The sequence below is a fragment of the Callospermophilus lateralis genome, chromosome 11, assembly GCF_048772815.1.
Source record: "Callospermophilus lateralis isolate mCalLat2 chromosome 11, mCalLat2.hap1, whole genome shotgun sequence".
NCBI classification, from domain to species: domain Eukaryota; kingdom Metazoa; phylum Chordata; class Mammalia; order Rodentia; family Sciuridae; genus Callospermophilus; species Callospermophilus lateralis.
In genome coordinates this window covers 104,427,434-104,499,522 of record NC_135315.1, presented here as the reverse complement: position 1 = coordinate 104,499,522, position 72,089 = coordinate 104,427,434, and the positions used below count along the sequence as shown (strand labels likewise).

The window sequence follows — 72,089 nt, the reverse complement described above, 5'->3', positions numbered from 1 at the left end:
TTCATAATTTGCAGCAGGAATTTCAGAGATATTTAAACTATCCTCAGTCTTATCAGGTGGTGTGATCCTCCTTTCAAAATGTGACTCAGGGACATTCTTTGTTTTCTCTGGGGAGTCTGAGGCTGATGAAGACTCTTCCCTGAGTCAGCACACTGTCCACTAACAGGAAAAATGGAACTGAATGCAGCCTGTGGGGGAGAAGAGATTGGACTTGAGGTGTTTGTTGTAAAGCTGGGTTTAAGTGGAAAAACTCTGAACTCTTTTGTCAGGTCTTTCAAAAGAATGACAGTGATGCTTACAAGCATTTCTATAATTAACAAGCTGTCAACATTTCTATTATGACTACAGAAGTCTATTACAGACTTCAGAATTGTGATAAATGTTTCTTTAGGTCTGAAATGTTAGCCTTCATCTTTTTTTTAGCCTCGGGGCAATTTTTGAAACCAATTTTGTTTCAATCATTTTGAATCAGTTGTGTGGTAATTTTGGAAGTGCAGATGCTCTAGGCCCACCTATTGAAATAAAGATTTTTAAATGGAAACACGGAGAGGAGGCTGCTTAAGCCCCAGTGGGGACCAGCTGCAAAGCTCTGGCAGGGAATTATATGGGCAGACAGTGGGAATAGATTTAGAAAAACATTAAGGGACAGAGAAATGTGTGCATGTTTCCTTTAACAACATTTTTTTTCCTTCAGGTTCTTTCAAATTATAAAAATTTAAACCTTCCTATTTTTTTCTGGAATTTTTTTTTTGTTATTACCTTCTCTGTTGTGCTAGGTTTTGGAGTGATTAATGTAAGAAAATTCATCATTTCAGATATTAAAATTTGGGGCTGAACTGATTTTTTTGAATTTTATATTTATTTTTTACCCTTCCTTTAGATAAATTTTCTTCTGTTCCACGCATCTCCTTTTTGCTTGTTCATCTTTTCATCCTTATTTGTACTTTTGGGAGTTTCTGATGGTTATCTTATTTCCTAATGATTATATTTCAATATCCTAATAATTTATATTTAGGTTCTTTCTGTTTGTTCTGATTCCACAACTCCTTCCTTCTGCTTTCTAGTCTCCATTGCCCAGTACCTCCTCAGTAGACTTTTATTAGTACATTATAGTTATACAAGTAGTTGGGTTCATTTTGACAAAATTATATATGCATGGGATTTGATTTCTCCATTTCAGTCCCTGGTCCCTTAATCTCTCTTCACTTCTCCCTTCCCCTAGTCTTCTTCCTCTACTGTTTTTTTCTCACGCTTTTTTTATTTGTTTATTTATTTATTTATGATTTTTTTTATAGATATATAAGGTAGGATTTGCTTTGGTATATTTATACATGCACATGGTATGATTTTATCAAATTCACTCCATATTTTTTCTCTTTTCCATCCTTCCTTTTTTCTTCCCAGCCTCTTTCCTCTTCACTGATCTTTCTTATATCTTTTTGACAGCTGACCCCCCCCACCCCCTTATTTTACTCTAGCTTCCACATATTAGAGAAATCTTTTACCCTGGATTTTATGATCTGGGACTTAAGACTTCTCTTAAAATTGTGAGGTAGACAAAGACAAAAAGCTTATTACTAAAAGAATATGAAGGGGAAGGAGTGCAGTTCTCAGAGAAAGAGGGGTATAGTCACTATAATGATATTTTGGGCACTAATGTATGAGACAATAATAGACTGTCTAGTATACACATACACATGTTCCTCTCTTCATTCTTCACTTTGCTTTATTTGTTAAAATTTAGGTTTTTTACATTTTCTTCATCCAGAATATTCATTTTCCCCTTATTGGAAATATCTTCTTTGTTTTTCTTCTTATAAAATCTCTAATGCTCATTGAAATAAAAATCCAAACACTAAGATTATATGGAGTCAAAAGTGAAAGTTTCTTGCAGTGCTGTTATTCCAGAGATAACCAGAACTTATCAGTATGAGGTGCATATCTTTACAGATATATTTCTCTTTGTATAGAAATCTATACTTTTCAGGGGGAGTACTAGGAATTTAACCCAGTGGTGTTTTACCACTAAGTCACATCCCCAGTCCTTTTTATTTTTTAATTTGAGACATGGTTTTACTAACTTGCTTAGGGCCTCACTACATTGCTGAGGCTGACCTTGAACTCTCAATCCTCCTGCCTCAACCTCCCTAGTCGCTGGGGTTACCGGTATGGGTCACCACACTGGGATTAGATATACACACTTTTTTCCCCTTTGACAGAAACAGCCATATTATTTTCACTGTTTTAGAATCATTTTTCATGATAAAGTTTCTCAAACATTGTTTTCTGATAATAAATACATGTTACCACTTTGAATGGTTGTATTCCTTCATAAATGCTGTAATGTAGTTAACTAGTTTCTACTGATGTTTAAATTGTTTCCAGATTTTCACATTATAAACAATAAAGCAATGAACATGTTTATGTATCATTCAGGCTTTTCCTTCAAATTCTTGGAAGTGAAATGGATGGGCCAAATGGTATACATATTTTTAAAAATTGGTACATATTTCCAAATTACCATTCAAAAATATTTTTATCAGTTTTTATGTCTACCATACTGCATATGAATTTATTTTCCCCATATCCTGACCATTATTCTTTTCAGAAATATTTGCCAACTTAATAGGTAAAAAATGTATTTTTTCATTTTTTAAAATAGGTCTTTCTCTTATTATTAATTAGGTTATGCATTTTCATCTAAGTACTGGCCATATATTTTCTTTCTTTTCAGAATTTTCCACTTACATTCCTTGATTGGAATTTTTGTTCTTTTAAAATTATTTGTAAGATCTCTTCTGATATTAAGAATACTGTTCCCATCTTTCCATTGCTGTGATAAATTCCTGAGAAAAACAAAATTAAAAGAGGAAAAATTTATTTTGGCTCATAGTTTCAGAGGTTTCAGTCCATGGTCAGCTATCTCCATTGTTTGTGGGCCTGTGGTCAGATGGAACATCATGGCAGAAGGGTATGGTAGAGAAAAACTGCTCACCTCATGGCAGCCAAAGGCCAAGTATAAGTTATAGACCATAAGGGCACTCCCTCATGGACCCATTCTCTAAAACTAGGCCTCACCTCTGACAGTTTCTACCACCTCCTAGTAGTCTATTCAATTATGGTCCATCAATGGATTAATTCCCTGATGAGGTTAGAGCTCTCATGATACAATCACCCCCCGAAAGTCTTACCTGTGAATACTTACTATGGGGATCAAGCATTCAACATATGAGCTGTTGGGGAACATTCCACAACAGATACATTTTCTTCCTGTATATATTGCAAATATTTCTTTCAAGTTTTTCATTTGCCTTTTAACTTCATGGTGTTGTTTGCCCTATAGGTTTATAGTTTTTACGTAATCAAGTCTGGTTCTGTCTTGGGTATCATATTTAAGTATAGGCCCTCTAGTCAACTATAGAAACAATCTGTATATTCTTACCCTATTCTTCTTAGATTAAAAAAAATTTAGACTTTTTATTCCATCTGGATTTATTTTGATATCTGATATAAATTTGGAATCAAACAGGGTTTTATTTCCCCTCCTAATATCATTTTCTAATGTTACTGCTATTATTTATTGATTGATCTGTTCTTTCCCCAGGAAAATCGTACCTTTATCACATGATAAATTTCTATGTACACATGGAAATTCTTCAGGACCTCCTATTGTCTTTCATCATTATGTCTACTTATTCTTGTAATTTTAGTATGCTAGTTGAGCTACATTTTAATATCAGGTAGATCAAAATTTCTAGAATTTTTTTAAAGAAAATTCTTTGTTTTGTGAATATTTTCTTCCATATGAACTTCAAAATATGTTTGCATTTAGGGTGAACTTTTTGCTACTGTGACCAGAGACCTGACAAGAACAATCTTAGAAGAGGAAGTTTATTTGGTGCTCATGGTTTTACAGGTCTCAGTCCAGAAGTGGCCAACTCCATTGCTCTATGCCTGAGGGAAAGCAGAACATCAAGGCAGAAGAGCAAGACACAGGCAGCCAGCGGAGGATGTGAGGATCTGGAAGCAGAGAGAATTCTCCCTTACCAGGAACAAAGTATATACCTCAAAGACACATCCCAATGACCACGTTCTCTAGCCACACCCTACCTGCCTGTACTTACCACATAGCTCATCCCTATCAGAGGATTGATTCGCTGATTAAGGTAAAACTCTCATAACCTAATTGTTTCATCCCTAAACTTTTTACATTGTCTCACACATGAGCTTTTGAGGAATACCGCATATCTAAACCATAACAATTTGTCAAATTTCTTTTTTACTACCCTGATGAGTCTACTGAGAATTTTCATGGAATTACATTACATAAATGCCACAGTCTGGCTGTAGCAAAATAAACTAGATACAGCAGTCAACCAATAAGAAATAAACTAGATACAGCAGTCAACCAATAAGATACAAACATAAACTAGATACAGCAGTCAACCAATAAGAAATCTCCACACTTAATGGCTCACTGGCACCACCTCACAAACCACTCCCCCTGGCAAAATGCCAGGTGCCATCCTGACTTGTTTACAGACTCTAACACATAAATAGATTGATTTGGGATAAATCTTCACCATGTTGAATGTTCCAATTCAGGTACATGGAATGTTTTTCATTTACTCAAGTGTTCTTTTATTCCCTTCAGTTAAATTTTATAGTTTTCTCATGTAGGAAAAACAGACATAAGAATTGAAAAAGTTTCTCAATTGAGGTTATTAGTGTAAAGGCCTTAAATCTTATAAAACTGCAGAGTTTAATGCCATCATTGTATTACAGCATAGTACAACAACTAACACTTAGTATTGCTTTAAATGAATGAGAAGGTTTTTCCCTTGAGTTCCCTTTAGTTGATAGATGAAGATAATTGGAGGGAAGGATGAGCAGAAAATGAGGTTAGAGCTTAAAGAGCTGTTTGGAACAAGGGCTTTGATAACTGGCCTTTCCTATCCCTTCTTAATCTGTGAATGCATCCAAGATATTCCTGAGAAATTGTAACTAATGGAATTGAGTGATTAATCTGGGAAGGTATAGGTCTCCCTAAATGGAGTGTTCATACTTATTCTGGGCCTAGAAATAATGTTAGCTCATTTGACAATGAATTGTATGCCAACTCATTCAATAACTAATAAGAAGCCAAAGGTTTTGATGCTACAATGAGTATGTGGGATTCTGTACATAGAAAAAAAAAGAAATGCTATTAGAAACTCTAGGGAAAACAAAATTTATATAAGAAGCCATGGATTAATATGAAAAAACCCCTAAAATATGGCAGTACTATAAATAATTGGTGGAGACTAAACAAAGAAAAATGTAATTGATTTTGATGCTTGGAAAACTGATGCAAGTAAATTTTCAAGTGGCATATGCAGTGATACAGATTTTCACTACCTCTATGTTTTTTGCATTCCACAGGACCCTGTAGGTGCAGGTAGTAGAAATCCAAGTTAGACTACCTTGAACAAAAAGGGAATCTACTGTGTTATAGAACTGGAAGTAGCTGATTCTTCTATACCTTACATTTTCTTTCATCTGTGTTGCCTTCATTGTAGAACAGGCTTTTTCCATTTAATGTGATACATAATTATTAGCAGCCACAGGCTTACAAGGTTTTGGAGTTTACTAGTTGAGAGACATCTTTCTTCTATATCATTTAAGAAAATATTGACTCTGGGAATGGAGTGCTATAATGGACCACACCAATTTACATGTCTTTCCAAAAGAGCATACCCCTGTGGGAGCAAGATATGGTTTGATTCCTGTGGGGGAAAAAGTAGTTTTGTTGTCTGAGGATGAATTTTGAATGTCATGAGTCTTTATTTCTCTATAACTGATCCAATCTTTTAAATCTTCCACCCTTCTACATTTCAGGAACATAGGGATAGATGGGGAAAAACTTTAAATTTCTCAATCAGAGATATCTTAGATACTGCCAGCATGTAAGTTTCTTTTAGGTAATTTATTATTTTTTAGTTAAATACTAAATCTTTATAATTTCCTCTGCCTCTCTAAAATGGCATCTTTTTTATGCGGGATATGTGGCAAATGTGACTTCATGATTTGGTCGATAGTGCCTTGGGTATATTTCATGTTTTTTGTTCCTTTCTGGTCTCTGCTGTAGAACAAATGACTTTATGGTGTGTGTTTTGTTGGAGTGTTATGCAGGCATTCAGTACAAGCATCTGGACTTCTAGACATTTACCTTCAGGAGGAAAACACTATTTAATTGCCTTTGCTCATATCTTTATAAGTAGTCTCTTTACTAATGTCTTATCATTTTAATTTTTTGGTGTGAATTTTGTTTTCTGTCCTGAGCTACTGGCTGACTTTGAACTAAAGGTCATTGAGATCATTGATTTTTCTCTCAATATCATCCCAATTACATGTATATATTTCATAAGGTTTTCATCACCATTATCATCTGTCTTTGCTGTTTAATGGTGATGTTTTTGAGAGTGAGGACTTTGTTCTTCTTTGTAATCCCAGTGTTTAGTATACTACATAATTACATGCAGTTTTCTATAAAGTGCCATAGACTTCAGTTAAGGGATATGTGTATTAGTTTGGGTCGGCCAATCCTGAGCTATCTGAATGGCCTCTACTCGGCCTTGGAGCCAAGAAGATTTTGGTCTGGCATTGCAAGTCATTTTGTGGCTTATTATGCAAAGCACATGGTGACCTCAGTCTTCAATGGGCTAGAGAGGCTGCTCTGTAGCTCCAGATTTGGGTGTTACCCATTGGCCTTGGACAGCACCCCCCCACACACACCTAATTTGGCAAAAGAACATTCTGTTGAAATCCTATGAAGCCCCCTTGTATAAATAAAGAAAACACAGGCTCCTCTCTCTCTCTCCTTCCAGTGTAGAAGCAGGACCGTTAAGGTCACGGAGCCATCCCACCCTCATTTTTCAAAATTATTTCTGTGTTGTGTGATTTTTCACCATATTTCTCAGCCAGTACATTTCACGCAAGAGAAACCCATATTTCATATCCCATGTGAGACGCAGGAGAGAAAAGTAAGAATCAAGATATTAATATAGGATTTCTGGGGAGGTTGGGACTTCACCATGAAGAATAAGTAGATCTTAATTGGGTCAAGAAGAAGAAACTTTTCAGTCAAGTGGAACAACCTGAACACAAAGCCACAGAGGCTTCAATAAGCACAATATCTTCATTGATCATTGAGGGATCTGTCTTGATTAAAGTAGAAAGATTTTGTTGAGAAATAAAGTTGGGGTCATAATATAGTCTTAAAATACTGAAGAGGCATTCCAATTTGAAACAGAGGAAAATGTTTTGATTTTTTTTAATCAGGTAAGTAATATGATGGAATATATATAAGAAAAATCAGTATTATTATTGCATGGAATAGAAAACTGCAGAGTAGATCAAATAGAAGGTATCCCCAGTCTGTTACAGTAATCCATACTTAAACAGTGTATCCATTTTGGGGCACCCACTTCTCATTCATTCATTTATTCATAAATTAATTTATGTTGAGTTTCTACTATGAGTTAGGCCCTGTGTTAGGTGCTGAAGATACAATGGAGTAAAAAACAGGAGTAAAGTTAAAGAATTGTGTAAGATAAAGGATAGGATAAGAGGGAATGAGTTGAATTGGATTTTAGAAGTAAGAAAACATATTTGAGGAGAAATATCCTCAAAAATACGAAGAACAGAATCAAAGGTACATAAACAGTAAAATAGTGGATGGGTTAGATTAACATTTGGTTTTGTCTAAAAGATATATTGTAATGAAAAAGTCTGCTTTTCACATTTGTTTCAAAAGGTTTGCATATCCTCTAGCATTAAGATTATTGTCAGAAAGGCAGAATTGTCAAACAATTACCCATATTTTATCAACATGATAATTTAAGGCAGTGATGAAGATATAAGCCTGATTTAGCCTAGAAAGTCAGCTGCACTGACCCAGACTTAGAAGATCCAATGAGGGGTCAAATAAAAAGCTTTGGGTATAAATCCAATCATGCTATTTGAAAATCATTGCACATTTTAAACCTGTTTTCTCTATTGATTTGACTGCCATGTCTATAAATAAATTGGTCTTAGCAAATTCACATTTTTCACTTCCTCTTCTGTAACTCTTTTTCCTATGAAGACTATTTGTAAAGTGAAGTGGCATCCATTCTCTTGGAAGTGCTCATGAGTTGAATTGGGATTGTAGCTATTAAAAAACTACTGCTGTAAGTTATTTGTTGTGGCTACCAAGGGGTAGGGGAGGCAAGACGGGGTTGAGTCTTTTCTCATGGCACTACAATAAGTGGATGATGTAGATATTCATACAATAATTATACAAATAGTGGAGAATTACAACTGTCTTAATGGCAATGAAGGATAAGTGCTTAAACATTACAGAGGCTGTGATTCTTGAGTTGAGAGTTGAAGAATAAGTAGGAGGTTATTAAACAAAGAAAGATAGAGCAGTCTAGGCTGAGGAACTGGCAAATAATATGTCCCTGTAATGGAAAGGATTATGTTGAGAACTGAAAGGTTTTTAATAAGGCTGGATTTCAGAGAAGAAGATGGAGTTAGTATAATATGAAGATACAGAGATAGGTAGGGACAGGACTATAAAGGACCCTATTGTTCATGATAACAATTTTGTTCTTTATCCCTAGAGCAGTAGAAATCGCTGATGTATTTTAAGGTGTGTGTATATGTATGGGGGGAGATAGAGTATTAAGATTTTATTTAAGAATTGCTCTATTAGGCCAATTGTAGTGGCAAATGCCTGTAATCCCAGTGGCTCTGGAGGCAGAAGCCTCAGCAATTTAGTGAGGTGCTAAATAATTCAGTGAGACCCTGTCTCTAAATAAAATACAAAATAGTGCTGGGAATGTGGCTCAGTGGACGAGTATTCCTGAGTTCAATCCCTCCCTCTCCCCCCGCCAAAAAAAAGAATTGCTCTATCAGAATGATCAGGATGGGTAGAGAAAGGACAAGAGGGTCAAAGTAGATATGCAGCAAAATTAGTTTGAAAGCTATTACAAAAATCCAGATACAAGAAAGAATGATGATAACTTAGAAACTAAGATGCTAGCAGTTGAAAATGAGATCAATGGATGGATTTGAATTATGTTTAAGAGGTGAAATTGGTAAGATCTATGGTTGATTAGGTATGGGGGATGATAGGAGAGGAAGATTATTTCTGGTATGTATAAATGGATACTGATCTCGTACATGAAAAAAGAATTAACATTGAAAGAAGCCTAGCATTATTGGGGGGGGGATCAAGTTGAATTTGTGTGTGTGTGTGTGTCCCTCCAACATTTATGTTGAAATTTAATCTCTAATGCAACAGTATGAAGAGGTTAGGCCTTTAGGAGGTGGCTTAATCACCTCCCAAAGGCCTTATAGGTGGCATTGCCCTTATAGATGGGATTAGTGCCCAGGGAACAAGTTTATCCCTTCCATCCCTTCTGTCCCTTTTACCATGTGAGGACACAACATTCATCTCCTCTGGAAAACACAGCAACAAAGTGCTGTCTTGGAAGAAGAGACCAAACCCTTATAAGATACCAAATGTGCTAATATCTTGATCTTGGTCTTCATGGCTTCTAGATATATAAAAAAATAATCTTTTATTATTTAAAAATTGCCTAGTCGATGGTATTTTGTTATAACAGCAGCAATGAACTAAGACAGCTTCTGATGTTGGTGATTAGATACATGGGTCTGGAACTCAGAGGGTAGATAACATAAAAAAGTTGCTGTTTTTTTTTTTTTTGACTATTTGTCTATATGTAACTCTTTTATTTGGAGAATGCCTATTTGAGTAGTATGGAAGGAAGGAGAGACTGAGCATATATTCTAGACGTTTAAAAAAAAAAAAAAATATATATATATATATATATATATATATATATATATATATTTAAGAAACTTATGAATAGTATGTGGAAAAGTGTTAGAGTCAAACATTCAACTCAACAAAAATAAGAAACATTTTTGATTCCTCTGTTAGGCATAGACTGCTTCTCATTTTGCTAATGAATGTTTTGTAGCTGTAATATTACTGAGCTGAACAAATAAATCACCTGAGTAGATAAGGAAAAATAAACACATGCTAAATGGATAAACATTACTACTACATCTTTATTAGACCATCTCTACCTCTAACACTTCAGCACCTTAGAGTTTTAGAGTATTTTTACATTAACTGCAAGAAAAATTAAAGGAGAAATTCCTTTTCTGAGGTCACAACTATAAAGTCATGTGGTTATAAAATTCTGTATTTGTGTGCAAAACATGAGAGTTCCTTAAAGATTCTTCATAATTGTATTGTAGAAGAATTTAGTAAGTCATAAGCACTTAATTTGACATTCAACTGTAGTTGCCATATGTTCTTTGATTTCCTTATGAGCACTATTATGGAAACACTCAAATGAATTTGAGAAAAATTGGAAGAAATTAGATTATTGGGTTCTGTTAAATTGTTAATGTATCTTGCTTAATTTTTTGTTCATTAATTTATATCCATCCAATTATATAAAGCAAATTTGGAGGAAACAGCTGAAGTTGTGCAATGTTTTCAGTGATAATTACTTTTTGTTCTTGTCTTTTCTACTTAAAACATGATGTCTATGTTATCCAGTATTATAGTCAGACCTTGTTTTCTAGATTTTCAGAATTGCTAAATGAACTTTTTAAAAAAAACAACAAATTTCCATGTTGATTTAGTCTTTCTTTGTTATAAGGCTTCTTTCACAGAAGTTTGGTAATATTGAAGGCACCGGTATTGAACAGAATGATTTTTTGGGCACTTTGTATTTTTTGACTTTGTTCTCCACATATCATGTTAAAATCCATCAATTTTTGCTTTTCCTGAGTTGTTAAATAAAGATATATATATTTTTAGTTGTCGATGAAACTGTATTTAATTTATTTATTTATATGTGGTGCTGAGCATTGAACAACATCATTCTACATGGAGAAAAAATAAAGGCATTCCCTCTAAAAACTGCAACAAGACAGCGATGCCCTCTTTCACCACTTCTATATAACATAGTTTTTGAAACACTGGCCAGAGCAATTAGACAAAAGAAAGCAAAGGGATACACAGGAAAAGAAGAACTCAAATTGGCAATATTTGCTGATGATATGATTCTATACCTGGAAGACCCTAAAAGTTCCACAAGAAAACTTCTAGAACTAGTAAATGAATTCAGCAAAGTAGCAGAGTACACAATCAACACCCATAAATCAAAGGCATTGATCCTCAGAAAGGGAAATGAGGAAAACTACCTAAAAAAAAAACTTGGGAATCAACTTCATGAAAGAGGTGAAAGACCTATATAATGAAAATTACAGAACCCTAAAGAAAGAAATCAAAGAAGACCTTAGAAGATGGAAAGATCTACCTTTCTCTTGAATAGACAAAATTAATATTATCAAAGTGACCATACTTCCAAAAGCACTATACAGATTTAATGCAATTCTGATCAAAATCCCAATGACATTCCTCATAGAAATAGAAAAAGCAATCATGAAATTTATCTGGAAAAATAAGAGACCCAGAATAGCTAAAGCAATCCTTAGTAGGAAGAGTGAAGCAGGTGACATCACTATACCAGAACTTAATCTATACTACAGAGCAATAGTAACAAAAACGTCATGGTATTGGCACCAAAACAGACTAGTAGACCAATGGTACAGAATAGAGGACACAGAGACCAACCCACAAAATTACAATTAGTTTTTTTTTTAAAGAGAGAGAGAATTATTTTTTAATATTTATTTTTTAGTTTTCAGCCGACAAAACATCTTTGTTTGTATGTGGTGCTTAGGATTGAATCCGGGCCGCACGCAGGCCAGGCGAGTGCACTAGCTCTTGAGTCCATCTGCAGCCCCTACAATTATCTTATATTAGACAAAGGCGCCCCCCAAAAAAAGCATTGGAGAAAAGATAGCCTCTTCAACAAATGGTGCTGGGAAAACTGGAAATCTATATGCAACAAAATGAAATTAAACCCCTCTCTCTCACCATGAACAAAACTCAACTCAAAATGGATCAAAAATTTAGGAATACAACCAGAGACACTGTGTCTAATAGAAGAAAAAGTAGACTCTAATCTCTATCATGTGGGATTAGGCCCCAACTTCCTTAATAAGAATTAAAATTAAGAATCAATAAATGGGATGGACTCAATCTAAAAAGTTTCTTCTCAGCAAAAGAAACAATCTGTTGGGCTGGGGATGTGGCTCAAGCAGTAGCACGCTTGCCTGGCATGCGTGCAGCCCGGGTTTGATCCTCAGCACCACATACAAACAAAGATGTTGTGTCCGCCAAAAACTAAAATAAATAAATAAATATTAAAATATTCTCTCTCAAAAAAAAAAAGAAACAATCTGTGAACTGAATAGAGAGCTTACACCTTAGGCGCAAATCTTACCCCTCACACATCAAATAGAGCACTAATCACGAGAGTATATAAAGAACTCAGAAAGCTAGATACCAAAAAAAAAAAAAAAAAAAACAAATAACCCAATCAATAAATGGGCCAAGGGCATGAAGAGACACTTCTCAGAAGATGATGAACAATCAATCAACAAACACATGAAAAAATGTTCATCATCACTAGCAATTAGAGAAATGCAAATCAAAACCACTCTAAGATTTCATCTCACTCCAGTCAGAATGGCAGCTATTATACGTACAAACAAAAATAATTGTTGGTGAGGATGTGGGGAAAAAGGTACATTCATACACTGCTGGTGAGACTGACTGCAAATTGGTGCAGCCAATATGGAAAGCAGTATGGAGATTTCTTGGAAAATTGGGAAAGGAACCACCATTTGATCCAGCTATCCTTCTCCTGGTCTATACCCAAAGGACTTAAAAACAGCATACTTCAGGGACACAGACATCAATATTTATAGCAGCACAATTCACAATAGCTAAGTTGTGGAACCAACCTAGATGCCCTTCAATAGATGAATGGATTAAAATGTGGCATATATACACAATGGAATATTACTCAGAAATAAAAGAGAATAAAACCATGGCATTTGCAAGTAAACAGATGGAGTTAGAGGAGATAATGCTAAGTGAAGTTAGCCAATCCCAAAAAACCAAATGCTCAATGTTTTCTTTGATATAAGGAGGCTGATTCAGAGTGGGATAGGGAGAGGGAGCATGGGAGGAATAGGCAAACTCTAGTAGGGCAGAGGGGTTGGAGGGAAAGGGAGGGGGCATTCGATAATTAAAGATGGTTGAATGTGATGATCATTATTATTCAAAGTACATGTATGGGGCTGGGGTTATGGCTCAGTATAGAGCACTCATCTACCATGCATAAGGTACTGGGTTTGATCCTCAGCACCACATAGATGTAAAATATTGTGTCCACCTAAAACTAAAAAAAAAAAATTTTAAAAAAACAAACAAAAACAAAGTACATGTATGAAGACACGAATTGATGTGAATATACTATGTAAACAACAAGAGATATGAAAAATTGTGCTCTATATATGTAATAATAATTGTAATGTATTCCACTGTTATGTATAAATAAAAAGTATATTTAGTTGTTGATGAACTTTTATTTGATTTATTTACTTATATGTGGTGCTGAGCATTGAACCCAGTGCCTCACACATGGCAGGTAAGTTCTTGTTTTTTAAACAAGTGTACCTAGTCAAGGTTTTGAATTGGAAATGCATAACACAAAGAAGTGTGCCCTAGGAAGTATCCTCTTTGCCACTGGTAACAGCTGAAGAAAGATAGTTTGTAGGGTAATTGTGGTATTTAGTGTTCATGGCAGTGTTGTGAGCTACAGACTTTAGGGGCTGGTTGTGATGAAGGTATCTTGACCACCAAATCTGTGATGCATCTTTAGGTAGTACTCCTTCTTTTGTAGCCTCTGAGTTTGGCTCTGTAGCCATTCTAGGCAGTTTTGCAACACACCATATCTTTTAACAAATTCTACCTTTGCTTTAGTTGGCCCGAATAAACTAACTTTGAAGTGAAAGTTGTTTGCAGCTGGGCATGATGGTGCATGCTAGTAATTCCAGCAGCTCAGGAGGCTGAGGCAGGAGGATTGTGAATTCAATGCCAGCCTCAGCAATGGCGAGGCACCAAGAAACTCAGTGAGACCCTGTTTCTAAATAAAATACAACAAAGGGATGGGGATGTGGCTTCGTGGTTAAGTGGCCCTGAGTTCAATTCCCAGTACCAAAAAAAGAAAAAAAAAGAAAGAAAAGGAAAAAAGTTGTTTGCAATAACCAACTTGGATTGGTACTAGAGGCCTGAGTTATAGATACACATTTGTGAGTCATCTATGTAATGGTTGTATTGGAAACTTGTACATGAAATACAAAATGAGAAGAGACCTAGGATTGAACCTGAGGAATTTATAACATTTAATGGCTGAGTAGGAGGAGATGAACCTGAAGGAAGTGATAGAGAAATTTCTGTAGACAGGATAAAAATCAGGCAAACTTGTGTTTTAAGGAATGATACTGTTGAATGCTGTGGAGAGGTAAGGTTAGATAAGGACTAAAACATGTTCATTGGGTTTAATAACATGAGATCATTGTCATTCTTAACAAGAGCAAATTTTATTGTGTAATGAGGTTGGAAGGCAGATTGAAGTAAATTGAGAAATGTGGTAGGAGTTTGGGTACCTGTTTAGAAATCAGGTTGGCTAGAAGCAGAGTAAGACAGTGATGTAATGAGACCTTCTAGCAATCCTCTTCCCACAGAAATATTAATTTGAACACCAACTTATGCTCAGAAATAACCTTCACAAGAGCTAAGGAAACCAGTCCAGATGGTATCATAATAATGAAAGAATTATCAAATAAGGACAGAAGCAGAGTTGTTCCTGTTACCTTTCCCCCAACTCCAAGCAGGGCAGCATAGAGAAAGATGCGTTCTTTTTGGGGAGGAACAATCCAGCCTAAGAATTGTAATCCTGGCTTACCATAGTGAAACCCAGTACCAACCAGAGGTCCATACTCTTACACCCAGGCCAGTGCCTATGAATGGAGCCTCTGAACCCACTCTAGACTGACCACCATGGGTCTGCCTCCACCTTTCCTTGCCACACCTTGGACAGCACAGAGTAGAGAAAGACTCCATCTGCAGGAAAAGAGGAGAGGTAAGTACAGGATTTTGCCTTGGAATTAAGCATCAAGTCACTACAATCCTACATCTGGTAGATTCCAGTGTCCCCTGTTTCCAGGGAAGTGCCCCTATTTAGAGCCTCTGGACTTGTTCCAGTGCCAGGTGGATACCCATGGCTCCAGTGAAACTAACTTGTATTCTGGTTAGCATTACCAGATCAGAGGGATGAGAGAAATATGTTGACAAATAGAGATTTTTAGTGTCTAGGAAAGATTGATTCCTTCCTCCCTTCCACCCTCCCTCCCTCCCTCTCCCCTCTTTTCCTCCCTCCTTTTCTTTCTCTCTCTTCCTGCCCTCTTTTCTTTCTACTGGTAGAGATTTCACCAACTTAAAAACTTATGGTCAAGAGCTACCTGAATGGAAAAAGATGAATACACCTAAGAGGAAAGGAATACTTGATATTTTAACATTCCTGAGGAGGTGAAAGGAGATGATACTCAGGACGCAGAGGAAATGGCTTTATGGAAGAGATGAGATAGCTTCTGTTATGCTTTGAATGTGAGGTGTCACCCAAAAGCTCATGTGTGACAAAGCAAGAAGATTTAGAAGAGAAATGATTGGGTTATGACAGCCTTAACCCAATCAATGAATGGATTCCCCTGATAGAATTAACTGTGGCTGGAGGAGGTGGGTCATTGGGGGCTGCCTTTGGGGTATATATCTGATATCTGGCAAATGGAATCTGTATCTGCTTTCTGATCATCCTATGAGCTGCCTCCCTCCCCCACATTGTTCCACCATGATGTTCAGCCTCACATTGAATTTTGAGGAATGGAGCTTGCAGTCTGTGGGTTGAGACCTCTGACACTGTGAGCCCCCAAATAAACTATTCCTCCTCTACAATGAAAATGTAAGTGGGATCATATGAAATATGACCACATGGAACTTGAAGAATTTTGTTCTGAATGGCTTTTTAATTTTCTATATACCATGTGTTGGCCATTACAGTTGGGCATTACATTAGGGGCTTTATAGAAATAATTTAATTTTCAAACTATCCTATCGTAATAATTCTCATTTTGCTTTTGAGAAAACTGAAGCTTAGGTTAGAAACTTGCTCACAGTTTTGACCTAACAAATGATAGAACCATAGTTACAATCAAATCTGTTTGACTACAAAGACTATGTATAGAGTGGATTGGATGCATACAAAGAATATATCAAAGGAAAAAAATCAATGTCTTGTGAATAATTATTTATAAGAGATGATAATAATCACATAAGATAACAATTTTCATGTGTTGATTCTTAGGAAGTGTCAGAAAGACAGGAAATATTAGACAGGATGATATAATTTTGGATTTGGGTCAAGTTCAACCTGAATTCATAAAAGTACAGTGGAATGATGGTTGCCAGTGGGAGGGGAAGTAGAAAGTGGGAATGGGGAGATTTTAGTCAAAGGGTATAAAGTTTGAGTTAGGTAGATGAAAAGTTATGGTGTAGCATGCTGACTATAGTTAATTACACTGAATTGCATACTTGATATTTGCTAAGAGAGTAGATCTTAAATGTTCATGCCACACACACAAATGATAACTATATGAAGTGGTGAATATGTTATACAAATTAATTTGATTGTGATAATTATTTCATAATTGCTATGGCTTGGATATGATTTGAGGGTGTTCCCCAAGGCTTCATGGGTTGAAATTTACTCCCCATTGTGAGATACTAACAGGGTGGAACAATTCAAGTACAGAGTCCATAGGTGGGGCCTATGGAAAGTGATTAATTATACCTCAATAATGCTGGAAAAATAAAGGTTTTCTTTCTCACACACAAATAAATATGGTAAATTCTTAAATCATCAGAACCTAACTTAGCTTTGATGGTTCACTATCATTAATACTAGTGATCAACATTACAACACATTATAATAAAATATACATATGGTATGTACTTAAGAAAAGCTTGTTTTCCATTTTAATCTATGAAATGATTTAGTATTGTCGGCTTAAGGCAATTATTGATATTATTTCACATGTTCACCAGGAATAAAAGATTCAAGAGGGATCTAGCGCAGTGGTAGAGAGCGTGCTTAGGATACTTGAGGCCGTGGGTTCAGTCCAGAGAACAACAACAACAGATTGAGGCAAATTGTTTACATTATTGTTTCTTCACTCTTCACTTCGACATTAAAAATCTAAAACATAAATTACCTAGTGGTGACAGTTTTAGGCACAAAATATGCTTTATTTGCAACAACAAATGAGGTAGTCATAAAATGTTTACTAAAACGTGTTTGAATTATGCTTTTCAAAGAAGCAAAATGCCGAATTCAAAACTGAATTCTGATTGATGAGTTTCTTATTGTCATGTTAAAGTTAATTTTATTGCTATTCTGCAATTTTTGTCTAAATCTATTATGTTAGAAGAGGGCTGGATAGTCTTTGAAGTTAACACTAGGTTGCAAGGCAGCGGGAGAGTTCACGACAGACCCCCTGTTTTTTTCTGAGTGCTACCTCACCCATCACTCACTCCTGTGGTTCTCTTTTACGCTCCCCGGACTGCGAGATCGCCACCCTGTTCTCGCCGGGAGCGGGATCTCGCTCTTCCACGCCATCTGCTTCTTGCTGCGTGCTCCGCGGGGTCTACCCATGCTGACGCCAGGGGGCGAGGGAAGGACAGGGCTCCAGACCTTCGAGTTAGGTTTGGGGTCACGTTCTGGACGACTTGGGCCCCAAGTGGAGTTTGGGACCCTAAGGAAAGAGGGTTTGGACGTCAGGGTTTCGAGGGGCTGTTTGGTGGGTGGGAAAAGGAACCGTGTGTGGTGGTTTCTGAGGAAAGCAGCGGAAGTGGCTAGCCTGGCTCTCCCCCGGAGAACTACCTGTGACGTGGCGCCTCATCCCATGGCGGGCGCTTGACGCGCGTGGCGTCGTTGTTGGGTTTTGGTGGGCAGAGGCCAGCAGCGCTGCCTGAGTGGAGGGCGGGCCAGCAAATTCCCGCTGATAGCCGCGAGCGGCCCCGAGCCGCCCCTCGGGTCTACGGGGAGCCAGAGCTGCGAACCCCACCTCTGGCGTGTTCTGTACAGCGAGTTGGCTCTCCTGTGAATTTTTTTTTTTTTTTTTAAATTATTGGGAGGCAAATTGGTAAATGTAAACCTGCACCACTTTTCTAGGTTTCACCTTGCTGTTGGTGAAGGACTTTCACTGCGTGGGGCAGTACACACGCCAAGCAGGGACATATTCAGATATTTATTTTACAGGGCACGCCCTTTTGAGAAGTCTAGTTGTCTGGATCCCCAGAGATTCAAAGACTTACTGCAGTACCAGGAATAAACAATCACGAAGGCGCCCACCCTTGCCCCTAGTCTCAGCAATGCAATGATGTTCAGCAGCTGCCTAAGTGTCTCTTAGGGCTCTACCAGGAAGGTGGCTGTGGACTGAAAACGTCTCTTACCCTCTGTCTTGCTCCATCCACATTTTTTTTGTGAGAATGTTATATTTAAAAAGTTGTTACTGAATATACATGTGCATTTTCATTTTATATTCATGTGTATATTCATATACACATGAATATGCACATGTATATATTCATGTGTATATTCACTTATTTTTTATTTTCTTTACATAGTATTCAAGATGAATGACAGCGTCTTTGTCAGTCTGGACAGACTTTTGTTAGAATTTGGTAGGTATAAAATGAAAATAAATAGGTAACTGTATTATTATTCGACATTTTAACAATGAAGTAAAGTCACAAGAGAATTGTTTTAGTTTTCCAGTATGAGCAAGATAAAAGTACTAAAGAAGACATGATTCAAAGAATTAATAGTAAGTAGTTTTGCATGTTAAAGATGTTTTTGTCTTAATTTTTATGACATATAGCATAATATATAATTGCCCTGTTTAGGGCAACTTGTAGTTGGCATTGTAACTCTTCTGGAAATTCTCTACTAATTTATTAGTATAAATTCTCTACTAATTCTGGAAATTCTCTACTAATTCTCTCCACTAATAATGAGCTTTTTAACCTAGGCAAAATAGTTGTGATTCACCTACTGTTTTTCAGTAATTTTGTGTATTCTGCATTTAATTACTTTGTGAAGAATTTTGCTTTAAGCAGCAGTGACCCCTAAGGTGCAGTTTAAAAATGTTATATTTCTCAAATAACAAGGTTACTTCAAATATTTGAGTGAAATGTTTCTCTTTAAAGAAATCATCAAAAATTAGGAACCAGAATTGATGCCACATTTTCAGGAATAATAATTCTGTAAATAAGTGAATTGGCTAGTAAATATAAGTGAAGTAGCTGGGCAAATTAAATAAATATAATGCTTTAAATATTTTAGTTCTAAAAATATAACTAATAACTTCTTAATTGTCACAGAAAGATTGAATTTGGTTATTTTTTTCTACAATCAAAAAATAAAATATTATGAAATTATTTAATATTTTCAAGAACTAAGTTTATCTTAAATCATTGGTAAATAACTTATTTACCAATGATTTAAGATAACTGATGGTGTATTTAATAATTAATTGATAGAAATTATGTACTTGTCAATAACAAAATCCTTATGTTAATATAATTAATGAGTAAACATATGCAGGAATTTATAGCATCATAATATGAATTTACCTTAAGTGTCACCTAATCTAGCCCAGCGTACATTCTTCAATTGCAAATACAAATCCTCCTTAGTTTCTGGGGGGCTGTGGTTTTCTACTTTTTAGTACAGGAGCCTTCCCTTCTCAAGCCTCACTTCCTCTCGTTTCTGGCTGTCCTCCTTTTAGGTAAGTTAACATAAACTGTTTTTCTTACTGTATTTGTTTATTTTGAATTTATAAATAAACATTGAAATAAACATTTCCTCTTTTAGAATGCTTTGAAGACATAAAAGAAAACAAATCAACTATTTGTAAGATACATGAAACTATAAATACAACAGATGAGGAAATTGCCCATTATTGTAAACATAGTAATGAAATCAAAGACAACTGTAGTAAGTGAGTATTTGAAAGAAATGAACCTTCAGTAATTGCCATTTGATTTTTTTATTCAAGGTTTCTAGGTTTATAGTTGAAGACATCATTGCTTGTTTTGTTTTGTTTTGGTTTGGTTTTTTGGTATTGGGGGTTTAACTCAGGGTCTTCCTTGTACATGCTAAGCATGTTCTCTACCATTGCCCTAAGTGCTGAATTATGAGATTTCACTAACTTAGATATAGTTAGTATAAATAAAAAATTTTAGTGTAGTCTATGTAAGTCCTATTAGTCTGAAATAATTTCCATTTTTTGACTTTTCAAGATCTTAGTGTTTTTGTTTATGTGGTGCTGGGAATAAAATCCAGGGCCTTATGCATAATAAGCAAGTGCTACCTTGATACATGATAGACAAGAACCACTGAGCTACACTCTGGCTTAAGATCTGTGTGTATAAGGGAATCCAACCTAAAACTTTTCAAGATAAAACACTTCTTTTGAGAAATATCTCTCTAGGTCTTTTGTCCAATTTCTAATCAAGCTATTTCTTTTCTTGCCATTGAATTGTATGACTTCTACTTCAACCATTTTTATGATAGGAAAATATTGGAAGTAACTCTAAATGTTCAACATTAGGGGACTGGTTAAATGAATTTTGGTATATCCAGATGACTGAACACTAGGCAGCCAATAAAATCATGACATAGGTGTATGTTTGACATGGGAAAATGTTAGTAGTATATTGCAAATTGAACAAAGCAGTTTATGCATCATTATTCATAATATGAACCCAATGCATGATGATATATCTATATCTAAGAAAAACCTCAAAGGATGCACATTGAAAAGCTTATAGTGAATATCTTCTCAGTGAGCATATGTTTCTTATGGAATTTTTAAATACTCAGAATATATGCATGTATAATCTTAGACCTTCAAAGTTCCTTTTGGTGAATATTTTTTAAGTATCAGAAATTAAGGGGTTGGGGATATATCTCAGTTGGTAGAGTGCTCACCTGGAATGCACAAGGCCCTGGGTTTAATCCCCAGCACCACAAAAAAAAAGAAAGAAAGAAAGAAAAGAAATTAAGACAAATATTTAAGTATAATTTCGGTAAGTGATAAAGGAGGATAAATTTTATGTGAATATGATCTAAGTAATGTTAAAATATATAATTGTAGCAAAATCTTGAAACAATTTTAAAATCATAGTAGTTATTTAATATTGAGAATATGTATGATAGTTTCTTATGTATACTCTTCTGTGCTTCCAAATGGGCATATGTACTTTTTTTTTCCTTTTTCATTTTGCATATGTACTTTTTGAATTTGGAAAAAAAATGAAAATAGAGGAAACATTCAAACAATTCTTAGAATGGAAGCTGCCATGGTATATATAGTGATTTTAGTTTTTTTGTATTGGTAATAGTTTTCAAGTTATATAATAAAACAAAAATATATGAGGTGAATATTCATTTTATTCTATCTGATTTGATAATCTATTTTGGCCTAGTTTCAGCCATGCTATATTTGCTTCTTTCCCTGTCATATCTCAAAAACAAATTTTATGTAAAAATTAATGAATATTAATATTTGAGCATATGAGTGTGTGGATATTGATAGTGATGGGGATAGGATATGCAATTTTTTTCTTTTTTTATACTGTTGTATTTATTATTTTAAAAATTGGTTCATATTAATTATACAGAGTAGTAGATTTCATTATGGCATAGGGAATGTTTTCTTGATGTAAACTTGTTTTCTCTAGGAAGACACATTCATTTCTCTTTAAATAATTTTGTTCATTTTTTATTATCTCTGTCATTTTTTTTATTTGTTTATCATTCTGAAGTGCTAATTACAACTATAACTTTTTTCTATAGCTGGAAGCCAACATGTGATGTTTTCCATAAACATGAAGATTATATGCAGGACCAATTTATTATTTATCAAGAAACCATTGAAAAAGACAAGTACAGTATATATATTAACTTAAGTGTATCAGTTTTATAAATTAGTATTATTGGAACATGCTTTGTAAGAATTTAGAAAGTGTGTATTGTGAGGGAATATTTTTTTAAGTAAATGTGATATCTTGGACTGAATCATTGAAGGTCTCCATATTTGTTGTAAAAGCTTGAATATGTTGAGATATTGCCTTAGATATAAACCATTTATCTATCAGCAGCATTTATAGCAAAGTTCTTCAGTTAATGGTATTTATGACTAAACAGTGTAAGCAAACATTTAGGAGGATATTTATTTTTAGAGTAAACATTTTGAAAAATTTGAGGTATTGGTTTTTAAAAGGGATTTTGTGTCAAATTTCAGTTTTTCAGATTGCTAATTTAGTAAAGTGTTTATATACTAATGGAGAAATACCAGTAGTTATGTGAATTTATTTTACTTCATGTAAAATCACATCATGTTAGGGATTAAATGTAATTAATGAATGTAATAAAACAAGGTTAGAGACTTTGAACATGATATATATATATAGATTTAAAATTTTACCTAATTTTAAAAACTGAAGTAATTTGAGAACACTTATCAGTTTTTACATTTTACTTAAGAAACACATATGTTGAAGGCCTACTATCTCAAAAATAATAAATAATAAATAAATAAATAAATAAAGAAAGAAAGAAAGAAAGAAAGAAAGAAAGAAAGAAAGAAAGAAAGCCGGGGATAAAGCTCAGTGGTAAAGCACCCTTGATTTCAGTCCCCAATATCAAACAAAAAACCCTCCTAAAATAACTACCCATGTAAAATCTATAATCCATTATTTTCAAAGATGAGTCTTAGGTTAGAACTAAAGTTTAAAATTGGGACTTAATGGCATTAGAAATCTTGTATGTAGATGAGGTTTCTCAGGAAAATATACAGAGCAAAGTGGAGAAAGGCAAAAGTATGCTATCATCCGAAGAGTAGACAGATGGTGGAAAAGATGAAGGAGACTATTAGGTTGTCATTTATAGATCCTGCTTCAATCCCAAAAGAATTTGAGATATTTGTATAAAAATACCACAGTGTTTAAAAAAAAATCAAGGCTACCTGTGGTCCTGCATATTGTTTGTTAAAAGTTCAGAAATTAGGCTTTGAAATTCTTAGTAGTCAAGGCATTGATCAAGAAATATGATTAGAGTATTGATTTAAAAAAATTCAATTAGAGGCTGGGGGTGTGACTCAATGGTAGAACATTTTCTTAGGATGCTCAAGGCCCTGGTTTTAATCCTTAGCAGTTTACTTGCTTAGGATAAGTTATAAAGTTTTTCCCGAGACTTGAGAGAAATTTCTCTCCTGGGTCTTCAAAAAGGGGAAATTGGGGAGTGTGGTAATATTTTCAGTAAATTCTTTCAAAAAAGTCCCCATTTTTAATTTTTTACTAATGCATTAAGTTATACATAAGAGTGGTATTCATTTTGACATATTCATAAATGCATATAATTTCCTTCATTTCAACAATCAGTACTGAGGAAGTAGGAAGGAAGTAAGGGCACTAGCTACTTATTTCTGATCTCTCATTCTTGTCCTGAGCATTCATGAAGACTAGTACTGCTAGAATAAATTAGATAATAATGACTTTCTGAATCATGACTTAGCTATGCTGTGTTCTGCCAAAGTTTCTATATGGAAGATGTTAGAAGTGGATATGACTATATAGTATAAACAAGATAGAATATGGTATGCTAATCTCATATGAAACAAGTGACCCAGGCCTAATTTTTCAATGGTATTTCTCTTCTCCCTGGACCATTTTCCCAAGTTATTATATATGTGGGGTCTTAATTTATAAATATACATTTAGAAGAATAGGAACTTATTTGGGGCTCAACTGCTTTATCTTGCTAAAGGGGACAGAGTTTAGCAATACTAAAAAAATTAGATCATTCTTAAAATTCAGACTTGTTGACCCAGTACTTATTAATCATTACTTATTAAACCAGAAGTTTTAAGAAAACTTGATCCTATTCTCTGCTAAGGAGAATAATCATTATAGCATCTTTTAAGAAATTTCTTAATCCAAGAAATAAAATCTTGAGGAATATAAGGACTATATATTTTCAAAAAGTTTACTATGAATATTATTTTTGAAACCAGAATTTGGTAAAAAGAGGATTCAGGAATATATTTTCTGTAGGACTGGGGATGTATAGCTCAATGAGTGAGGCTCTCGGTGCAGGCCCTAACACTGAGGCTGAGGGTATATTTTCTGTGAAGAACTGTATTGAGTACTTTCAGTGTTATAGATCATGATTGGCAAACATTTTTTGTAAAATACCAGATAGTAAGTTTTGTAACTCAACTTTACTATGTGGTACAAGATGGCTTTAGGCCATATATAAATAAATGAGATATGATCCAATAAAACCTTATTGGATAGTGTAATTTGAACTTCATATAATTTTATTATGTCATGGAGTATATTTCGAGTTTTTTTCAATAATTTAAAAACCATTCTTAGTTCACAGACAATAGAGGATGGATTAGATTTGGCACATAGGCAGCCTGGGGATGTAGCTCAGTGGTAGAGCACTTGCAAGGCTCTAGATTCAATCCTCAGTATCTCCTCCCCTAACCCATCACAAAGTTTTGGCACATAGGCAGTAGTAATCAACTCCTTTGTCCATATGGGTCAAATAAGAAAGAAGTCTTAATTTTCTTTTGTAAGAATAATGCCTCACTTATGACTTGTGCCTAAATAGTTGGTCACCCATTATTAGTTGAATTGATATAGAAGAGTTCCTCCAAATGACTCAAATTTTTTCATAAGAATACTTGTGAGGTATACATGATTGATTATGAACCCATGTAATAGTTTCAGCTAAAGAAAATTAAAGGAGATTTAAAAGGCATAGTTACAGAGGTCAGAACCCAGGGAGCATAGATATTTAAGAAGGTATAACTGATATTGGCCAAATTATATTGTTATATCCTGTGTTATATCCTGTGCATGAATGAATATGTAACAACAAATCCCATCATTATGTACAACTGTAATGCACCAATAAAAAATGTGGGGAAAAAAAGGTGTGACTAAAAGAACCCAGTTCTGCAATGTCAGTTAGGATGAACATGAAAAAGAGATCATTTGATTGGACAATTTAGATCATTGATGACCATGGAAAGAATAATGTTATTATACTGGTGGGAGCGGAAGTTAAATTGAAGAAGATTAACTAGGTGAGGAAGAAAAAAAGTGTAGCTGAGAAGTGTCTTGTGGTTAAAGAAAATTGAAGGACATACAATAATGAGGGAAATACAGACAAATAGATGTTTGAATTGCTTTTTATACTTAATTTAGGAGACTTTAACAAGTGATATTTATTAGGTTTTTAGATCTATTCTACATCATTTATTTTTAACAGAAAAATGTATCATGATTATGTATGTCAGTATAAAGAAGTTTTGAAGCAATACCAACTAAAATATTCAGAAACACCCTTTTCACGTGAATATTATGAGAAGAAAAGAGAACATGAAGAAATTCAAGAGAGTGTTGGCATGTTCTGAACAACTAAAAATGAATGAAACTATTCTTATGGAATTTCTAGGTATTAACCTTTCTGTAATATGTTGCTTTAATTATTATAACTTTGTACTGAGAAGAATATAATATATCAGTCTCAACTATGACTTTTTTTCAGTGCCTGCACCCTTTCCATCACTTAACAAGTGGACATTACACATGTATCCACAATAGTATTTCTATTTATAATTTTATTATATAAGTATTTTTTCTGTATTTTAATTATTATTTTGTTTTCCTGGTGAGAGCTTCATAGATTTGTTTTTGTGTTTAATTCAGATTTTAAAGGTCACTTTAAGGTCTTTTGGGATTAGTTCTCATGTACATGTGATCAAAAGTAAGTAATTTTAAGGGGAATAAAATTGTATGTGTATTTGGCTTTAAAGTGGCATATCAACAATCAAACTAATGAAAATGTCATCTTGCTTTCTCTTATCAAAGAAGTTCTGATTAAATTGATTAATTATTACTTGTTATGATAGATGATGGTAAGGAAGTGAGTCAACAATTATTCACTAATATTTAAAAATTCATTGGGTACTTACCTTGTGTCAGGCAGTACTGAAGAAATTACAAAGCTCTCTTGCAGGGAGCTCACAGTTTAGTAGAGGAGAAAGAAAAATAAAGAATTCTAATACAGTATCACTGTAATAGATGCTAAAGTAATTCTTAATTGGTCTAAGTCTCACCTGTTTGTCAGAGAGATCTTTCCTGATGCTGAACTTGAAATTTTAATCCTCTTTCAACCTCCACAATCCTTTATATGCTTTTCTATCAGATTATAACTCCTATGTTTGTACTAAGTCTTCTTTATCCCTGTATTCTACCTTGCTTCCTTTCTGTTTCATCCTAAACCATTCTTTTATCTCCTCTGCTGCTTTTTATCCTTCATGTTTTGGTTTGAGCCTATTATATTTTTATGAACATTTGTTGTTTATCTCTGCATTAACTTCTTAGTGGGAAAGGGCAGAGGTTAGTTGGTAGATGAAGTACAGAAAGTATAAGGGAGTTGGATATGAATTGGGGTGAGATGTAAAGTTGCATGTCAAACAAGAAGAGGTAGATGGAGGTAGGAAGAATTAAAGATTAGGATTTAAATATCTATTTCTAAAATTTAAACTGATACTTTTGGTAATAACTTAGCTTTATAAATAATATTCACCTGAAATGTTTGTTCTAGCATATAAGTCACATATTTTTAAGGCAGGATAGGAAGTTCTGATAAAATTTTTCTAAGTTCTTGTTCACTGTTACTCTTCTATTCATTTCTAAATTCTAGATAGATAATAAAGAAACTTAAGTAATTGTGTTAATTAATAACCATGTAGGATGTCTATTAATAGCAGATAAATTTTCTACTTTAAATTGAGTCTAAATCCTCCCTAAACAGAATGTCCAGATGAAAGTTCTCAGTTTTACAGGGTGCATTGATGAACCTTATAAGGCAAGAAAAGGGAAATTGGGTGGATTTTTAATGTTGATTTTGGAATAATACATGATGGAAGCATAAAAAGTTAAATTGGGACCTGAATTTATTATATTTTATTAGTCATCCCAATGACACAGTGAACTTAGTTTAAAAAAAACAAATAACACCTTGTGAAAATATTTAACTGAATGAAAAAATTCTAACAAATATTTTTGATGGATGTTACTTTTAAGTTAATAGAGATCAATATTAACTTATCTTCATTAGTCTGCCAAATATTTATATTTATCTTACCTGTTTCAGAAACAGTGCTTATTGCTTATATATACCACACATATAAATGACATTATATAATATTAACTATTTCTGACATAGTACATTTATTTTTTTAATTTTTTTAAGAGAGAGAGAGAGGAGAGAGAGAGAGAGAGAGAGAGAGAGAGAGAGAGAGAGAGAATTTTTTAATATTTATTTTTTAGTTATCGGCAGACACAACATCTTTGTTTGTACGTGGTGCTGAGAATCGAACCCGGGCCGCACACATGCCAGGCGAGCGCGCTACCACTTGAGCCACATCCCCAGTCCAGTACATTTATTTTAAATGTAAGGTTTACTTGCACAGCATAGTTCATTAACATAAAAAGAGTTAATCTGAGATGTAAAACACAAGATATCCTCAAACATGCCAACAGTTTTACCAAAAGTTCATCTGAATTGAAGAAAGAAGCAGATGAAGCAGAAATGGAAATTAATTCATTAAACAAGGTATATATTTTGTTATTGTTCCTAAAATATGTATTAATGTATAATAGTGTGTTAGTAGACACCTTAGAAGAGCTGTTAAGATAGCCTCAATGTGGACAAAGGCCAATTGATAAGCTTTAGATCACTTTGAAGCCAAAATGTATTTCAGGTGTGGAATTTATTTAACTCTGAATTTGGGGGAATAGGTTGGCTTTTGGGAGGGCATGATGAAGGATCAAGATGTAGGTTAAGAGGAATTTACTTACTGACTTGTGGTGCAGTAGGTTAAACCCAAGGCCTCATGTATACTAGGCTCTGGATTTGATCCACTGGTACCTAATACCTCTGGCCCTGTAACAGGAATTTAAAAGCATTGAAAAAGTAACAGTGTTTTCAAAAAGGTGAACAGAAAATAGTTTAAATAATTTAATCTTGCAAAATTTACAACTGTAGTTTATAATTTTTAGGAAGCCAGTCTAGAAACAGTTAAGCTTTTAAGGTTTTATTGAATATTTTTAGTATCATCCATTGAATTATGGCTTTGATTCACATACATACAAGAACTCATCAAAATCATTTTATAAATTTTGAGAAAAAATTGAAAATTAAATTTTCTAAATTTTTTGAAAATTAGATTTTATAGTGATCATTCATAGTTATAGGGTACAAAATAATATCAATATAATTTTATTTTTTTCTAAATATTTATTTGTTAGTTTTAGGGGGACACATATCTTTATTTTATTTTTTTTGTGGTCCTGAGGATCAAACCCTGTGCCTCATGCATGCTATGCGAGCACTCTACCACTGAGCCATAACCCCAGCGCCCCCAGCAATATAATTTAAATAATGAGAGAAAAATGGATGCTATTTCATTTAAAATATGTGATAAGTATGTCCCTATGTAAATATTCAATGTCTATTTTGCTTATGATTATTCTTTTAAAAAATGCAAATTATTGATATTTATGATTGAAAATTTAGTAGTAAGGAAAAGTTAAAGGGGTATGATTTAATATTGATGTAACTCTTAATGACTTTCAATAGAAGATAGTAAATTCTGCCAAAAATACAAATCTTGTGATTCTACAGAAAAAAACTCATATTCATTAATTAAGATAAAACGTTCTTCTTTGCAGGTAATTATTTTATTTTCCTTTCCCATTTTTCTTTTTAGCTGATTGCAAGGCTTTATGAAACCAAGAATCTTTCAGAAACTCTTGAAGAAAAGAAAAAAAGTACAGAAAAGATAAAGGAATTGAAAGAAAGGTATAGGTAAATTTTAAAATTGAATTTTATGTGACCAGAGATTCTGCATCAAAAAGTTTGATTCTGTATTCTATCCTCTTTTTTTTGTTGTTCTGATTAGTTATACATGACAGCAGAATGCATTTCGTTTCATTGTACACAAATGGAGCACAACTTTTCATTTCTCTGGTTGTACATGATGTAGAGTCACCAATTTGTGCAGTCATATATATACCTAAGGTGATAATGTCCTCATTCCACCATCTTTCCTACCCCCATTCCTGTTCTCCTTCCCTCCCTCCCCTTTGCCCAATCCAAAGTCCCTTCATTCATTCCATGCCCCCTCCCCTCATTATGGATCACCATCCACTTATCAGAGAGAACATTCAGCCTTTGGTTTTGGGGGATTGGCTTACTTTGCTTAACATGATATTCTCCAACTCCATCCATTTACCTGAAAATAACAGAATTTTATTCTCTTTTAATACTGAGTAATATTCTGTTGTGTGTATATATACCACAGTTTCTTTATCTGTTCATCTATTGAAAGGCATTCAGATCAGACAGTTTTGTTATTGTGAATTGAGCTGCTATAAAAATTGATGAGGCTGTATCACTATAGTATGCTGATCTTAAATCCTTTGGGTATAGACAGAGGAGTGGGAAAGCTGGGTCAAATGGTGGTTTTATTCGTAGTTCTCTGAGGAATCTCCATACTGCTTTCCAGAGTGATTGCACCAATTTGCAGCGTACCTTTTCCCCACATCCTCCCAGCATTTTTTGTTGCTTGTATACTTGATAATTGCCATTCGGACTGGAGTGAGATGAAATCTTAGAGTAGTTTTGATTTGCATTTCTCTAATTACTAGAGATGTTGAATATTTTTTGTATATTTGTTGATGGATTGTATATCTTCTTCTGAGAAGTGTCTATTCAGTTTCATAGACCATTTGTTGATTGGGTTATTTGTTTGTTTTTTTTTTTTGTTGTTTTTTTTTTTTTGGTGTTAAGTTTTTTGAGTTCTTTATATATCCTGGAAGTTAGTGCTTCATCTGATGTGTGTCTAGTAAAGATGTTCTCCCACTCTGTGGGCTCTGTCTTCATGTTATTTATCTTTTCCTTTGATGAGAAGAAGCTGTTAGTTTGAATCCATTCCATTTATTGATTCTTGATTTTATTTCTTGTGCTTTAGGAGTCTGATCAAGGAAGTCAGGACCTAATCTGACATGATGAAGATTTGGGCCTACTTTTCCTTCTATTAGGCACTGGGTCTCTGGTCTAATTCCTAGGTCCTTGATCCATTTTGAGTTGAGTTTTGTACATGATAAGAGAGAGAAATTTAATTTCATTTTGCTGCATATGATTTCCAGTTTTCCCAGCATCATGTGTTGAAGAGGCTATCTTTCCTCCAATGTATGTTTTCTACACCTTTGTCATGCAGGCTATCTTCTATTAATTTCTTATGAAAAATATTAATTTAAGGGGTTGAGGTTGTGGCTCAATGGTGGAGTGCTGCCTAGCGCTTGTGGGGCCCTGGGTTCGATCCTCAGCACCACATAATAAATAAATAAATTTAAAAAACCTATTGTATCCAACTATAACTAAAAAATAAAATATTTTTTAAAATATGAATTTAAATGTTTTGAACTATCATTATTTAATATGCTTTAGTGAGGCTGAGGATATTATAATTGTAGAGGGAGAGAGGGTAGCAACAGCACATCTGATGCACAATCCACCTTTTTATCATCTTGTCACCAACTTGTTTAGTTCTTTCTTTATCATGGAGAGTGTAGATGAGCCTATAATTGTGACTTAATCCATGACATCATATGTTTCCTTGTTTTTTTGTCCTGTTTTTTGATCAAATAGACCTTAGTGATGGAAGCATGAAGAAAAAGTCATTAATTTTTCTCTTAAAGAAAAATAGATGTGTTACTCTTGCTGTTTCTGATCTACTTTCTATTTTTTTTTCTTTTTGCCTGTGCCCTTTTTTCATTCTAAATTTCCATTCCTCAGTCTTCATTGCCTTTGTGTTGATTTTTCAACACACTCTTCTTGAGTTTATTTCCCTGAACCCACTTCCTTGGATCTGTTATTTGCTTGACCTCCTCCCTAACATGTTGCACTCCCACATATCGTATCTATGACAGTATGTATTTAGTTTTATGATGAAATTGATTTTAAAAAATAGGCAAACATACAGAATTTTGCTTTGCCAACAATGTTTTAACATAAAATTCTGTATGTTGAGAGGAACTTATATAAATATTTAGTCATTTTTTACTCAGTGTATACAGTAGCACCCCCTTATTCATGGTTTTGCTTTCCATGATTTCAATTACCTGTAGTCAACCATGATCCAGAAATATTAGATAGAAAATTCTGGAAATAAACAATTAAATTGCATGCTTTTCTGAATAGTCTAATGAAATTTCATGTCATTGTACTCTATCCCACCTGGGATGTGAATCATCACTTTGTTCAGTATGTCTAAACTGTATACATTACCTGCCTGTTAGTTACTTAGTGGCCATTTCAATTATCCCATTGAATGTTATATTATCATGGTGCTGGTGTTCAAGTAACCCTTATTTTACTTAAAAATGACCCCAAAGTGAAAGATTAGTGATTCTGGCAATTTGGATATGTTGAATAGAAGCTGTAAAATGCTTTATTTAAGTGAAAAGGTGAAAGTTCTTAACATAAGGGAAAAAACAGTTTTATGCTTAGGATGCCAAGATCTGTGATTAGATTTATCTGTCCATGAAATTGTGAAGAAGGAAAAATAAATTTATGCTAGTTTTGCTATCATACCTCACACTGCAAAAGTTAGGCCACAGCTGAGTGTGGGGGTGCATGCCTTGGGAGACTAAGACAGGAGGATTTCAAGTTGGAGACCAGCCTCAGCAACTTAGGCCCTAAGCAGCTTAGAGATAACTTGTCTCAAAATTTAAAAAATAAATATAAAGGACTGGAGATGTAGCTCAGTGACTAAGTACTCTTGGGTTAAATCCACCACAGGAGGAAAAAAAGCTACAATGTGTAATAAGTGCTTGCTTAGTTAAGATGGAAAAGGTGTTAAATTTGTCTATGTATGTATATGTAAAGTTCGGTACTGGGGAACTTATCATGTATCCTAAATTGATAAGGTAAAATCAGTGTATTTTGATAGCATTTATTCTACTTCATTGATTTAGGAAGAAGTCAATGAAATTATCTTTCAGTAAAAAACTTAAAAGACCCACTTATGATGTATTATTGTTTTAATGATTTCTGTATTCATGGTAGTTGATTTGTTTCCAAATCAGTCTTTTTAAAGTTTAAAGTACTCTGAAATCTAAAATGTTACTTTTATGATTAGACTTTTGGTTTAAGATGTTTTTGATATGTTTGAAAAGTCATTAAAAATGACTTATGTTTGCCGGATGTATTGATGCATGTCTGTAATCCCAGTGACTTGAGAGGCTGAGGCAGAAGGCTTGGAAGTTTGAAGCCTCAGCAACTTAAGGCCCTAAGCAACTAAATGAGACTCTGTCTCAAAATATAAAAAGGCCTGGGGATATGGCTCAGTTGCTAAGTGTCCCTTGGTTCAATTCCTAGTACCAAAACAAAAAGAATGATTATGTCTTAAAAATAAAATTGTGACATACTGAGAAGACTACTGGACTTAATCAGAAAAGGTGTTTTACCTCTGACACTATTATCAAGTAATTTGATAATATTGTACAAAAGTCTGTTAAAAATCTCTGGAACTGGGGCTGGGGGTGTGGCTCAAGCGGTAGCGCGCTTGCCTGGCATGTGTATGGCCTGGATTCTATCCTCAGTACCACATGCAAACAAAAGATGTTGTGTCCACCGAAAAACTAAAAAATAAATATTTTTTAAAAAATTCTCTCTCTCTCTCTCTCTCTCTCTCTAAAAAAAATCTCTGGAACTTAGTTTCATTATTTGCAAAGTGGAGTATTTTAACTACATAGTATCTAAATATCCCTTCTAGCTTCAGAATATGTTAATTTTTACTTAGCTCATATTTAATGTAATCTATTCTTCTCTTTAGAATTTTTGAAAAAGATAAGCATATGCTTGTATTGAATAAAATCCCTCAAAGCACTCAATTATTTCTTCCTTATGAACCTCATAAATTAGTAAGACCAAAAAAGATGCATTCTTCAGAACCAAGAGTTACAGGTACAGAATTGTTTATTATTTAATAACTTTATTTGTTTGGGTAAACCCACAGAAGGAGAAATAAAAATAAATTTTAGTTATCATTTGATGTGAGCAAGAACAAACAGTACTGGAGACTTACAGACTCAGGAAAGTACTGCTTTGAGTTGGAGAGCAAACGAGAAATGTCTTCTCTACATATTTTTTCCCTCTGAGAAGAAAACTTTTTACATAAAATGTGTTCTGGTTGGATTGCTCAGCTGTCAGAGGAATATAAGTAATTATATATTTTTATTTGAGGAATTATATTGTCATATGTATGATTTCTATGGGTAGCATACTTGTGTTAATAGTGTTTGAGACTTGGTCATTGAGACATTTGAATTAGATTTCATTCAAGGGTCCATAGATTAACTAGTTTAACTATATTATCTGTCTCCCCTCCATCATTACTATTATTACTTTGTCTTTTTTGGTTATGGATTCTAAAGATACAGTTTTGTCAGTTGGTCATTTTATCATTTCATATTTAATTGCTATCATAGTGAATATAGAGTGATAAATTAAGAGATGTGATGTTTAAAAATTGTGTACTTAAATTTAAATTTAATATTCATATAGACTTGATTGTCTAAATGATAAGGTTAGATTAAATGGTGGAGATGAGGACCAGGGTTGTAGCTAAGTGGTAGAGTGCAAACTTAGTGTGCATAAGGCCCTGGGTTCAATCCTCAGTATGAGGAAAAAAGTCAGAGATGATGTTTGATTCTATCTTCAGGATTGATTTTAAGTAGTATTACTTAATAATCTAGATAAAAAAGAAGAAATTTTTGTGCAGCAGTCAAATCTTGCCAATATTGACTTCAGACAAAAGGAAAAAGACCCACACGTAGGTATTTCTTTTTGAATAATATAGATTAAATACTTGCTTTTGTTAAATGAGAGTAATGTACTACACTTGAGACAGAGATGTGTGTGTGTGCAGGTGTGTGTTATAAATATATTAAATCAGCCATTAGCATAACCTTTGGGATCTAAAAAAATTAAAATTTGAATATGACATTCTGAATATAGACTATAATATGCTCCATTGCTTTCAACATAATGGAAAAAATATTTTAAAATACCAAGCCCTATATCTATTAAACCAAAAACTTGAAAAATCTCTGGAATAAGAAACACTGATTGGATTGAAGAAGGAAATTATAACCTGGGACATGCATAGGATAATTCTGTTAACAAAATAGAGATCCAGGGACAATCAATAGGATAATTTGTTGGGCTCCTTCAGAGGGAGTTAAGTAACTTAACTCATGTTCATCTTTGTTTCTCTACTTTGCCTTTGGTCAGCCTCAGTAATGGGATGACTGACTCCAGGTGGAAGCAGTGAGTAGGGGAGCCTGGGTAAGAGAAACTGGCTCGTGTCCTGGGTGGTTCTTGATGCCTGTGAAAAATAAGGACTACACCAATCAAATAACTAACTGCTGATATTGCATATCTTTATTTTCCCTTGAAAACAGTCCAGAGGGAATTCCTCAATGAAAAAAAAATTTGTCCTTTCACTGATTTGTAATTAATACAGACACTAAAATGAAACTTAAGTCTAAATATGTATAATAGAAATCTAAAATTACAGATGATTTTAATATGGGATGAAGGTAGATAAATGAGGAAAACAAATGTTTACCGATGTTTTTAATTTTTTGGTGGTGGAGGGGTAGTAGATGTAGGGAGAAAATATAAATGCTGATTAAGTATACATTCTGGAAAAATGTAAATTTATGTCTGTATGTCAAATATTTAAGAAAATCATCAGAAGAGAAATGGAAGGTGTAATTTTTTTAAAAGTAGAAGAAAAAAGATAAAAATTATGTCAACAGAGTGGAAACAACAGTTAGCATTTAGATAGAAAACAAACAAGATGCTGGAAAAAGTTCTGAACAGATAAACAATCATAAAAATCTGACTGGGTTAAACCACTATTAGAAGACAGAGGTACTTGTATGGGATATATTTTAAAAATACAGTTACATACTATTAAAACAGAATAGCTGAAACAATTTTACAAATAAAGGCTAAAAATAAAAAATGGAAAGTATGAATAAGGCAAATACAAACAAAAAAGCAAGTGTAACAATATATAGAAATAACAATGTCATATTAAATGGAGTTCAAGATGAAAAGCATTAGCTTTTCAAATATATATATTTCTTATTTTTTAAAGAGAACAGTTCATTGAGAAATCATAAAAACCATGTTGCACCAAATTATGCAAAGCAAAAATTGGCAGAACATCTATCATAACAAAAACAATGAAATAAACTTTCCATTTAAGCCAGATATTTTTAGGGAAAATTAAAGGCTGTGAATGAACATAATAAAGCAGTGGCTTACATGTTAATATAAAACAAATTTTATTTAAAGTTAAAAATGAAGTATTAGCTCTTTCATATGTAAATAAAAAAGAAAGTTCATGCTTCAGTCTTTTAATTTGTTGTTTTACTTTTCTGTATTCTGTTTCAAAGATTTTAGAGGATAGAGGGACACAGAGCAGATCATCAATTGAGAAATGGCAAGATTTTCTTAATTAGTTATAATATGCAGGGAATAAATTTTAAAAAGATTTACCTTAACTGTTATAAAAATAGTTATTATATTTATTATAAACATCAAATTCATTGAGGGTTTTGAATTTGTTTTCCAGTATTTGTATGTCTTATATGTAGTAGTTTCAATTAATGTATATAAGCATTATATTGATAATGATGATGATAAGGTTGAAATGCCAATGAAATGAGAGAACCTTGTATAGCTTTAGCAAATGTTTATTGTTTTTTTTTAGTTTTATTGATTTTATTTTTTTAAGTACACAACAGCGGAATGCATTACAATTCTTATTACACATATAGAGTACAATTTTTCATATCTTTGTATATAGAGTATGTTCAATTCATGCCTTTTTACATGTACTTTTTTTTTTTTGCATTGCAATTCTTATTACACATATATACTGCTGGGTTTCTGTTCTCTCGACTAAAAGGCTCAGAGTTTACTCCAGTTAAACTGGGCTGACTGGTCTGTGCAAAATAACCACACAAGAGACACAAATATCTTTTTCTTTGGGGTTACTGTGATGGCTCCTCTGACCTTAATGGTTCGCAGGAATAGAGAGAGCAAGAGCACACACTGAACCCTTTTATTGAGGAGAAGCTATTCAAATGAGGCAAGGGGTCAGGTTTAAGGGGGCTGAGTCTATCTTCATGATGTCCACTGTCAGCAGGTTGGACTGACACCTGGGTAGGGGACACACAAGGCACTTCCATGGAAGATTCTATCCTAAACAGGGCAAGGGATTATATTACAAAGGAGCAGGTGAGCATAGCTTCACCCATGGGGCTGTAGCAAGACACACCCATGCACAAGACACTGTCCCTCGAATCCCAGAAGGGTGGGGAAAGCTCTGCCACATTTCTGTGACTGAGCACCTCAGAACCCAGTTGGGGAGTGTGACTCAGTCACATGTAAGGTTGGTCTCCCACAATATACCACAATTTTTCATTTCTCTGTTTGTATATAAAGTATGTTGATACCCAATTCGAGTCTTCATACATGTACTTCAGATAATGATGTCCATCAAATTCCATGGTCCTTGCTAATCCCCTGCCTCTCCTTTTCCCTCTCACCCTTCTTCCCTATCTAGAATTCATCTAATCCTCCCATGCTCCCCATCCCTACCCCACTATGAGTCAGCCTCCTTATATCAGAGAAAATATTCAGCATTTGGTTTTTAGGGATTGGCTAACTTCACTTAGCATTATCTTCTTCAATGCCATCCATTTACCTACAAATGCCATGATTTTATTCTCTTTTAATGATGAGTAAAATTCTATTGTGTATATATGCCACATTTTTTTTAATCTATTCATCCACTGACGGGTCATCTAGGTTGGCTCCAAAGTTTAGGTATTGTGAATTGTGCTGCTATAAACATTGATGTGGCTGTGTCCCTGTAGTATACTGTTTTTCAGTCCTTTAGGTATAGACTTAGGAGAGGGATAGATGGGTCAAATGGTGGTTCCATTCCCAGATTGCCAAGGAATCTTTATATTGCTTTCTTTATTGGCTGTACCAATTTGTAGTCCCACCAGCAATGTATGAGTGTACCTTTCTCCCCACATCGTATTTAGTCAATTCAGTGCTTTCTTTTTTTCTTTCAGGTATTTAATGATTCTGGTGTGAATAACAATTCAAAATGTTCACATGTTACTGCTATTAAAAGTTCACAAAATTTTATGCAGTTCAGGTTTTATAATAGCCACCTATTTTTTTTAAAAAAAAAAATTAATCTTGTTTTTAATATACAAATTATCTGTGTTAATTTTTGAGTTTTGCACCTGGTGAGGTATGATTCATTGGGCTCAGGTTTAAAAAAGATAATCTTTAAGTTAACAAAGTTTCAATCATATGTATTAAGATAAAGAAACTTAGTTTTAAAATTACCCAGTTTTCTGTTTTTCTATATTCAGATCTCTCTCCCTTTGGAATACATTTCTTTCAGTCTATTCTGAGTGAGTACAAGTGTACATTCAGCAATGTGGATTTCCTGGTGAAAAACCATGTACTCAGCAAAAAGGACAGAATTCTCTTGCTCTGGGGTCTTCTATTGGATTCTCCAATCTACCTGTGTGTTTTACCTTCTCTTGTCAGAATGGGTTCCTCCCCATGCTGGACACACTAGGAAACTGCCAGTTTCTTTGCTTTATTTTGTAATTATCTTAAACTGACTTCTCTTTCTGCTTTTTCCTCACCAAAACCAGTCCTTATACAGGCGTGGTGGTGCACACCTGTAATCCCAGCCTCTGGGGAGGCTGAGACAGGAGGATCTAGAGTTAAAAGCCAGCCTCAGCAAAACGGAGGCACTAAGCAACTTAGTGACATCCTGTCTCTAAATAAAATACAAAATAGTGTTGGGTATGTTGCACAGTGGTTAAGCATCCCTGGGTTCAATCCTTAGTACCAAAAAACAAAACAAAACAAACAAACAATAAAACCCCCAGTGAACTAGCTGGGTACCATAGCATGTGCCTGTTATCCCAGCTATCTGGAAGCTGAGGCAAGAAGATCAATTGAACTAAGGAATTCAGGGTCAGAGTGCACAGTGTAGAGAGATCTGTCACCAAAACAAAACAAAACTAAACAAATAACTTTATTCCTGCCCTGTGTAATGGATAATTTCTTTCCGAGTTGCCATGTGGAATGTGGATGAGCCATGTCATGTCTTGTGAGCTGCATGGCTTACACATTTGCTTTCCAAAGGAGTCAACCTGATGTGATCTAAAAGGTCCTGTATTATATAAATTCTGATTTTCTTAGAAACTGGCCATCTTTATTCAGCTCAACTAGTGTGCTGCTCCTAATGGTCTCTGCATTAATATTAGTGCAACACAAAAGAGCAGTGGGCCTCAACCATTATTTTCCACCTGTTTCAATCCAAATATTTATCAGGACTACTTCAGGACTTTTTGTATAAAAATCCCGCCCCTCTTATATAGGTTAATATGCTTAGGCATTGGGTGAAGAGGAAGAGCTGGAAGAGTATGGTTGGATCTGGTGCAGTGCAACCATTCTGGTGTGCTTGGGACTCCCCCAGTTTCACCACTGAGTTCATGTCATAGGAAATCCTTCCATCCTGGCAAATGGGATAGCTGACCATCTGCATGGTCTGGGACCCAGGCCTTTGTTGCTACTTAGCTGGACTTTCATGGCAGCCTTCTAGCCAACCTCCCTTACCTTACCACCCTCAACTCCAGTGAAAATGCAAATCTGACCTGCTGAAGGACCAAGTAATTGGCAATGGTATCTGCTGCATGCTTGCAGCCATGTTATATAAGCCTTGTGTCATAAGGACACACTTCAGAAATATCATTTTCTGGAAGCCACAAATCAGAGCCATCTTGTATAGTTAAACCAATCTGCTGTCCTGCCTTCCGAATATGTGGGCATGCCATGGACTTCCACACATGGCCACTGCATCTACATGCCCCCTTTTCTCTGTCTAGCAACTTCATATTCACTAAATCCTGATTGTCTTTTGTTGCCTCCCAAGAAACCTTCCTTGTCATAGCAGCAATAATCCTTCCTCCGAGACATGTTTCCTCTCTCCCTGTTGACTCTGGGACTGGGGTTCATGTAGCACCAGACAGCTAAGAAGATCATTTCTCCCATGATCATTGGCAAAACAACTAATGGAAGAATGGAAAGTACTTTGTGAGATGGTTCAATCACAAATTCACTTTTTGTATATTAAAATAGTGATTTTTCAAACATTTCTTTAAATAAATTTTTTTTTCCAATTTTTCGGTTGTGGACCCCAGTCTCAAATTTAACCAAATGAAATCTTATGGAATAGAGCCCTATGTAAAAGACAGAAGCACTTAGAAGAAATAAAAATTGGAAGTGAGGGTATAGGAGGTTAGCTATATCTTTTTTTATATTTAACTTAGAGACAATTTACCACTGAGCCACATCCCTAGCCCTTTTTATTTTTTATTTTTGTTTTGAGACAGGGTCTCACTTGGTTGCTTAGGGCCTCACTAAGTTGCTGAGGCTGGCCTCAAACTTGGGATCCTCCTATTTATCCTCTCCAGTCATTGGAATTATATGCGTGTGCCACTGTACCTGCCTGTGAACCGTATCTTAATTAACCTCCCTTAATCTTCACTAAGGTCAGATCTTGCTATATTCATGGATTCCTAGCACTCTGGGAACACTAGGTGAAAAGGGAGTCCTGGGAATCAAATCATGGCATTTGCAGGTAAATGATGGAGTTGGAAAATATCATGCTAAGTAAAGTAAGCCAATCCCCAAAAAACAAAAGCCAAATATTTTCTCTTGATAATATTTTTTCTTGATGCTTATCCATAATGTACATAGGGGGAGCATGGGAGAAATGGAGGAATTTTGGATAGGGCTAAGGGGAGGGAAGGGACGGGAGGGGGGTTTAGGGGTAGGAAAGATGGTGGAATGAGTTGATCATCATTACCCTAGGTACATGTATGAAGACACAAATGGTGTGACTCTACTTTGTGTAAAACCAGAGAAATGAAAAATTGTGCTCCATATGTTTACTATGAATTGAAATGTATTCTGCTGTCATGTATAATAAATTAGAATAAATAAATAAATGAGGAAAAAGAATAAAAGGAAAGAAAGGGACTCCTGCAGTCTGAAGTATCTTTAATTACCCGAGGCCGGGGAGTGAGGCGCTGGACTCTGCTCCAGCCTCAACCAGGGCACTACCATTTGTTAACACAGTTGCCTCGGATGAAGGGCACTGCTGCTTAAAAATATAAAACAAAACCAAAACTGTTTGCAAGAGTTTAGAGCACTGACTGGCACTCTGCTCTGAGTGCCTGAAAGGAACAGGTGGTGATCTATTTTAATGAGTGGCAAGTACCTAATGATTGAAAATAGACCTTGTTGGAAAAAAATATAACTCAGACATTGCCAGGACCAGATACCTGTTAGTACACAATATTAACAATGCTGGAGTGGTGGCACCAAATAAATTAGTTATGTCACATCAACTAAGGTGACATTAACCATCATGGTCAGGTGGTTAATCAAATGTCAATTCAGTCCTCAAGGTTTCCCCTGTGACAGGTGAGTTCCCAAGAGAAATTAAAACCCCTTTATCTTGCTGACCTTATGTATCTGATAAGAGTGGAACTGAAAGTGGGCTGCCCATTGTCCAGGATGAGAAATGAGTCAGCAAACAAACCCTGCCAGAGGGCACCTCTTCAACTTTCACCTTTGGGCAATTTGATGGATGGTGGCACCATTAAACACTCCTATCTCCAGTTCCTCTTAGCTAGAGACTAGTGTCATTTCTTTGGGTGTCTTCCTTCCCACCCCTCTTTTGGTGACCCTTCTCTTGCCAGAGTGGGGATTCCTTCAGCATAGAGGACTTGGAAAGTGTCCTACAAGGTGGGAACAATGGTTTGATATAATTGTATGGGAGAGAGCATAAATTTGTGGCTACCAAAAAAGAAAAAAAAAGCCTGCATCAGTAGGTTCTGAGTTCCACTGTAGATAAGGGTGTGTCACCCCTTGCTAATGGCTATGTACCTGCCACCTCACTTGTCCCATCCTCCACTCAATATGGAAGGTCCAGTCTGAAAGAATATAGCTGTCTAATAAACCCATGGATATGGGCTGTGGTTACTGATAAAAGCTTAGGGTGTCTGCTTTCTTCCTTGCTACTTTATGGCTTCCAGAAACCATGAAAGATGAGGGTGTGGTAGCAAGGAAAAAGCACAGACTTTAGAGACAGATGGACTTGGTTTCCAATCCTAGCTCTCATTTACCCCCAAATGACCTTAACCAAGTGATTCAGCTTCTGAGAGACAGCATCATTTCCTTTGTCACCCAGGCCAGCTTGGGGTCTGCTGTCACCTCAAAGTCTTATAAATTGCTGTAGTTAGTGAAAAATTCCCTATTTGAAGATTTATAGCTTTTCTATGAGCAGCCTCCTTGCTCATTGCAGCAGAAACCTTTGCTAGTCCTGGATTTGAATCTTGGTTGGAATGACTTGACCTGAGCCTGGTTTTCTCTTTTGCAACTTGGGATTAGGGTGCCTAACTGAGTTGTTGAAGATCAGTGACATGTTTATAAAGAAAGAGCACATTGCTTACTTCAGTGTCTCTCCTGTTAAAGACATCTACTATTGGGCCATCAGTCTACTAAATCTCCCTATCACCTGCCTCTGTCTTTTCTTTTTCATTTTAGCATAACCATCCAAATAGGAATAAGTCTGAACTCTGTGCTAGGGATAAGAGAAATGAAGATAAGTTCCTGGATTTTATTATTCAAAAAGATCATAATAGAAGAATTCTAGCTGGGCGCTGTGGCACATGTCCATAATCCCAATCTCTTGGGAAGCTAAAACAGGAGGATTGCAAGTTCATGGCAAGTTTCAGTTACTTAGCAAGGTCCTAAGCAACTTAGAGAGACCCTGTTTAAAAAAAAAAAAACTGGCGGGTGTGTGGCTCAGTGGTTAAACAAACCTCTGATGATCCCTTGCCTCCTTATATCAGAATAGTTGTGACCATATTTAGGAGGAATTGGAGAGATCTAGAAAGGGAGGTAACTGAATATAATCTTTATTCTTCAAAATTTTTAGATATAGGACACTAAAAATCATCAAAGTATGAATATTTTGACAATATAAAAAATAAAATCTTTCTGAATGGGTGAAAGTAGCATGCGTCAAATTAAAAGATAAACATCCAACTAGGGAAAAATAATTGCAAATATGTAATCATCAAAGCTGTTTTCTTTACTATACAAAGAGTTTCTTTAGCATCTGAAGATAATCATGACTATCTTAAAAAAACAAAAACAAAAGTCATGAATAAATAATTCACAGAAAAAGAAAATCCATTCAAATTTTCAAATGTTAACTTTATACCAATGAAAGAAACCACCAGAAAATAAGGCAAAACCACATTCCTGATGAAGCTGTGCCCCTGCAGTGAATCCAGCAGGGCTGGCCTTGGATAATAAGCAACCAGGGCCAGCCCTGGCTGCCTCATTCCTGTGGTCACTGATTCAGCGGATTGTGTGTGCCCTGGGCCTCAGAGTGTTGATGAGGCAGTTCATCTTTGATTTTCCTTTTCATCCCTCATGACAACCACCACATAGCATTTCCTAGAATCTGGCTGAGGTCCCACTACCAGGGGAGGCTCAGAACCAGAATGTCTGGAAAAGTCGCCCATGGCCATGAAGGGGGCAGAGCCACCCCGGAGGGGTGGTTGCTTTAGTGAGTTGGCAGCTGTAGTGTGTGATGAGGCTACCTCCAGATGCTAGCAGGGAATGGAAAATTAGTCCCCAGGAGGAATGTTGAAGTCACTGGAGCTGCTTCCAGTGACTTGGACAGATGTCTATAGTCTTCCCTGCCATCCTGGGCCAGGGAGACTCTTCAGCCTACATGTGGGGCAGTGTTTTCTGAGAGCCTGGATGGGACATATCTGGGACCTAGTGAGCATTCCGTAAGTTCTTGGAACAGTGCTGGGGGCATAACATCTATTTTTTCCCTTCACAATCCCATGAAGTATGCTGTTCCCATTTTAGAGATGAGGCAGCTGAGGCTCAGAGGCTCAAAAAACAGTCTTGGATGAAAAATGATTGTGCCAGGATTCTCCATGTAGGTAACATGGGCAGAAGAGCCTGTCTATCAGTGTCATACCTCCTGACAGCAGATTGTGTACAGGTGAATCCTGAGGAATCTCCAGAGCATCTTGTCTGCTCCCAGTTTCCACTGCTTCCACTGAGAAAGAGGCTAAGTGTTGACAAACATGTCAGTTAGTGTTTCCCAGGAAATTACCCTGTATCCTTCCAGAAGCAATGCTGTGTGGTAGGGCAGCAGAAGACTCCAGGAGCCATTATGGGTTGAGGAGGCCATTTGCACGTGAGCCCTCCTTCTCTCCCAGCCCTGGCTCTGGGCTCCACACCTCTTCAGCATTTTCATTCTGTGCCATACAATGGGCCACTTCCCTGTGGCCAGCTGTATTATTATCCAGAATCTGGATGTTTCCTGTCTGCACTGCTTGTTTCCTGGCGGGAATGAACTCTGCCTTTCTGGTGCACGTGAAGATTTGACCCATTTGTGTCTGTGGGAAGTTTTACTGACCTACTGTCCCCTTTCTGACTCCTTCACAGCTCTGGGGTTTGAGTGGAGCAGCTGGGTGGCCTAACACATGTCTTTCACATTCTGGGGTCAGCATCCTCTCACACTCTAATAAGCCCAAGATCCTCTAGGGGCACCTGGTTGGCTTATTTGCTAGACCACTGAGTTCATAGACAGTCGTTCCATTCTCCTCCATCATGTGACTCTTTGATTCTGTAGTAAGAGATCGCCATCGTAGCATGCAAACATTTTTAGGCAGTTTTGTATGGTGGTCACAATTTGGCACAGGTCCAGGGCTCAGACCTTCTGGATGTTCTGAGGATATAAAAACAAAACTGAGGCCTGGATGCCTGGCACAGGATTTGCTGGAGTCCATATGCTCCATGAGGACTTGGAGAAATCCCTTAGGAGAGTCAGTCTTGAGGGGTTGAGCACCCTATTGTTGGATGTGAAAATGCCTCATTGTTGATGTGAATTGTAAAAGGAAATTATAAAAGTGCTTAACATTAAGAAGATCAAATCTAACTGTGTGGCCTAAGGCTTGGGAGAGGTGACAGCCCTCAGAATTCTGTTCCCTGTTCCTTCTACCAAACCAGGCCACTCCTGGGAAAGGAATTCCTGATTATGAGCAGAGCTAGGGAGGAAGGTATTTTTTAGATCCTTTATTTGACTTTGGGCGTGGCCTTGAGGGTAAACCTATTTTCCTTGCTTGAATGCTGGGGTTGGAGAAGAAGCCTGGGTCGCTGGGATTGTGGCTCCAGCATAAAGTCAGGGAGACACAGAGGGGTGAGTCTCTTCCACTTGCTCCCTGTGTACCTGTGCCATGTTGTTGTGTTGAGGAGGTTGGGCCCCTGTGTTCAGGCAATCTGGCTGAGGGATTTGGGGCAAGTGATGATGGCACCTGGCAGAGCATGAGTGTATTCATCTGAAGAGAGGGATGAGAGTATGGAAACTGTGGTGAGGATTAGAGGAGAGGAGGATGCATAATAAGTATTTCACACAACCTGGCCCATAAACTGGCACTCTTAACTATTTTTCTATACTTGCAATTGCTTCTTTGTACTCTGCTCCAGGTTGCTGTGGCCATCATGGGGGATGTGGTCATCTTTTCTTCCCATCACCTCCCTCACCCATTCTGAGCCTCATCCCTCAGAGTATAAATACTTGAGAATCAAGTAAATAAGACAAAACCAAAAATAGCACCTGAAGTTTGGCTGTGCTTACAGTTCCCTGAAGATGTGTTGGGTGGATTTTTAAGTCATCTGACACATCACATCTTTGTAGCCTATTGCTAACCCTTCACCATGAGGGGCATAAGGACCTCACAGTCCTTGTAGAGTCCTCCCCAGGGCCTGGAAAGGGTGTGGGACTCCAGCAGACAAAGTGGAGTATCTCTGCCAATCCAGAAAGAGAAATCATTTCAAACATTTATGATATGAGTAAAATTTTCCTTCACAAGCTTACCTGGAAATCTCTTAAACCATATAGTTTCTGTTCTTCATTTATATACATAGGCAAAATGTTTTAGCCCAAATTAATAAACAAAAACCAAAGAGTATGAGACCTACATGGAAATGAAGAACTGTTGGGTTGTTAGGAAGGTTTGGAATCAATGAAAAAAAAAACTATATAAAAATGGAACAGAAATAAAACTAGGAGAAAATATGAGTGTTGATTTTGCCCTAAGCAAGAGAAATAATATTATATATATATAAAATGACAGAAAGTATTTGGAAAAAATACTGAAAGGAAATCTAAGGTGTTATTTTATCGTTATAAATTAATGGTGCTGTTTTTTTCCTACAACCCTTTTGGGTTATTATGCATGAGTATTTTAAGTAAAGGAAAATAAATGGATTTACCAAACTCCAAACTTGCAGAGGTTTCTTGAGGAACTCTGAACTTTGGCAGAGTGAGTCCCTGTGTAAGATTCTAGAGGCAATTCTGCTCTTCTATTGGGGAAGTTGATAAGAGAGAAAATATGGGATGTATTAAACAAATTCCCAGTACCTTCTTCCTGATACACTAGTCAAAATGATTTTTAGTGCAAAGAGTTGTATCCCCCCAAAAAGGAAGTTGTGTTCTGTCACATCACTTCCATTTCAAAGCAGTGGGTCATAAACCTGAATAGTAGCACTTACAATACTTAAGGTGTATCTTGTGGGAAGGGGAGTGAGTGGATCCTTAGACCAAAAAAGAAAAGGAAAACTTTTAAACTCCTCACAGTGATGCCCTTTGAGCTTTTTTATAGCAGGAAGATGTTAGCTCTTTCTCTCAGCATCTATCTGTAGGTCCTCAGCTAACAGAAAAGGGGTTAGGCTTCCAGTTCAAGGAAGAAGATGGTCTCCTCTTCCCCACATTAAAAAAAGGTAGGAGGCTGAGACAGTAGGATTGTGAGCTCAATGTCAGCCTCAGCAAGGTGAGGTGCTTAGCAACTCAGTGAGACCTTGTCTCTAAATAAAATACAAAATAGAGCCCAGCCCTGGCCAAGGGAACTTTTTGCAGGGGTAGAATTGCTCTCTATCTGGCCTGCATGATTCTGTAGCTGTCAGCATCTTGAGGCATTAAGTACTTAGGAAGTGGGGCTACTGTGATTGGAGAGATGAATTTTTATTTTTTTTATTTTCTAAGGATTTGAAGTAGCCCCAGATGGCCAGTGATTACTTTGTGGGCAGGGCAGTAGTTAAAGCATCTTCACTGCCTTTCTTCTCTGCCTTCCCATCTAGAGAGGGAGCTGGTGAGGGGAAGGGCTGGTGAGGGGAAGGTGACTTTCTACTTCTCCTTTTAAAGACTCTTCATCTCTAAAGATTGCTTTGTCACTTTGAACAGCTGCTGCAACTTCCTTTATGGGGGGATAAAACTGTTTGTGCTAAAGATCATTGACTAGTGTGTCAGGAAGAAGGTGCTAGGAATTTGTTTAATACATCCCATATTTTCTCTCTTATCAACTTCCCCAATAGAAGAGCAGAACTGCCTCTAGATAGATATCTCTAGAAACCCTATTTGCATATTAAAATACTTGACCTCTGTTAGAGGAAGTTGGCCCTTGTACACTGGTGATCTCCTTTGGTGAGAGACCCCAGTCCTAGCTTAGCACTTGTCCTTGAGAATGTTTTGGTTTAGAGGTAGAAGGTTCAGTATCAGCTGTGTTATCAGACAGAGGGACAGAATACACCTAGGGAGCCCAGTTAGAACTCTCCCCTCCTAGGTTGGGCTGGCTTTGCCTTCCAGCTGCCTTCTGCTGACCACACCCCAGGCATCAGAGAGCCAATCAGGACTCTGAATCTTTCCTCAACCTTTCAGTTTCTAAGTAAATGCAAACAATTTTCTGTGGTTTAAACCACAGCAGAATTTCTGCTATGGTAGGTCTTGGGAGGAGGGTGAATGGATTTTGCATTTTTAACAGGTTTCCAGGTGATGGTGGAGGTGGTGCTGCTGGCCCAGGACTATTCTTTGAAAATCTTTAGTAGAATTTTTACTTCTTTCTAGAAAGGAAAAGATAGTTGTTCTTTTCCTCTTTCCCCTCCCCCACTTAGCTTTTCATTTTTGCCACCTGGTTAACCTTGCACTTGGAATGTGTTCAGCCTCTTGCTTATATTTTGTTTTCCAAACCTCTGGCCTCATCCTCTCAGCATCTGGAGGGTCACCAACTTCTCTTTGAGGGTGCTGAATGGCCAAGAAGGACGTCATGGTGCTTTCTTGGGGCTGATTGAAAACCTGGCTCATTGTGAATGCAGCTTTCTCTAGGGCTGAGGAGCTGTGGGTCCTGCTCAGTGTAATCACAGTTGTGAGAGTGCCCATCCACAAAACCCTATTCTTTGTTGCTCTTCAGAGAGAACTTAGTCTTCCATTTTTTTAAAGAGAGAGTCAGAGAGGAGAGAGAGTGAGAGAGGAGAGAGAGAGAAATTTAATATTTATTTTTTAGTTATCGGCGGACACATCTTTGTTTGTACGCGGTGCTGAGAATCGAACCCAGGCCGCATGCATGCCAGGCGAGTGCGCTACCACTTGAGCCACATCCCCAGCCCAGTCTTCCATTTTTGAAAGTAGAAAACAAAGATAACTTCTTTGGATTGCTCCTAGGTGATTAGTTTTCTAGAATAGAGGATAAAATAGAAAAATGTTACTCATTTTTGCCAAGTTGGTTCAGAGAATGCCAACACAGAATGTTCCACCACTCCCCCAATCACAAGAAACAGGGATGATGAAGTACTACTTGATGGTGAGGTGAACTTTCCTTTCTGGTAAGATAATTGGCTAGGCATTTGTGTCTGGGGGGTCTTCCAGGGCCACCAAAGGATGTCCTATTTGTAGGGTGTGCGTGGACTTTCTGATAACTTTGGCCACGATTTTCCCCTTCCTCTCAGGGTTATTTTGACAGATGTTTAGATAAATGGTCTAAATGTAGGACAGCTTTTAATGAGTACTAACTAGTATTATATGAACTGACTCTTTTAATCATTTGAGGAACTGTTTGTGGGCAGTCCAGTTACATTCCCATTTCTTCGATGAAAAGCAAATGAAGACTCAGAGGGTAGGAAGAGGATCTGGTACAAATTCAACTAATTCATTTGTGAGCCCAAGGTCTTAATTTCTGTGCCATTCTGCCTGCTCATCTTCCTGTATCATGTGTCCTTAGCTATTTGACCACATTGCTGAATGCCTGGCCAACTTCATGGATAAGCTCCAAATCAAAGACAGGAAGCTCCCATTGGGCTTTACCTTCTCATTCCCCTGCCACCAGACTAAGCTAGATGAAGTAAGATGGGTTCTTCAGAAGACTTGCTGCATTGCTTCACTCCTGGGGCTGGGAGGACTGGGAAGAACTCTCTGGTGGCCATCTGTTACTGTGGTATTGGCAGTATCACTGAAGGATTTTATAGCTAAAGATTCAGTATTGAGAGTTCTGGGCTCCAGGTGACTGTGCATGTGTGGAGGTGTTGAGGGGTGAAAAAGTATTGAGGAGGTGGGTGCTCTTTGTTACTCTGCATTTCACACCTATTGCACAGTGTCCCAATTCCACCCATGGTGACAGGAATGAGAAGCTAGGAACTCTTTTGATCCTGAGTGTTTTGATGAAAGGTCTTGAAAGAAGGATGCTTCATGAGTTAATGATTCAAGGATATACATATCTTATTTTGGCAAGTCTATAGCTTGCTCCTTCTGTTTCTTAGAGGCGGTAAATCATGAAGGCATCACTCATTTGATCTCCTTTCCTGAACCTGGGAGGAGCCTGAGTTTCTTTTTCCTCCACTAGTCAGGAGACAGTCTACAAATTCAATGATGACTTTAGCTGGGCATCAGAGAGCTCTACTAATGATGCTTGGCAAAATGTGTTTTAATTGTAGAAAATCAATATTCATTCCTTGGTTGTTTTGTAGCAGAGTTTCCTGGTCTCATGGACCAAGGGCTTCAAGTCCAGTGGTGTGAAAGGCAAATACGTGGTGGCTCTCATCTGGAAGGCCATCCAGCGGAGAGGGGTGAGTGTGGAGTGGTGGGACCTCGAGTGTGCAGGCCCTTTGGGATTCACTCTGAAGTCTGTGCACAAACTCAGCCTGAGAAGCTTTTGTCGAGCTTAAGGGGAGGTATTCTTCTTCTCTGCTATTACCCAGTAATTTTATATATGATCAGATGCCTTTAGGGTTTTGAGATTAACGTGGTGGAAAGTAATCTTAGTCTTGGTGCAAGAAAAACCCTTCAGTCCTGAAGAAGACTTCATATCATTTCAAGTAAGGAAGTTGGCATGATGGTGACATGATGGTAGAATGGGGCAGAGAGTGGACAAGATAAAGTTCTGTCATAGGAGTGGGAGGGAGAGAGATAAAAAGAGAAAGTGAGGGAGGGAGAGAGAGAAGGAAGAAGAGGGAGGTGAGAGGGAGAAGAAAGAGAAGTAGAAGAAGCCAATAAGATTGACTTTTCTTAGTGCAGTAATGGCTACAAATTAGACCACAGGGCTGGTGTCAGGAAAATTGTTCTCCACAATGAGAACAAGCAGGGTGGGAGTGAGTTGCCCGATATTCACTTGGGTGTGGATTTAGCTTTCCAGCTTGAACCTTCCTTGGCTCTGAGTTGGGTTAGTAAGCCTGTTGCACTTGAGCTGTGTGTCTTGCTGCTCTTTTTTCATCTTCACATCCTGTATCCATCCCTTCTGTGATGGTGAAGGTCAGAACCCTCCATTTCATTCCTACAGGACTTTGATATTGATATTGTGGCTGTGGTGAATGACACGGTTGGGACCATGATGACTTGTGGTTATGATGACCTGACTGTGAGATTGGTCTCATTGTGGGTGAGTGAGCTCTGGGTGTGAGAGCCAGATGTGCAGTTGGGGGAGTAGGCTGAAAAGAAGGGAATGACCTGTAGACTGGGTTATATTTGAAGATAATGATGTAGTTGCTTTGGAGGGCCAAGCCAAGGCTTGTGGAGCTGGGGATAGTAGAGTTCTGGATCATATATTGGATAGCCCAGGAGTCTGCAGGAAGGGATCCTAATATGGAGCAACCTTGGACAGTAGTGTGAGAGGAAGATGGGGGCAGGGGAGGGACGTGTAGGGATGTGCTTGAGCAGTTCCTTGCTTTGGTCAGGCACTGGCAGCAATGCCTGTGACATGGAGGAAATGCGCCACATCGACATTGTGGAGTGCGATGAGGGGCGGATGTGTATCAACATGGAGTGGGGGGCCTTTGGGGACGATGGCACGCTCAATGACATCTGCACGGAGTTTGACCGAGAGATCGACATGGGCTTGCTGAACCCTGGGAAGCAACTGTGAGTTGGCCTTTGGGTGGTGGGGTTGGGGGGTGTGTTGGGAACTGAGGTTGGGGCTGCTCAGGGACAGGGGATTTGTTTTCAGGTCATCTCTATAGTCTTATTTGTCCCCCAAAGTTTGCCAAGGCACCCACCAATTATGGGAACATTTGGGAATATAAATTGCTGAGAGGGATCTAAAACCAGCGCGAGTGATAAACCCCATCATCCTTCAGCACATTCACTTTGGAAGGCCGTATCCTAGTTCTTGAAAGCCCCTTAGTAGCTCTCAACCACTGCACCCCACAAAGGACCAGGTTATATCATATGGCTGCTCACTGCCAACCCACAGAGTCCCAGCGCCTCTTGCTTCAGCTGCAGACTGACTAAGGCTTATGGAAAAGCTGGCTTCTCAGAAGCCTTTTTGGGCTCCACCCTGGGTCTGTGGCCCATCCATAATCTCGAAGTAGATCGGATAAAAGGCCCCAGCATTTTGTGACCTGAATGTTCTACACTCCATCCAGGCCAGACTTGGTTTTATGTTACTTTCGACTCTTACACAACGTTATTTCATTCTCACATTTGCCAAATGTCTCTGAAGATATTGAGACAGGATTGCTGCAAGCACTAAACATAGTTACAAAACATTTTGAGCAACGCAGCATCTCTCTGGTCTTCTTGGTGTTGGGACTGTTTTGGGAAGTCTTTTCGCACAGATCTCTACTTAGAAAGGAAAACTAGCCCTATAAACCAGGTCAGTGGTGGGCAGCCTTTTGCTTTACTGGGGAGTCCTTTCTTCCTCAAAGCTTGGTTTCATTAAGTCATAAGCTTTCTTTTACGTGTTGGAATGTGAGTCCATTTACCTGAACTTAGGAACATACTGGTTGTGTCTGTCATAGGTGACCAGAGGTTTATGAGCTCATAAGTCACTCACTCAATGCCTGCCTCCATTAATGAGACACACCCATGTCATTCCAAAGAGCCCTGTACCCTTTGAAGTATCAAAAGAAAAAATTGCCAGCCAGATCTTGACAGCATATTCCTGGTATATCCATAAAAAAAAAGATTGGGGAATCATCTTTCAAATTGTCAGCTGAGGAAGCCCCAAAATCATGAGTGATGACATCACATTGTAGAGACCCGCTTGCCCTGGGGGTGTTTCCCTTAGCTCCCATAAAACTAGATTCACATGTGAAGATGTGGAATCCTCACTGTTGAAGCCAGGTTACTCCCAAGGCATGTGCCCATGTTGGTACTTTGACATTTTCAATGTGCCTTGTGCTCAGAACAAATGCTGCCACCTGTCCCTTAGCTCCAATGCTTCCTGACTTGGCCTGAGTTGTCTCTTTGTAGGTAATGTCCAACTCCCTTCCACACCCCTGCTCTGGGCCTCCTTGTCACTGAAGCCAGTCCTAGACAGTACCAGTAGCCCTAGGAGCCTCCTCTCTCTAAGACCCAGAGGCTTTCTGAGAGACCAATGGGTCTTCTTTGCCCAAAAGAGATTGAATTTCCTCTGCCACATAGTTATCGCCAGAAAGACTTCTAAAGAAAACAGTGTCACCTAGTGCTGCAAAATTAAATTACCAAACTGCCTCAGGTTGGGAGCTGATCTCTGCCTTTCTAAAACATGTTTCTTCTATCACCAGCCTGCTCAGAAACTTCCATTGTGTTTACCCCCAGACTCTTTGAGATCTGTTCCAACTTGGTCTTGTAACCTTGCCTCACTATCTTCCTGCACCAACTTGTCCCACAACCCCACCATTTTCTCAGGAATCCATAAATTGCCTGTAAGAGGCTTGTGCCCTATATTTTAATCAGGTTGAAATTTTTTTTCTCTTGAAAAAAAATATTGGGACTCTACATGAGATTTTATTTCAAAGAAGTATTTTTTTTTTTGGAGAAAAGAAATTTTAAAAAACATTCTCCTACACAAAATTAAATCACCTAAAATTCAGTCTGTTCCAGAATGTTCTATACTCCCTGGTTGTTTCATCTGTTTAAGTCCTGTTTTTCCCCATTGTTCAAGACTCACCAGCCTGAGGGTCAGTCCCAATCCCACACTTCCTGCAGCCCCCCAGCTGTCATGTCAACACACACCTGACTAAGTTAATCCTTAATCATGTTGACCTCTAAAGCATGCTGGATCTTACATATTTGTGTCTTGCCTCCCTAGGAAAGTTGTGCATTCATGAACGGTGAGGGGGTATTATTGCTTTGATCTATATTTCCCTGCAGGTTTGAGAAGACGATCAGTGGGATGTACATGGGGGAGCTGGTAAGGCTCATCCTGGTGAAGATGGCCAAGGTAGAGCTGCTGTTCCAGGGGAAGCTCAGCCCAGAACTGCTTACCACAGGCAGCTTTGAAACCAAAGATGTCTCAGATATTGAAGAGTAAGTTTCTGGTCCCAATGCCTCTCCCCATAACCGAGTGTCTGGTATGGGGAGAGGCATTTTGGGAACATGGATGGGGCATTGGCTTTTGACTTTTTGAGCAGGAGGTCCACATGATTGTCTTTTTTTGGGGGAGGGTGGTACTGGGGATTGAACTCAGGGGTTCTTAACCACTGAGCCAGATCCCTAGCTCTTTTTAAAATATTTTGTTTAGAGATAAGGTCTCACTGAGTTGCTTAGAGCCTCACTAAGTTGCTCAGGCTGGCTTTGAACTCATGATCCTTCTGCCTCAGGCTCTCAAGCTGCTGAGATTATAGGCATGTGCCATGTCACCTGGCCACAAGAGGGTCTTGAAGGTGGCACATGGTGGGCCTGTGAATTCACTCTACTTACTTGTCTGTGCTCCTGTGGATTTTGAGGGTGATGCTACCAAAGTGACTCAGGGTTCTGGGAACAGTTGGCCTGCGCATGCAGGGACTTGGGCTGTTGCACTGGGTTAAATCCTGGAGGCATTAACGGGGGCACCTTAACACTTGTTTGCATCTATCTCCTTGTTCTTCTCCTGAATTTCTGACATTTCTTTTCTAATCAGCAGTTCTCAAAAGGGACTACCCTGAGCCCTACTTCAAAACAGAAAAATAGGTGCTTGGATGCCCACAGATATATTCACCCACTCATAGTCCAGCCGGGGAGTGGGAATGAGGATGGCCCATAGTATCCTGATAGCTGGGGCTAGTTTTCCATTCTTGCTATTTCCTCGTGTGAATAGAGGGGGTCCTATTAGTTGAGGAACCAGGTAGAGAGAGGAGGTGATTTCAGTGCCAAAAGGAGCAGTGAAAGCATTCCAAGGACTTTGTTCTGAGTGGAACCTTTAAACAGTGGCTAAAGTTGCTACACCCCAAGGGGATGGTAGTACTCAATCTAGTAAGGCATTTGGTTCCCCTGAGAAGGGCACTTACGGTGTCAAATCACCTACCCTTTCCCACCATCTTCAGACACAGACAAACTCTGGCTGCTTTAGAGAGAACAAATGGGCACCACAGCTGGATTCACATGGTTAGAGGTGACTCTTTATAGAAGCAGAGATTCTGTCTGTTTACCCTAAGACAAGCAAACTGCAAATGCAAAGAGTGCAGAAGGTCCATGAACCAGGTCTTATCTTCATATTAGCGCACAGAAAAGAAATACGTTTTTTTCTTACTGGGGGAAAAATGAGCCAGGGTAGCACTGTATGTGAGTGTGTGTGAGTGAGTGTGAGAGTGTGTGTGTGTGTGTGTGTGTGTGTGTGTGTGTATGTGATGTCTGGGAAAGATACCTCAGGGTGGTGATGTTGCATTGTATTCCCTCCTTGTTGTCCCGGCCCTGCTCACAAACAGGTAGCAAGGTCATAAGATATTCTGTCCTCACTGATAGATGGGGTTGGCTGAAGCTGATGGGCTTCCTTGCCAACCCATACCCTCCTCCTGTTGGCCACAGTGGGTCAGACAAGTGCCCACACACTATCTTTCTCATTCCCAGTGATAAGGATGGCATCCGGAAGACCTACCAGGTGCTCATGCGGCTGGGTCTGAATCCATTCCAGGAGGACTGTGTGGCCACTCACCAGATCTGCCAGATTGTGTCCACACGCTCAGCCAAACTGTGTGCAGCCACCCTGGCTGATGTGCTGCGGCGTATCAAGGAGAGCAAGGGCGAGGATAGGCTGTTCTCCACCATTGGGGTTGATGGCTCCGTCTGCAAGAAACACCTTCAGTTAGTCAGCATGTCGGGCCCAGGAGTTAAGGAGGTCCCAGAGTACCTGGGACCTGGTGACTCCATAGGGCAGCTCTGTTTTTCATCCCAAGGTGTTGGGGGGTCTTTGTAGAATTATAGTTCCCAACAGAGCAAGTGGCTACTGGAGGATGTCATTCCTGGTGTGGGTGGAGGTGATTTCTCAAGGCTGCTGATGACTCAGAGCTTCCCTGGCTGCTGGGTACTCTTCTTGGCCACCCTCTTATTTATAAGACAGAGTTTCAGTCTTTACTCTTATGATTCTTGGTGGTTCTTATTGCTATGTATTCTGCCAGGGACCACCTCAGCACTTGGGGTTACCAGCCTCTGATTTGGGTATTGAATTGATGCCACGCTGCATGTTTTGATCCCTTGGGTTATATATATCCAGACATTCAAGTTTCAGTTGGGACCTGGAAGATGCCTCTTGTTGCACTCACTTAATTTCTCCTAACATGAGTGCCAGGTCAATATGGCATCATTAACTGAGCTGGTCACTGTGGAAGGTCTCAGCTCTGAGGTCCCCTAATCTCCTAGCTCAGTGCTTCCCAAACTTTAGTTAATGTGCACATGAATCACATGGGGATCTTAAGAGGCAGATTCTGGTTCAGAAGGTCTGAGGTGAGCCTGAGATCCTGCATCTCACAGCCTCCAGTGAGGCAGTTGGCTCATGGACCACACTTGGAGTAGGAGAGCAATACCTCAAAGCAGTCATCACCTGGAGAGTTTGTTGCCAAACATAACATGTTATCTTTAGCTGTTCCGATACCTTGAGATGGTTGGCAGAAATTGGCAAAAAAGAGGCGAAAGTGCAGAAGAAGTGACATATTCAAATAAAATGAGTTATGGAACACGAAAAATGGGTAATGTTAGAGCCACCTGGTTCTATTAGACTGCAGAGGCTGATTGCAATCTCCTGGGCAGAGGAGATTTCTTGTGACTGCACGTAGGGAACAGTGTTTTGCTAGAAGTGTCCTTTCCTTTCATTGGGGATAAACCCCACCAGGGCGGTGATCTGATTTTTTATGCAGGGATTCCTAACATGGGAAAGAGTGGAGGGAGAAGGCTGAGGGCAGCCTCTGCTCTTGCAGGCCCAACTTTTGGGCTGAAGCAGTGAGTCACTGTGCAACCATTTATACCACTGACCTTAACTGTGGACACCTGTCTCTTATCTCACCTGGGTGGCTACAGTTTTGCCAAGCGTCTTCACAAGGTTGTACATTGGCTGGTGCCTGACTGGGACATTTGCTTCCTCCGCTCTGAGGATGGCAGCGGCAAAGGGGAAGCCATGGTGACTGCAGTGGCTTACCAGGTGGCTGATCAACAAAGAGCCCGCCAGAAGACCCTGGAGCCTCTAAAACTGAGCCATGAGCAGTTGTTGGAGGTCAAAAGGAGGATGAAGCTTGAAATGGAGTGAGGTCTGAACAAGGAGACACACTCCATCACCCCTGTGAAGATGCTGCCCACCTATGTGTGTGCTACCCCCGATGGCACAGGTATGCAGCAGAGATGCTCACCTGGCAGGCCTTTGTCCTAGCATTGATGCTTGGGGAGCTCCGTTAGCATTAGCCTTGGACATTTGAACTGCCACCTGTTTTTGAAGCTATATTCCTATAATACTAGAGTCAACCAGACATATCTCAGCTAAAATCAAACAGTACTTACTGGTACCTACTATGTATCAACACATTTAATGCCTATTAATTCCTTTAATATTTGTTAGCTATTAAAGATTAGTAGTTACTTTTTTGTATTAACAAACTGCTGTATGTGGCAAAAAACAGAGGCCTGAGAAGTTAAGAAACTTGCCCAAGTTCACACTACTAGCAAATGTCAGAGCTGGGATTCAAATCCAGGAATTTAGGTACCAGAGCCACTGCTCACAACCATCACTTGGTCTGGGTCAAGGGTCAGTATACTGTACTACCTGGGCCAGGTTTGGCCTATGCCTGTTTTTGTGAATAAAGTTTTATCAGCACACAACTATGCCCATTGGTTTGTACAGCATTCATGACTGATTTGTACTACCCCGGCAGAGTTGAGTGTTTGCAGTAAGACTATGGGGTCTACGAAGCTTAAAATGTTTCCTGTCTGTCCCTTTACAGAAAAAGGTCACTATAAACCCTCTTGTAGGTCTTGCAACCTAATAAATGGAGGTCTTTTCCCAATTCAGAGAAAATGATTGCTGAGCAGGCCAATGTAGCAGTTAGTATAGTTTCCAGAGACTAGGGTTTGATCCCTGCTCCCTTTTTCTACTGATGTGATTCTACATAAGTAATGTTGTCCAGCTCAGCCAGATTTTGATCATCCATAAGAAAGGAATGAACTGTATCCCTTAGGATGGCCTAAGTGTTGGATGGGGACTGTGTGTGAGGCTTATGGCACACTGAAATTGCCTAATGGTGGAAGTTTTTCTCATTTTAAAAGATTTTCCTTCTAATTCTTTTAAAGAATTACACTCTCTTTTTCCTTCTCTAGTCTGGAATCTAACCTAAGGTGGTATTTGATTTGGCACAAATAGCATATTTAGATAGTTTTAAATGTACTATATTAGCATCCCCAGAGCTCTGCAGTGCTCACTTTGACTTCTGGGCCCCCAACATGTGGACTCATTTGAGAGTCACTAAGGACCCAGCAGAGATCATTTTTCTTCATCATTAAATAGAGCTCACACTCCATCATCCCCTGAGGCTGCTGAATCTGTAGAGTGGCCCCCTGTCAGGGGAAGGTACATAAACTGTCACTCTTTGTCACCCCAGCTCATTTCCTCCTTGGATTTGTTTTCCAGAGAAAGGGGACTTCTTGGCCTTGGACCTTGGAGGAACCAATTTCCAGGTCCTGATGGTGCATTTGCAAAATGGGAAGCAGCGAGGAGTAGAGATGCACAGCAAGATCTACTCCATCCCACAGGAGGTCATGCATGGCACAGGCGATGAGATGAGCAGCATGGGGCCTCCAGGAGGGCCCAGGAAGCTTCTTGCTTTCAATGACAGCTCTTTCCTTGTTTACCCATGGACCTGGAGAAGGTTTGTGGGCCCCAGGCCCAGGCTGCTCTCTGGGTTTGTGCCTGAGCTTTCATTTCTTCTGGATGGAAACCTTGAGCTCCTGCTGAGGCCTTGTTGGGGGCAGCCCATCTAGGCCAGGGCCTCTTTCTTAGTGCTCCAATTTCTCCCCACAGCTCTTTGACCACATCGTCCAGTGCATCACTGACTTCCTGGAGTACATGGGCATGAAGGGTGTGTCTCTGCCTCTGGGTTTCACCTTCTCCTTCCCCTGCCAGCAGAACAGCTTGGATGAGGTAACAGTGCCTTCCCACAGGGCTCTCCTATGGGCTTTATTGACCTTAATGAGTGAAAGGAGGGCACTAGTGACCCTTGGGGAGGATGGGCCTATTGATAAGAATAAGATGGTTGAGGCTGGTGGAGGTTAAGTGGGTTAGTTAGGATCCAACTTTCTTTGGAAGAATGATGATGGTGATGCTATAACAAAACATTAAACTCACATATTTTAAGCACTTATTTGTATGCCACATAATAAATTTACCTTCCTATGTGCATTATCTCATTCAATCCTCACAGCAACCATCTATGTTAAGTGTTCATATGCCCAATTTTCAGTACAGGAGATAAGGTCTACAAAGGTACTTGGTGCCTTGCTTTAGGTCATCTAGCTTTGGAGTAGCCAAGCCACTATTTGAATTCTGTTTTTCTGATGTCTTGAGACCGTGAGCTCAAATTCTCTCTCCTGCTCCTGAGGCTCTTACAGGCTCAGGCATTTTTATTTTGTCTCCTGTAAATGTGGGAGCTCTGGTCTTTCTAGACTCACCTTTGCCTCTCATTCCTGTTCAACTTGCCTTGGGTGAATGAAAGAGGGATTGAAGATCTGGTGTTCCCAGATGTTCTGGACAGGAGTACATAAAGAGATGGAGGACAGCTGAGTAGGCAATGCTGGGATCTGGGCTGATGGCTTCGATATTAGAGTATTTTTTTGAACAGTGGTTCCTCTCTGACTTAGCCAGTCATGTAGAAACCTGCATGCATGCTGCAGGGTTATGGTGCTGTGGATGCAGTTTCCAGGTGCAAAAGGATGGTTCCTGCCTTAGATGCTTCCAAACTGGGCTGTTGAAGCAAGTTCAGAAAAGTAAGAGCTGCTGTTTGGACCATGGCAATGAGATACTACAGCCCTGAAGACACACAGTGAGGTGATGATCTGAGTGCAGTCCTGGAGGAGGTGAGGAGTACTTGGAGCAAATTAGAAGAATGACTTGATGGGGAGAGGTTTTACTTATTTATTTGTAATTTTTTGAGAATTATAATATCTATATTATATAGAAAAGAAGAAAAAATGATTAATAGAAAAGTAAAAATAACATTCCAACAAAGTCCTTCCAGACTTTTCCTGCAAATTTTTATTTTATTTTATTTTAAACAGACACTATCTTTTCATACCAACATGTATTTATATATTTTATTGGGTATGATAACTGTTTCTATCTGAATAGAAGTAGTCTATCTGAATAGAACAGTCATCCTGCTGGATCTTAATCTGTATGTTCCAATTTTCTGTAAGGAGCACATGTTATGTCTAGGATCATAAAAATGAACAGCAAATAAAGGGAAAGACAATTCTATCTGTTAGCCGATGAAGTTATCCTGATGATGGGGTATTAGCAGGTGCTCAGGAGGCCTGAGGGCCTGTGGCTGTGCTTACTCACCACTGGCCTTGGACAAGTCTCCCCAGCTGTTGGGGCCTGTTCGTGTCTTTTTATAAGGATTACCTGAAGTGATGTTACTTGAACATTCTATAAATTTTAAAGCGCCGAACTTTTGCCAGAGATATGAAGCTAATGTGCAGATGAGAGAGATGGGTGGAGGTGAGCACACCCTTGTCTTGATGTGAGTGTGTAAACCAAGGCTCCACAGGGATGCGCTATGTTCTTCTGAGTCTCTTGGGATCTGATCATGGTATGACACATCCAGGTGGATGAGATGCCAAGGTGATGGGCATGAACCACCAAGCAAGGCCTGGGGACACCATGCAAGTGGGCAGTAGTAAACACACAGTCCACTGGTGGGTGCAGCCTCTTGGGAAATGGATCTGGGAGTGCTGACACTGGTTCCTGGTGTTCGGCAGCACAGAGGGCTCCAGTGAACAAAGATTTCTCGCACGTGCAAAGCCACCGGGCATCTACTTCCAGATGGCCCTGTGACATGGTCAAGGGCCACATTAAAGATGGGCCCACAGAGGACTCTGAGAATCCTTAGAGAGCTTTCTCACTGAGAAATGTGGAGGAGTGTAAGGCCTAGACACTTCCCCAGCTGTGGCCAGGTGCTCGTTCACTGGATGCGGAAGTATGAAAAATTAAGAGATGTACTGGCCCTTCTGATTTAAGTGAAGGACAGGGACAGGGCAAAACTGCTTTGCCCAGTGAAGGAAACATGTGTTGGGACATTTGCACAGTGCTTATGAGCCATTAATTGGAGTCAGCAGGTCTGGAGGTGAGTCCTGCTCCTAGCTTCAAACTAGGCCTAGGTAAGTCACCTGGGTGCCTGGGTTACCTGTAAAAGGTGGGTGTGATCACGATAAATGTTCTCCAAAGATGGCTATGGGGATTAAATGGTATAGCATAAGTCATGCACCAGCATTGGTGCACAGGAAGTACTCAGTAAATCCAAGCAACAACCTTAGGAACAACCTTAGGTTGAGTATCACTGGTAGGTGAGATGGCTAGTTACTCCAGGGAATCTGTCTAGTTTAAGAGGTTGAGAGCCCAGAAATGACACAGCAGCCCTTCTTTGAGGTCTTCTCTGTGCTTTTTAGAGTATCCTCCTTAAGTGGACCAAAGGCTTCAAGGCATCTGGATGCGAGGGTGAGGACATGGTCACCCTGCTGAAGGAAGCGATCCACAGGCGAGAGGTAAAGGAGACCCATGACTTGATTCCTTGATGCCTGAAGTGATCTGTGAGGGGCAACATTGAGTGCAGTTGCTTTGGCTGCCAGGAAAATTGATGTAATCATTCAGCTCACAATGGTTGAGTGTCCACTGTGCATAAAGCTCTGTTCTGGGTGTGGGGATTCAGGAATGACAGCAAAACAAAACAAAACAAAAGAGCGTTTGTTCTCAAACATAAACCCATAATCCAATGGCAACTGTTATTAAGGGCTAAGATAAATGAAGTTGGACAAGGAGAGCAGATAAAGTGAGCAGGGAAGTGGCAATCTAAATAGCAGCACAACTAGGGAAGTCTTCATGCAAGCCTTGAGTGAGCCTTGCATGAAATAAGGGAGTGAGTCACAGCATTTGAGATGTATTTTATATACATGTAAGTGTCCTTGCAAATGTCTGAAGGGAGAATGTTGGGGTTCACTTGTGGACTAGGCATCTGCTTCTGCCTTCTTAGGAGTTTGATCTGGATGTGGTGGCTGTGGTTAATGACACAGTTGGAACTATGATGACCTGTGGCTATGAAGACCCTCACTGTGAAGTTGGCCTCATTGTTGGTATGGTTATCAACCATCCTCCCCACAGGGGTGGGGGGCAAAGCCTTGGATGGGTGGGAGGCTTGAGCTGAGTGAGACCTGGTGTCCCTGTGATTGGCAGGCATGAGTAGCAATGCCTGCTACATGGAGGAGATGTGCAACGTGGAGCTGGTGGATGGAGAAGAGGGGCGGATGTGCATCAACATGGAGTTGGGGGGCTTCAGGGTCAATGGATGCCTGGACGACTTCCACACAGAATTTGACAAGGCTGTGGATAATCTTTTGCTCAACCTGGGCAAACAGAGGTAGGCACCCAACTAGGTGAGGGCCTTATATCCCAGAATGGACAGCAATGAGTGATCGGAGTCTCCACCATAGCATTTGCAAGGAAGCTGTTTGTATATCATTTTTAAAAAATAGCATTACTTCCATAGTTAAAGAGGAGAGTTGACCAGTAGTTTACAGTTTGGGATTGATCGAGGAGTTTGATGGTAACCAGTGCTATAATCATTAACAGATTTAATTAGCTCTTTGTTGATTTGATTATATTTTATTTAAATTTTATTTGCCACCTATTTAATTGGTAGCAGGAGTGCAGTAAAATCTGAATTTATCTGTTCAGTTATATTCTGGATTTCTACTACCCCAAATCTATAAACCATCAAGATGAAATGTTTAGAGTTCAGCTAAAACTATATTTTGTGACATGAGGCCTCAAAAATATAACTGGATCTTTTGGTATTCCTTCAGTATAAATTTCCAGAACATTCAACTGTAAATGTTATACAATAACTAACATAAAAATACTAGAATTACAAAAGTTATAGTTTACTATTTTTTATTTAGATTAGCAAAAATAAAATATCATACCTCTAGCCTGGAACACATCACAGTAGACAAAGATTAACTTGTACTCAGGTAAGTAAGGTTCAAAATCAGGCCTATTAAGAGCAATCAAATAACTTTAGATTTTACTAATCAAATAGATTGTAAAACAGACATAAAAGGTGGTGTAGTTTAAAAGAAGTTAAACGACAGCGATCTTTTATATTAAGGAAGCAGATGTTTAGTAGGGAATACAAATGAGGACAAAATGACACATTGCAATAACAGGCAAGGTCACTTAGAACTACACCTAGCAGAAACAAAACAATTCTACAGAATACAAGAAAATCTGGAATTTTTTAGTTATGCATTCCATTCTGTAAAGATTAATATTGTGATTCAAGACTTTAAAAAGCATTCATTGGGCGTAATCTTTCTTTGTTTGTGGAGTACAATATTATTATTCCTGTGGTCATTTTCAGCTATTACATAATAGTTTTATGTTTATAGTCTCAAAATCCTAATAAATTATTATTTCAGCTTCAAAAGTTTATTTCTTCAATTTTTACTGACATTTTAGCCTTCTTTTTTTTTTCACTCTCTGATATACTCTTCTCCAAACTCCAGATTATGATTGCTAGTCTGATTATTTACTTTCAAATTATTTTTGGTGGTCCTCAATTCTATCCCTATTCCTTGTTCTACCTCATTAAACTGGCTCACTTTCCCACAAGATATACAGGATACTAAACGTCTTTAATGTTTATGCCCTATCTGCTTTACTATAAGAGCATTTGTATACATATATAAAGCATCTCACACTTTAAGAATCACACTCCTGAAAACTATGATAAAAAGAACAGTCTACTATTTATTCTATTCAATGCATAATTTGCATATATATGTTACACAGCACTATATAATGAAAAGTGATTAACACACAATACCAGCCATTTGGCATATAATAAATCCTTTCTACTTGTTTTATTAAATGAATATAAACTACCTCTATTTCTTAAAAATATTTTTAAGTACCTATAATATATGCACAATTCTTACATTTTCAGAATTAAATAATAGGGATTGGAGCATATTAATGAGAATATAAAAATTCTAGGGGAATGGTAATACTTGGTTTCAACTTTCTAAAATAGTACTAACATTAAAATATAATAATGGCAAAAAAGTTAGAAACTGAAAAATATACTACCATTTTAAAATTTTTAATAGAAAAAGTTAGGCTGAAATATAGCTTTAAAATATGAAACACAACTTTAGTAAAATTTAAGGAGAATTATTATATGTATAAAATTTATCTGATAATAAAAGTATCTACATAAATATAAAAATCAGCTTCATAATTGTGAGGTCTTGCAAGAGTATATAATTACTTAGATTTCTATATACAATTAAAAATTGTTGAAATAGGAGGGTAAACCTACAAGTGTCTCAGGATAGAGGTTTGTAAATAAAGGAAAATATAAAATAAATAAGCAATCAAAGTACAAGGAAAAAAAATCCTGCTCTGTTAAGAATTTTTTCTAAAGCTCAGCTGCTTGGCTGGTACCTTCTTTTCCGGTTTCTTCTGGCCTTCCCATACTTTATCACTGACCTATGTAAATGCAATGCACATATATACACAGACACACACACAGTCAACACCTTGTATTTCACGCATTAAACTCCTATTATTTCAATGGGCAGAAAATATGTACAAGGAAACAGAAATAAATATTTCTACTTTGAGGTATAGTCTTAGCAAAAACATGTATATGAGTAATATGTAAAAAGATGAAATATAATAAGACTCTACTCTTCAAATACTCTTGCAAGCTACATGCCTCAGTTTAAAGGTGAAACTATATTCATATTTGAAGTGAATATTTTGCCAAGCACAGGATGGGGCATAAATTAATAGTGTCTGCAATACTTAAAAGTTCACAGATTTTCTGGTTAGAATTAGTTGATATTTTATAATAAAAAGTTTTATATATGTTCAGTTATATACATTTAAAAATATATGTTCTAAACAGAATAACCCACATATAATATTCAAGCATAGGTCAGATTTTTACAAATTATTTGGGCAAATATACTTTATTTTGGAGTAGTATTTACTTAAAGATACTGCAATCCTTCAATCAGAACTCTCAATTGTGATGAGATTTTATAAACAGAATGACAAATCATTTAAAGTTAGAAACAGCAAACAGGTGTACAGCTTGTGCCTAATAGGCCTTCCCTTAGTTTCACAGTCTGATAATCTTTTTGCATACTGTCTTGACCTGATTATTCATGAATTTTTGCATAATGAGAGAAAATTTTTCGACATTTTAGGTATGACATACAAAGTTTGCAGCTACTCAACCATCCTGGAAAGTCCTGTTGATTTTTTTAAGTAGATATAGCAGTCAAATTATAATTTGATCCAGCATTATTAAAGTGGTCAACCTATTTAGTGAATTCTTTGAAAGCAAAAAACACTTTAAAATATTTCCATGCATCATCACATGCATAAAACTACCTTATACTTGCATAAATGTGTCTAAATGAGCAACTAACACTCTTCAGCACTGTTTTAAAAAGTTCCCTAAACTATTTTACTCTATTACATTTGTTAATATTGTCCATATTTACAAACAAAATCTGAAATATTCATTAAAAAATCATTTGTAAAATGTTCTTTGAAATATAGAAACTACAGAGATAAATATGTTCAAGGAATTTTGTAAAAATTCATATTAATTGCCTAAATTTTAAAATAACATCTAATTCAGGATATCATATTCTTGCACATTCATATTTTCAGTATCAATTAGAAAATTTTTCTATAACTTCAATTATTCCTATTAATACTGACTTGTTAATTCTGCCATATATATAAACACAATGATTTAGATAATCGGCTCCCCATCTTTTGGCTTTAATTTAAAATTTATTTTTATTATTCAGAGTGGTATTGTGATGTTTGTTCAAGTCTTTAATTTTTTCTATTTATCTTAAGTTGCTGTGCCAAATTTAAATAATTTGTGAATTTATTTTATTGGATGGTATACTCAGTTCTATGTTATAGTGTCAGATTTAAGATTTTCCTTTCAATTTCTTTTTCTGGTATATTTACAATATTTTTTTTGTATCTCAGGTTACTTTCTTTCAATTTTACTGTAATACACTGAACTAATGGCTATTGACTTTCAGGTGGAATTCACAGAAAGAAAATTCTCAAAATCCTTCCGTTAAAAATATTATTCCACTTGTCTATACTTTTCAACACTTTCATTTTAATTTACTTGCTAACTATATTCTTCTACAAAAAATATTCTTGCTTTTATCATGGACTGACAGAATATATTTCTAGTTTTGAAGCATTTCCTATTACTGATGAAGTTTCAAATATCAGTTATTGTTGCTTTTAGTAATCTTTTCCAGAACTACCAGGATTCCTGGAATTCTCTCTGTCTTTTGCTTTGTTTTTATGTTTTCATTCATGTCATTGTGCACTTGGTGATTTTTTTTAATTGAACATGTATATCACACAGTAGCTCAGGAAAATTGATCTGAAGGTCAAAAAATTGTTCAATATTGTTCTCAATGCTTTTGTTATCTTCCTTTAGAACAGATATCTGAATTATATTGTGATATTTGTTATATCACATCTTGCCCCACTCCCCATTTTTTTCTGTGCCCATTTTTCTATTGTGATCTTTTTTTTCTACTTTTAGGATATCTTAAGATCACTAGCTTTATCTTTAATCATGTTTATTTCATTCATTAATTTAACCATATTTTTATTTCAAAAATTATAGTTCTTATTATTAGCAAATATTTTTTCATGCCCTCCCTCAACCTTTACCTACTTTCTGCAAACAGTAACTCTAAGGATGCCAAGTAGAAATCGTGAAGTTCCCATTTTCTAAATTATTTGTTTTCTCTGTAACCAGAAGTGGTCTTTGTCCATCTTGAGCTTTCTCTTTTGTGGTTTCTGCTCCCTGCCCCACTCCCCACCCCCGTTGTATGCTATACTCCATACCCCATGTTCCTTACCTGAAATCCTCAATGGCTAACTGCCTACTTGTTTATGTCAAAAAATGCTCGTGTTGGTTGAGAGAGAAATATTGTGTGGTGAGAAGCTTATGTCTACTTCAGGTATTTGGATTTCTTCTTGTTGTGTTTAGAATTCTTTAGGAATCCCTTAGAACACACTACTCTAATTATAATGATTTGAATTATCTTTTCCCTTTATAATAGTGTTTTGCACTTAGGTTTTCTTAGTTTTTTATGCAATCATTTTAATCTTATGTGCTTCCCTTGCTCAAGAATTTTTTCAAGCATGAGAGTAAAATGACATGTGCTTCTTTCTTAAAGTTCAGTGGAATTGATTTTTAACACTTTCAAGAATTAATATTTTCTATTAGAAACTATTTTAAAAGTATTTAAAATAAAATTGTATTTTTATATTAAAATATTAAATTTTGATATTTTATTGTTAATTTGTATTTTTTTCATGTACTTTCTGACAATTTACATATTATAAAAAAATTCCCAAATGAAAGTGATGTCAACAAAATTGTGCATTGGAGACTCAGCACTTTTCCTCACACAGAGGATACAGCAATTCAACAGCAATGGAGGAATCAGTTCCTTTTATGACCAATCTAGAAATTAGTAAGCTAGAACTCAGCAGGGACAAATCCAAGCATGCGAAACTACTAGGAAAAGAAGAGATATCATTTTTCCATTACCCTCAATCTCACCTCAATGTGAAATAATCTTGAAGAAACTCCTAATCTTCATCTTCTCCCTGAGAAGCAAAGGAGTTGAATTGCATTTGTAGCATTCCTACTAGGGAAAGTAGTTCCTTCCCAAGGGATAAGCCAACTTAGCTGCCTTAGAGAGATAATTGGGCTCCATATATGCTAGTAACTACCAAGACCAAAGAATGGTTTGGATTAACTGTAGAACCAAGCAGCTAGAAGAGTTTAATATAAGTGGGAGATAATATCCAAATTCCACTAACTCCATAGGAGGAAAATGTTAGATGACATATATGACACCCTCATTTTTCAGATGGCTTCTCAAAACACTGTTTTCTATCTAGTCTATCTGAGAATACTAAATGGAACCAGCATATTTCTAGTTTCTAATGGCCTGGGGGCCAGTCAGAACTAGGATGGTGGTTTGACATTGTAGCTAGTTGTTACAAATTCTATGAACCAGCTCTTTGTTAACAGAGCAAAAAGAGAAAGAAAGAAAGAAAGAAAGAAAGAAAGAAAGAAAGAAAGAAAGAAAGAAAAAGATCTCAGGTCTCACCAGCTACCTGTGGAGGGAAAGAATTGTAGAAGCATCCATAATTCAACTTTTGAGGAACTGACCAAGAAGCTGACTTTGGTCTCACTTGTCTTCAGAACATGATAGGCCCTGGCATGTTATAGGTTTCTGGAGACCACTAACAACAAAGAAAGTGGATTCACCTAGGAGGAAGGTTTAAGAAGCTTCCAGAATCTCTGGTTGGACTGACTAGTGAAGTTATTTATCTACCTGTATGAGGCCTGTCTATGAAGACAGGGAGAAATAGTCATTATGTATAATGTACAAATACCAATACAAAGAATGAAGAAAAAGAAACAAAAAAAAAATATGTTCCTTCAAAAGGATAAAATAAATAAATCTCCAATAAACCATTTTAAATTAAATAAATATGATTTATTGACAAGAAATTTAAAATAACCATCTAAGAGCTGAAGAATTTAATTAATGAACTAAAAATTTACTACAGGGCTTAAGAGAAGATTATATCAGATATAAGGAAAAACCTCATTAAACTCAAAAACAGTTATTTCAGTTAATGAAGCAAAAAAGAAAAGGGAAAATAAAAGAAGAATGAAGTAAGCATAGGAACTTATGACTTATGGAACATAATAAATAAGATTAATATATGCATTATGAGAATCTCAGAATGAAGAGCAAGAGCAAGAGAGCAAGTGATAGAGAGGAAGAAACTAAAATGTATTGAAAGAAATAATACTTGAAAACTTTTCAAGTCTAGTAAAAGAAATGTAGATCCAGATCCAGAAAGTCAAAAGTACCTTAAATAATAAGTATCCAAAGAACTTCACACTAAGACATATTCATATTGTCAAAAGTTAAATACAGAGAATTTTGAAAGCAGCACAGGAGAAGCAACTTGCTGCATACAAGGTTATGTCCACATGACTACCAACAGATTTTCCAACCAAAACTTTGCATGCTGTAAAAGAAATCAGGACAATTGTTTATAAAACACCAAAAGAGAACAATGGCCAAACAAAAATTCTACTCATAACAAATTGTCTTTTAAATATGAAAATGAGATAAAGATATTCAAAGATAAACAAAAACTTTATTTTTCATCAATACTACTTTAGAATAAATGGAATAAATGCTAGAGGTTTTTTTTTTTTCTTTTTTTCCTCCAGTTTGAAACCAAAGGATAGTAAACAGTAACACAGGACCCTAAGCAAGCATAAAATGCATTGGTAATGAGAAATATACAAATAAATACTGTACTGTTGTAATGGTGGTGGATAAATCACTTAATTCTAACAAGACAGAGACTTACAGTATTAAAATAACTATAATTAAAATATATGATAATGGGCACACAAGATAAATAGTTGCACATTCTGACATCAATAACTAAACATAAGGAAAACAGATATTGTAGTATTTGTATCCCATTTAAGTTGTAACCAGATTAACATAGGCTGCTATAAAGATTGGTCTTGGGAACAATTTCTTATATGTCACCAAATGGAGAGGCCATATAATTGAAAAGCAGACAAGAGTGCAGCAAACTAAAATGCTCTGCACAACAAAAGGGGGAGGGGAAAGTCAATGGAGAAAATGACAACGTGTAAAATGAAAGGCATTCGTAAACCATTCATGCAATAGGGGTTAATTTCCAAAAATAGTTAATCCTACAATTCAATAGCCAAACATAAAAAACCTAGTAATCCAACTAAAAACTCAGAACTTGAACAGATATTTTTCCAAAGACAGATTGCCAACAGATATATGTAAACATGATCAATGTCACTAATTATTACAAAAACCCAAATCTAAAACATAAAACAATATCACCGTTATCTCTAGAAGTATTAGGAAATATTATCTGTTAACCTGGATGCACACACACACTCACAAACACACACACACACTAGAAACACTCTACAATTGGTAAGAATGCAAAATGACACATCAGCTGTGGAAAACATTAATGAAATTATTCAAATAATTAAAATTAGAAGTATAATATGATCTAGAAATTCCACTTTTGGATATTTATATAAATTAAATGAAACTATCTTCTTGAAGAAGTATTTGTTTTTTATGTTCCTTACAAAACTAGCTTCAATAGTCAAGATGTGGAAACAATAAAAACATCCACTGAAGGGTAAGTGGATTAAAATATGTGGCACATATATAATGTGAATATTATTCAGTCTTAAAAGGAAAACGAAAGTCACGGAAGAACAAATAATTCATAACCTTGCTTACATAAGGTATCTAAAATAGTCATAGAAGAATAGAATACTGTTACCAGAAAATAAGGGAGGACTGATAATCAGATTGTATGAAATATCAGTTATGGAGACTAAGAATCTGAGATCTGCTATACAACATGTTCCTTTAGACAATACACTCCTGGCACTTAAAAACCTGCTAAGAGGGTAAATCCTTTGTTAAGTGTTCTTTCCACAATTTAAAAAGTCCTATTTGTATATCCCAATACTTTTGTCTTGGTTATAAAAGGAATTTTAAAATATTCACATATTTACCTTAATACTTCAATTAAGTTTCCCAAAACTGGAAAACTTAACACTTTGATAACTAACAAAACTTGATAGTAAATACAAAAGTGAGAATATTGCTGACTTAATCAAAATGTTTAAAAAATCTCTATAAGCTAAAAAGCCATTAGTATATGTTAAATTTCTCCAAATACATGAGATTGAATCAAACAAAAATTTAAATATTACTTCTTCAAAAAGAAATACACAAACATTCCCAATATGTAAAGATTAATGTAAATGGATTATTTAAAAAAAAAACAAGAAAGATGTTTCCTCCATTATAACATCATCGTTTTCAATTTTTATTTAAAGTCTCAGAGAATGCAAAAACATCTTGGCTGTTTGCAAAGAGACAATGATCCACTATTACAATTTACTCAGGGCAATTCATCTCTTCCTGTAGAAAGATTATCAATAGTAAAAGATTATCCAGACCTCTAGAATCTTAGAACATATTTATTGAAGTGATAAGCAAGTGGGACATCACTGTAGAGATTGATAGTAATGGAAAGAACATTTGTGTTAGGTTTTTGTCACCAGGACAAAATACTTGACCACATTAATAATTGTGCCTATTCATATATATATTCCACTCTACTAAGAAAACCACCTGCATTAATGCTGCTTATTAAGACCAAACAAGTATAAACATCAGAATAAGTATTATAGCTAAAAAGGAAAAACAAAAATAGCAAATATTGGACAACAATTTATTCCTTTCAGTAGGGTCACTCACTCAATCCCTTTTTTGCCTACTCTGTAATTTGAAGGTAGTTGAGAATATTATCCTAGGTATCTGAAAAAAGAAGTTTTGAATTGTTTTTGTCATTGTGAGAAAAGAAAATGGATACTTTGGGTTTTCTGTTGACTAGTCTAAGATTAGTACCAGAGGACTGTGGTCATTGACTGGTGATGTGATATCTGTGGCCATATGTCCTCCACTGTATCTGGAAAATGTGAGCTTAAGTGTCTTGTGTCACAAGTGTTTATTTTTGTAACTCTTTTTTTTCTCCCCAAGAGTTTCCCAATTGCCCCCCTCCTGCCTATTCCTTCTCTGTAAAATAGTTTTGTAGTGACACAAACCAAACACATTCTTAATGAAATGTTTCACAACATAATTTGGAGATTTTACTATTATTTGCTAATAATGTTCTTCTCTCTCAGACATGGGTAACTCCTTGCAGTTTGAATGACTGTTCACAGATGCAGTTATCACAAATGTATATGGAAATGTACAAGGAATAGAAAACATAGAAAAAGAAAGATTCAGTTTCCTTGTGGCAGTGATCCAGTTTCCCTAAAGGTCACTGCTCAGTGTGAGCAGCACAACCAGCCTGAGGGGCCAAGCTTATGAACAGAACTGAATCCAGGGTATTCACGGGCCAGAGCTTGTTTCTGCATAGCAGGAGTTCTATTTGCATGAGAAGGCTCTTCTTGCAGAATTAAGAAAAATTCTGGAGGGAAAAAAAAAACTATTGTAAGTGACTACTTCTAGTAATTAATGCCCAAGCAATTTCCATGGTTTTCTCCATTTTTGTTCTTAAAAGTTTGTTTCTGACATCTTTTCTTGTTACTTTGGAGACTTTTCTTCTCAAAAGCAGACTTACTGGCTGCCAGAAAAGGCCAGTTCATACCTTGTCTTTTTTCGAGCATGTTCTTCTGCTCCATAGAGATAGAAAAAACTCACAAAAGGAGAGGAGGGGAAAAAAAAACTCTCACAGTCCCAATATGTGCATGTTGGGTGAGTTTTTAAGCTGCTAGTTGCCAGAACAAAGCTGCAGGAAGAAGTCAAGATGCCAAGATGGTATCCGGTCTTTGCAATGTGAGCAAATGTGCCATATCCACGATCAAAAAGCCACCCAAGATAGGACTTTCCTTTGTATTCTGTTTTTTTTTCCTTTCCAGCTGCTAAAATTACCTTATTTTACCTAATCCCTTAGAATTTAGGCTCTACCTATGATCTTTTACTCTGCCACTTCCTTTGCAGTGATTATGTTACAGGTAAGTTCAAACAACAATTAAAAGAAAGAATAAAAGGTGGCACTTATGTATGTGCAAACAAGAAATTTTCTCCAGGTTTGATTATTTTTCATTTTTCTTTCATATTAGAAACAGTTGGGTGAGTAGAATACTGTTCCACAGTGAAATCAGTCAAGT

The 72,089-nt window shown here is 37.1% G+C and overlaps 2 pseudogenes; both read left to right on the top strand.

Annotated features, from left to right (window-relative positions):
* The first annotated feature begins 18,735 nt into the window (after positions 1–18,735).
* Positions 18,736–43,566, top strand: LOC143410734 (protein SIX6OS1-like; annotated as a pseudogene).
* Positions 43,567–48,532: 4,966 nt separating this feature from the next.
* LOC143409482 (hexokinase-2-like) lies at positions 48,533–61,584 on the top strand (annotated as a pseudogene).
* The last annotated feature ends 10,505 nt before the right edge of the window (positions 61,585–72,089 follow it).